The sequence below is a fragment of the Dromiciops gliroides genome, chromosome 6 (assembly GCF_019393635.1).
Source record: "Dromiciops gliroides isolate mDroGli1 chromosome 6, mDroGli1.pri, whole genome shotgun sequence".
NCBI classification, from domain to species: domain Eukaryota; kingdom Metazoa; phylum Chordata; class Mammalia; order Microbiotheria; family Microbiotheriidae; genus Dromiciops; species Dromiciops gliroides.
Window position 1 is genome coordinate 214,419,858 of NC_057866.1, and position 72,089 is coordinate 214,491,946.

General features: G+C 35.9%; 2 pseudogenes; one reads left to right on the plus strand and one right to left on the minus strand.

The window, feature by feature from the left end:
- The first annotated feature begins 27,608 nt into the window (after positions 1-27,608).
- LOC122732891 lies at positions 27,609-28,076 on the plus strand (annotated as a pseudogene).
- Positions 28,077-39,542: 11,466 nt separating this feature from the next.
- Positions 39,543-41,081, minus strand: LOC122732912 (annotated as a pseudogene).
- Positions 41,082-72,089: the final 31,008 nt, after the last annotated feature.

Sequence of the window (72,089 nt, forward strand, 5' to 3'; positions counted from 1 at the left end):
TCAGTCACTGGTGAAGCTATAATCAGATCTGTCTTGGTCCATGTCAGCTATAGGCTCACAATGTAGTTTCCCCTCAAGAATTACTTCAGAACCATTCTGGATCAGGTGATTTTTCATGCTTCCACTTTTTTTGGACTCAGATTCAGCTTCCTCTGCACCTCTGGATCATTCCATAATGATCAGAAGAAGCAATCTGGTCTCATGATAATCCATTTTAGGGAAACTATTAATCTGCCCTTTGCTGGTATAACTGGTGACCAAGGTTGTTTCTACCACTACACAAATATATTAATATCATACTTCATTATATCATGATAACAAGCTCTATCCTTCTGATGTTAAAAAGGTTAAACTGTTTGCAATTATTACATGGGAAGATGATACGTCTAACTCATAAGAACTTTCTCAGTATTAGGCAGATGATAGAAATAAATTTAGACAGAGGGCACAGGTGGTAATTGATTATGAAGGAATGATATCTGTAAAGCATTTATTTTTTGTTTATCTTTTTTTTTTTTGTATGGTGGTTGGAGTTGGGTGACATGCCTAGGGTCATGCAGTGGGTAAGTATCTTGTGTCTGAGGCTGGATTTGGGCTTTGGTCCTCCAGGATCCAGGGTGCTTTCTTTATTCATTGTGCCACATAGCTGCTACGTGATAACATCTTTAGGGTACAATTGAGGGGTGAGAGGAATGCACCAGGGGAGGGGGAGGGTAGAGATAGACTGGGGTGAACTAGCATATGAAAGAAACAGGAAAGGGCTTATGGAGTGAACTGAGAGATGGGGGAGTTGCTCGGCAGTGAATGAGCCTTAGAGTCATCAGAATTGACTCAAAAACCTTAGGGAATAACATACACACTCAATTGGTTATAGTAATCTATCTTACCCTGTAGGAAAGTAGGAGGGGAAGGGGATAAGGAGGAAGGAGTGAAAGAAGGGAGACCAATGGGGTGTAATGATTGGAATAACGCCACCTGCTGGAGACTTACTGTAGACGAGTTTCACCCATGGAGCGAAGGTCTTTGAGGGCAAGACTAGGAGTCTTTTCTTTGGCGTCAGGAAGTGACGCGGGCTAGTGGGAGGAGGAAGGAAGAGACTGGTGCTCGGTCTTGCTCTCTTTCCTGAGGACGCTGGTGGAGAGGGGAGCTAGAAATGTGCTCTCCCTTTAATAGATAGGAATCTAGGCCTTTCTCTCTCTTTACCAAATTCTTATTCTCCTTAATAAATGCTTAAAAGTCTAACTCTTGCTAAAGCTTATAATTTATTGGTGACCACTCATTAGATATTTTAGACAGTTTAGCTAGAATTTTAGCCCTTAACAGGGGGAGGGGGCAGTCAGAACCAAATCACTTTTGAGGAGGGATAGGGTGAAAGAAGATAGACGAAAGAGTAAATATGATGGGGAAGGGAATAGAATGGAGGGAAATAGTTAACAATAGTAATTGTGAAAAAAAAATTTGGAGCAGAAGCAAGAGTAATGTAAGATGATGATGACTGATTGATTGATGATTAGATGAAGATGGGGACTGATTGATGACTATGATGATGGATTGGTGATGATGAGAATTGATTGATGATAAAATGTATGGTACTTAGGTGGGCTATTGTGAAGAAAATTCTTTGTCAGGTATAAGGTACTATATAAATGTTGTCTACTACTGTTGCAAGAATCAATGGGTTTATTGGAAGGAAATCTCTCTTTAAAGTACTCTGTAAATGTAGTTTACTATAAAAATGATGAGCAGGAGTCTATCAGGAAAACCTGGAAAGACCTACATGAGCTGATGAGACATGAAATGTACTGAATACAAAATAACAGCAATACTATAAGATGATGTGCTGTGAATGACTTGCTTATTTTTGGCAGTGAAATGATCCAAGATATCTCTGAAGGTTCTATGAAAAATGCAGTCCATCTACAGAGAGAGAACTGATGATGTCTGAATACAGACTAAAGCATTAAAAAAATGAAAAAAAAAAAACACACAACAATAATAAAAAAAAAAAGAAAAGAAAGAAAGACTCCAGTGGCAGAGGTGTAGTAGTCGCTGACCACTGTGGAGCTTAGGGGACTCTTGCCAACAGACTGATCAAGCCTTCCAGTGTCTACAGTCTTTTCCTTTCCCTCCATCTGAACTCATTTAAATAAACTCATAGAGAAAAACTAGTTTGTAATTTATCAGAGAAATGTCTTGAGTGAATCAACTCTATTCTTGCTATTTATCCCTTTTTTGTTTTATTGCTGTATCTAATGGGAAGCAAGGATTAGTGCTGGGGGTTTCTTTACAAATGTCAAAGTTTTGTACTCTTATAGTGTTTGGGCAAATATAAAGCAATTGTATCTAAAAAGAAAAAAAAATAGTTCTGCTCTCCTGACCAGTGCAAACAGTTATTTGTTTACAGTAACTAGGCTTAGTAATTGAGTGAACATGAGTTCATTAAAAATTCAACATGGAGTCACTCATGTCAAGACTATTCTAATGACTTTCTCAAACAATCCCCTATTAGAATAAGAAAGGATTTTACATTTGTCTTACTCACCTTTAGTTCCTGTGAATAAAGATCAATACATGAAATTCCCTAATAAATGTTAATCTTAAAACTTTAATCTCTAAATAGGCCTAAGGAAAACCTCAGGATAGCTAATGTAGAATTAATGAATCAACTTCAAAAAGCTATATAGGCTATATTTTTCTTCTTCTCTTGCTATGTTAATTCATAGAGATAAACTTCTAACATAAAGTAGAAGAATTCCACTACTTCAAGCATTGTAGAAAAGAAGTCTTTAATATAGAAATAAAACTTTTGTAAATGGTATATAGATCATCATAACATTGGAAAGATTTTGACTGTATCCAGACCAATCAACCAGTCAATCAAGAAACATACATGTATTAAGCAGTCCTACATACCAGACATTCCACTAAACACAAAAAATATAAAAATATTAACAAAATTAGGTTTGACATGAAGAACCTTTGTGATACCCTTTTCTTATAAGTCAAACTATGCATGTCAGCAAAAAGACCACTGGTAGTGTGTAGGTATTCTGGGGTTTGGTGAGTGAAGAGCAACCTGTGACATTATTCTTCTCAGAATAGAGATATTGACCAAGACTTAAACAAGGAAAAATGTATCTAATCGTTATACTTATAATAAAAAATGAATTCTTATATAACATTGAAGGTTTGCAAAGCATTTTACATGTTATTTCTTTTGTTCCTCACAACAACCATGTTTTTTTACAGGTTAGTAAACTGAGGCAAATGTAGCTTAAATGACTTGCCCAAGGTAACACAAGTTCTGAATCACTCACATATTTCTGAATTCAACACTCTACGTATTGTATCCTAGTTGCCTATGACTATACCTCTGTCTTGTTAAGACTCATCTTTCTTCATATACTTGCCCCTTGCCTCCTCTAAGACTTTATTCCAGTAATCTGCCACTCATACGTCTTATGTCACTATATTTCCTAAAGGTCCCTCCTATGTGTATGCAAACATGTTCAGAACTGTCTGGTGGAGGGAAGGTGTAGTATGTAGAATCAGATATCAAATCATTACTTCAATTACATTAACTCCTTCAGTTGCAATTCTAACTTCCCCTTCAGCTCGACAGCAATACTTCTTGGGCCGGGGGGTACTGATGGTATTTATATCCACTACCCTACTTTATATATATATTTATTTATATTTATATTTATATTTACACACACATATATACATACACACACACACACACACACACACACATATATATATATATATATTAGAATGTCAAACTTTCTATTCAGCTCTGGTCTTTTTTTATCAGGGATGTCTGTAATTTTCTATTTCATTAAATATTTATATTTCCTTTGAAAGATTACACTTAATTTTTCTGGGGTAATTCTTTGTTGTAATACTGCTCCTTTGCCCTCCAAAATATCATATTCCAAGTACTTTGATTCTTTAATGTTGAATCTTCTGTTTCTTTAAATCCTGACTTTGATTCCATGATATTTGAATTATTTCTTTCTAGCTGCTTGCAGTATTTTCTCCTTGACCTGCAAGTTACAGAATTTGGCTAAATACTTCCTAGAAGTTTCCATTTGGCAATTTTTTTCAGAAGGTGATTGATATATTTTCAATTTCTATTTTGCCCTTTAATTTTAGGATGTATGACATTTTTCCTCAATAATTCCTTAAAATATGTTGTCTAGGCTCTTTTTTGTGATTATGGCTTTTGGGCAGTCCATTTTTTTTTTGCCTGGCAATGAGGGTTAAGGGACTTGCCCAGGGTCACACAACTAGTAAGTGTCAAGTGTCTGAGGACATATTTGAACTCGGGTCCTCCTGAATCCAGGGTCAATGTATCCACTTTATCCACTGTACCACCTGGTTGCCCCTGCCCCCATTCTACTTTTTAAGGAAATTTTTCTTCAGTGAAATATTGTACCTCTTTTTAAACCACTTTTTCTATTCTGTTTTTTTTTTGAAGGTTACTTTCTTCAGTATTTTTTGTTCCTAATTTTATAAGCTGGTGCTGCTTCTTTTTTTTTTTCTCATTTTTCTTACCTCACTTCCATTTCTTAAATTTAATTGTTTCCCCTACATTTCTTGGTTGTTTTTGATTTTTTTTTTCTGGGCAATGAGGGTTAAAAGACTTGCCTAGTGTCACACAGCTAGTAAGTGTCAAGTGTTTGAGGCTGGATTCGAACTCAGGTCCTCCTGAATCTGGGCCAGTGCTTTATCCACTCTGCCACCTAGCTTCCCCCTTGAAAAATCTTTCCGAACTCTTCCAGTAATTATTTTGTAACCTAAGACTAATTCACACTTTATTTTTAGGATTTTTTTTTACATTACTTTCTTCAACATGATAAGTTTTTATTGTCAATTTCAGGATTTTTGTTTGTTTGTTTGTTTGCTCATTTTCCTGCTTATTTCTTGACTTTGTGCTGATGTTTTCAGAGCTATTTCTGAGTTTCTGTAAGTATTCAGTTCTCCCAAGGTGGTATGATCTACAAAGAGGTGTGATCACTTCTCTTCTACCCTATACTTTGCTCTCTGCTCAACCACAAGCCATCTTTTCTGCCTTGGAACTATAAATAGGTTCCCTACTTCTCCTAATTCTCCTCCCTACCCTGCAACTCTGACCTGGAATTTAGTACAGGCAATGCATAAGAGTCCTGTACTCAGTGCCAGCAAATGTTCTCATGTAACCCCCTTCTGAACAGTTGTCCAATCCCCTTACAGTTTGTGGGCTGAGAGCTCTAGCTGCTGATTAGTTCCTCCTAAGGCCAGCAGCTGGTTTGTTGGGGCCTAGCTGTGGTAGACTGTACTCCACTTTCACCCAAGTTAAACAGACCTTTGCTGTGAACTTTTTAAGTTGAGTGGGCTGGAAAACTGTTTCAGCCAGTCCTTTCATTGGTTTTGTAGCTCCATAATAATATGTTGAGATATTATTTTAAAGTTGTTGTTTTGAGGGGAATTTGGGAGAGCTCAGGTGAGTCCCTACCTTTACTCCAGTATCTTGTCTTCTCATCATGCATCTGTATGTTATCCTGCAGGTCACTTTGTTTGTTTTTGTCTTCTGTTATGTTAGTATTTTTAGATCCGAAAGTTATATTATATGTCATAAAATGTGACACCCTCAGTTTACAAATAAAATAACTGAGCTCTGAATTGGCTAATTAAACTTCTCAAAGTCACAGAACTATTGTGTCTGCAGCAAGATTGACACCTAGGACTTCCTAACTCTAAGTAGAGCAATCTGTCCATTATATTTCAGTATTTTATCTTGATGTATAGTAGTATTCATATTTAATGTAAATATTAGTATTTTTTTTAACCACAGACATTAACATTAAGGCCAACACCATAATATTTATTTCCAGTGGAAACCTTTATAAACAAAAGCTTTACTTCCACAATATTTCTCAGTACACTTCAATAGTATTTTTTTTCTTGGATAGAATATGTTGACAATGGTTTTCAACAATTTTATACATTTATTCACTGATATTAAGAAAAATTTTGATCATATGAGACTGCATTTTACCATGTTAAGTCTAAGTGAATATTTAGCAATATGAATGGACAAAATAAATAAACTCTAGTCTCAAATATTAAACATCTTTTAGAGTGTTTTTTAAAAATATTATTGACCATGAGGGATGTAGGTGAGTCATTGGGTTACTGAAACTGGATGCTTTAGGTAAATATCTTATTCAAAAAACACCCTTATCTCTACTCAATATGGGCAATGTAACCATAGTGCTATAAATAGACTTTTTATTTTATGGTGAAACAACCAACTTACATTTTCCATCTATTGAGCTACTTAAGTTAATGAATAACACATACACATACCCACTGAGATAAACTCATAAAGAAAGAAAGGTTCTTTACATATGCATGCATCATTTTAGCTGAGATGCAAACAGATTATCTAAACCAACTAGCCTTAGGGACTGATATTCTTGTATATACCTCAGTTGGGCTGTTTCCTCTGCACATAACATCAACAACATGGACAGAAATGGAATATGGAATATAACCACTTTGGGAAACAAGATAATAAAGAGTACACAAAAGAAAGTATGGTAAAAGTTTGATTATACTCTTGCCATTATTTTCCAAAGGTTTTAGTATAGAATCTTATTCCTTCTGAGGAGGGTTTACTCAAAGAAAATTATAGTCAAAAATTAATCTAAATATGTCTTTAAAAAACATCATATGCTATGTAGGTGACACTAATTATAGCTTTAAAGTTTTAAAAATATATAACTACAGGGGCAGCTAGATGGTGCAGTGGATAGAGTACTGGCCCTGGTTTCAGGAGGACCTGAGTTCCAATCCAGCCTAAGACACTTAACTCTTACTGGCTGTGTGACCCTGGGCAAGTCACTTAACCCCAAATGCCTCACCAAAAAAAAAAATATATATATATATATATATATATATATAAATAAAACTACATTTAAAACTGCAACAACAAAAATAACAATTTTCATTGACTAATCACTGCTTTTTATTCATGTATAGGTATTGTTGAAAATTATTCTAAAGATGATGATGATAAGAAAATCATTTACACAATGTTATAATGTTCCAAAAATCTCACCACAATGGAATGTGTAGGGCAAATGTTATTATTTCCATTTAAGAATATAATTAAAACTCAATGAGGGGGCAACTAGGTGGTGCAGTGGATAAAGCACCGGCCCTGGATTCAGGAGGACCTGAGTTCAAATCTGGTTTCAGACACTTGACACTTACTAGCAGTGTGACCCTGGGCAAGTCACTTAACCCTAATTGCCCCGTGCAAAATAAATAAATAAATAAAAACAAACAAACAAAAACAAAAAAACAAAAAAAACACCTCAATGAGGTTAAGGGGCAGCTAGGTGGCACAGTGGATGAAACACCAGCCCTGGATTCAGGAGGACCTGAATTCAAATCTGACCTCAGTCACTTGAAACTTACTAGCTGTGTGACCCTGGGCAAGTCACTTGATCCTCATTGCCCTGCAAAACAAACAAACAAACAACAACAACAAAGAACCTCAATGAGGTTAAAATCCCTTGCTCTATTCACATAGCTAGCAGTAATATTTTATTAAATGTGTATTATTATAAAAAAAGAACTTTTCAAAGCATTGTCATATCTACTGTTTCAAATTATTTTCCTAACTATATCAAAATGTCCTGGGTGTGTTATGATTCATAAGAGTTGAAGAAATTAAGAGAAACTGAAAAATAAAAACCAGAAAAGTTAGATGATTTTCATATGGTCAAATATATAGTAAGTGGAATAACAAGGAAAAGAACTACATGTCCCCAAGGCTCAGATTCATTCTACCACAATGGCCCTCCATTTGCACTTAACTTTTAAGGGTACAAATCAAACACCTGTAGAAAATTAAATCAATTTATAATATCTCCTACAAAAATTAATAATAATAAATCGAGACATGTCTCCCACAGAACAATATGAGAGCAGAAAATATAACATCTCCTAAAGGATAACCCAGATCAGAGAGAGACAGGAAAAACATAATAGCAATTGATTTTGTCCAAAGAAGAAAGAACCATAATAATGTGGAGACCCTTCCCAAAAGGACTCAGAGACTCCCTCTTTTTGAGGTTATATAAGGGTTTCTTTTTTGTTTGTTTGTTTGGTTTTTTTTGTCCACTGTTTATAAGTTTCAATAGTATGATAAATTCAACTCAGAAGCAAAAGCAGTTTAGCAATGTCAGTTATAAGAAGTATGGAGGAACTACAGAAGCATCATGATAAGATTACAAGATTCTAAAAAAGGGTTTGGCAAGGATGCCCAGATTTACCCACAAGATAGGGACTTACTATCCTGAAGAAAGAAGTTACCAGCTAGAAACTTTTTTCTGATACCTATCTGGGTATAGTTTGGAGTTCACTTGCTCCTATTAACCTAGGGTTTCAAAAAAAAAAATACTTTTGTATAATAAGGCACCTCCATCAAATCCACTTGATACTTACATTCATATTAACACACCCTTGCATAATCCTAACATCTATTCATGTTCCCTATGAATATCATCTGCAGGGAGAGTCAGGTTATTATCCCTTTGAGGTGTCAATGTCAATTTTAAATGAAACGATGAATAGAGCAAGATTGAGGTCTTTAATCAGGATAAGTGGGTTGCAACCCATGGTGCCACACGGAAAGTGCTGGGGTATCCAAGGAGGATTTATATAGGCTACTAAGGTAGAGATAATGACTAGGCTGTAGGTGGGATGGATTAGGCATCTCATACTTTCACAAGGTTAAGTTACTTTGCATTATAAGCAAAAGTCCATAAAGAAATCTCAGGAATTTCTGGAGGGGAAAGTTATTGGGATCTATTAAATAATCAAGACTGAAAGTTTCTATGTCTGGCTAGCCAAAGGCAATCCATTGGCCTAGAAATAAAGACCAGAACAGCTTCAGTTAGTTCTTAGTCAACTCTGTTTATCAGTGGGCAAGGTGATTTATGCTTTAATCACTAATCATTTCAACTTAATTGATTGTAATTCATTTTACCTAGAAAAATGAGAAAATTGTTACTATTGGTAGAACAGGAAGAGTTAGGAGTGACCTAGTCCACTCTTCATCTACCGAGGAGGAAACAGGAACCTGGAAAGATTGTTACTTGCTTAGCATCAGATATCAAATTAGAGACGAAAATAGGATTCTAATCTTTACTTCCTACCTCCTAATTCTATTAAATTTGTATTGTACTCTGCTTGCTACTTAACCAAAAACAGTTAACCTGAAAGATATTTCCTAAGAAACAACAGGGAAAGTATATTATTCCACAAAATGCCAAGGCTTGTGAATCTATCCCAGGGCCCATTTGACTTGTAATTCATTAGGAAGTCTGTAGAGCAGCCTTTAATATAAAACATTCAAAACCATTAACAAACAAAAGCTTGCCTAACTGTGACTAAACTTTCATTGATCTCAAACATAGATTCCTATACCAATTCTACCTTTATGCTCCAAGCTACTTACCCTTTATTTCTGCTTCACATGAATTATTTGGGGAAAACAGGTATACCCTAGTATCATTGAAAAGCAGGAATAGGCCTTGGAGATCATCAAATCCTGTACTTTCATATTAAAGATGAAGAAACTAAAGTCCACACTGTAGATGTGGCTTGCTTAGTGTCTCGCTGGCACTGAGCAGTGGAACCTGGAATTGAACTCAGATCCAATGTTCAAGTGATATAAGAAGAGAAGCTTCTCAATTTTTTTCTTACAGTATATTAGAAAAAAAAGACCATATAGGATATATTGTTGTTCAATCAAGTCATTAGGTAGAGTACAATTATAGAAATGTCAATCACAAATGACCTAGAAAAATCAGAGAGCCTTCTTCAACTGGGCCTTGAAGGGGCACTTTACAAAATAGTACCCAGATGAATGGAAGTGAGAAATAGAACATGTGAATTACTATAAGAGGAAAGGGGAAGAGGATATTCCAGAATATGGAGTCCTAACTTGGATAGATAAAGTCAGATGGGCTTGTTTGGATGGCCATTTGACTATGATCATGCATGTGACAGCATGTACTAGTAGTAGTAGTAGTAGTAGTAGCAGCAGCAATGCATTTATATAGCATTTTTAAGGTTTATAAAAGTGCTAAAACTACTTAATAATAATTCCTTGAAGTTAGGCAGGGAATTTTTTAACCCCATTATATGAATGAAGAAACTGAGGCTCAGAAAGTTTCTGTGATTTTCCTATGATCTTGAATCTTGAATGTGTTAGAGGAAGGATTGATTGAATCCTGGCCTCCTGACATCAGGGCCAATATTTTTTCCATGCATTTCACCATGACCCTATAGGAGGAGATTTCAAAGGCATACCATAGAAAATTAAACTTTTTTATGATGTTAGAGGCCAATAAATTCCTAAACAGTCATATATATAGTATCACTGTGCACTACCAGTCCCAAATAAGGGTGGAATTATCAGATAAAGCATATAAAATGGCACTATGTCTTATATAATGGTTTTTATAAGTATGTCCAAATTTAATTTAGTTTGGGAGATTTTAGTCAATGACCTTAATCACATGTTAATATGCTACAATGACTTTGAATAATTAGGCCTTTACTAATTAGACCCTTCTTTAAGGAAAAACAAGCCCCCAAACCTGTGATATTGTGGTTCCTGCTTCCTACCCTGCCCCTCCCCCACCTTTTCCTTTCTCTTTTACTTTGTTTGGAAGATCCTCATCCATGGAGTTCTTATCCAAGAAGGAAGCAACATGGTGTGGTGTAAGGAGTTCTTTATTGGGATCAAATGCAGGCCCTGATTCTACCTGCATTTCCAGAGCAAAATTATATCTCTCTTGGATATCAGCGTATAGATGAAATAACCACCAATATCCCCTTCTTCCTCAAGTCCATGCTCCTATAAACTTCTGTCACTTTCCCTGTTGTTTTCAGACTGGAATTATTCTGGTTCTTTTTGTAGGAGAACCTATACTTGTTCTTCTTTATTCCTTCAGTGAGTTTAAGAAATAGAGAGATATTTTAAAAACAATATATTTTTCTTTGTATTTGCCTAGATGGGATGTGTCTGCATACCTCCTCTGCCTCCTCCTGTCACAATATTGCTTAGTTGTCTAGTCTTATCATCGATGGATGCCCTATTCCAAGATATCTTAGTCCTTTTTGTCCTGTTCACTTTCTTTCTTCCTCTAGTATGCTTTCATTTTACTAACCCCCATACCCTCTATCCAGAGACACAGTACTCAGTTTATTAGTCCTCAATTGTTCCAGCTCTATTTTGATTTTGTTCCAATATGATTTCTTCCATCTCTGAGTGTTAAAATTCTAATATGCCTCTCCCTTGTTCAAAAAATCTAAAACTTTATAAATATTTGGGGTCATATGCCCCAAATGTTCTTTTCCTTTCAAATCTTTGTTCAACAGCTCACATTTTCATTGCTTTGTTTTCCTTTAGTTTATTTCTGTTCTAAAACTCTCTCAATGACACCATTAAAAATGGAGGGAGGATTCCTGTTGCTGTCAATGTATCATTTTCACTCTTTTCTGGACTTTAAACAATTCCATTTTCAGTATATTAAATTCTCTTTTTATTATTATTTTTTAGTTTTTTCTGTAAGATTTTCTGTGTGTTGAATTATTTCTAATCCTGCCTTTTTATTTAGTTGTAGTTAATTTTCTTTTTTGATGTTTGGAGATGTTCTGAATTTAGCTATGACTTTTCAATCAGCCATCCTGCATCAAGAACTGCCCAATGTTGCTGTATTTTTATTTGTAATTGTAGTTATTTTTATAGGTCCTTCACTTTTTCTCCCTCATTTGTATAACAGAAACATTTCTGGGGGGATAGTCTTTCCTTTCCAATCTCTCTTGATCTTTATTCCCCATTTATAATCCTTAAAAAGGTAATTATTTTCCCCTCTGCATATTAAAAAAAAAATCTGCTTTCCAAAAATCTCAGGTGCATGGAATAATTTACTTAATGATTTTTATGGAATTTATTTTCAAAATTTTAGCAATTTATTACCTTCTTGCCAAAAAGGCAGGTAAGAAAAATATGAGAATTCACTTGAGAAAAAGCAAAGTAAAGCTTATGCAAATTTTTGGTCTTCTAAAATGAAAAACATATTTAAGTAATCTTTTCTTAATAGTTTCCTCTAAATATCTCAAAAAAGTTTCCATTTCTTATTTTATGTGTAATAAAATGCCATTTCCAATATTAATACACATATATAAAATTTTAGAGGTCCTTTCTTTATGACAATGCATGAGAAAGTAAGTCTAAATAGTGTTATAATCATATTCATTTTACAAGTGAGTAAACTGAGGATTGACATTTTACAAGTGAGTAAACTGGGAATAAAAAGACTCTCATAATATGGAGATCAGGACTGTTCAGACCTAATAAAAATCTCAAGAGTTAATCATGACTTGCCCACCTGTTGAGCAGAAGGGTTTTTCAATCGAGTACCCAAGCAAAGCTGAATCCTGGTTTAGTATCTTTTTGGGGAAACTGTTGAATGACTTCCAAGTGTCACATTTCATTCTACTATCAGAAACAAAAGAAACATGAGATGAGCAAATTTAGAGAAACTCCATTCCAAATGTTCATATGAACTACTTGTGCCTAACGTGATAGAGCCTTCTGAGATCATATTGGTCTGATCAACAGACACATAATACCTTAATCCTGAAATGGTGATGTGATTTTGGTTCTCTTTGAGCAGAAGGACAACAACTAAACAAGGGATGATATAGGAATACTGCCCCTACCCGCCCCCCCCCCACCCTCAATCAGGGTCACACACATAGTGAATATCTAAGACAGGATTTGAACCTAGGTCTCATGATTTCAAAAGCAAAACTTTATTGAATAGATCATGCTTCCTCTTTTCCATAGAAGCTCAACCTGGATTGTAGAGAATATAGAAGTACTAGGTCTTTAAAAGAATTAAAATGGAATCACTCTGTGGCCAGTTAAGGCCATGAAGAGAGGTACTATGAGCAAAGATTGGATGGGGGCACAGAGAAATTTATACCATCCTAGGTGAAAGTTAGAGGTGAAGATCTTATTTTTAAAAACATCTTGAATTGAGCATTCTTCTTTTTGACATTATAATCATGTTCAGAATATTTAACTTCTCCAAAATTGAAACCAATTGTTGATTAGATAGCTAAGATTATATCTGTGCTTAAATTACTGAGAATGATTATTGGTTCATGAATTTTTAAGCAAGACTTCACCTATAAAGGACATGACATTTTTAGAATGAAACTGTCTTGGTGATAAGTACTTACCTTGTATAACCATTGAATGATTATAAGACAGAATAGAGATGAATAAAGCTATCCTGAATGGTCATTGCCTAGGCTTTTGAAACCTTATTAAAATAAGTTTTTTTTTTTCCAAACAGCAGATGTGCAATGAATGACTATTATAATTTTAAGTAAATTATCCAGTGGAAAAATAGCTTGGCTTGGAGTCAGAGGAATTGAATTCCAAGCTTGTCTCTTTTGCTTACTGCTGTTTGCCCTTGGGAAAGTCAACTAATCTCCTAAGACCTTGTTTAGCAAGATTTGGACTAGATGACTTCCAAAGTCTCTTCTAGTTCTATATCATATGAACACTAAAATACCAACAAGGTCTAGCAGATCATAATATGTCACTTTGAAACTAAAAAGTCTGATAAAATAATTAAAATGATATAAAAATCTTACAGCCTAATTTTATTTGACCCTTTCTGGTCATTTGACATTTCATTCTAGTTAGACCTGCTATATATAAACTGCATTTACATAGCAAAATCATTTATAATATTATAACATATGTATAATATTATATTAATGCTGGTATTTGAGTGCCCATTAGATATGTGACAGTTATGTTATTTGAAAGAGACAAAGAAAAATTATATTCATAAATGTCATTTTGAGTAATTTTTTAGAAGAAAGTAGATGTATGTTTTTGTTGTGACTTCTTCAATGATATTACCAGTTTCAATAAATGAAGCTTCTGCTCAATGACTTTACTTCCCAGAACAATGAGGAGAAATAACATACATATACAGTTCAAATATATGTATGCATGTGTGTATTTGTATATATGTGTACAAATGTATATTCATATTTGCATGCATGCATGCATGCATGCATGTATATGTCAGGGGGTGGATTAGAAAGGAGATAAGAAACTGAGAGGAAAAGCATCAGGGAAAAAAATGGAAAGAATCCAAAGTAAAGTAATACAAATGACTAATATTATGCAAACTAAGCACATAAAGAAGTTAGAGATTTGGGGATTATTTAAATTACTGGCATATGGTATCTGTCCTCCTATAATTATTCCCCACTCACCATAAAGTAAAATGAGAATTTCTTATACTGGCATTCAGGGCTCTGCAAAATCTGTTGTCAATTTACTTTCTGAGTCTCTTTTCATTCTTTATCTAACTAAACATCTTCTTCTCTGCCCAAACTTCATTATTCTCCAATCCTCAATTTCACGTTGTACCTTCCAGTTTCATTGTGTGGAAATTTATTTTGATTTGGGGACCCTACCTTTAGGCTGAGATTACAAAGCCTTTGGCCCTCAGGGTCTCTTCTGTGTTGGAGGTGCTGGTGCCCTTCCCCCTCTGCTTCAGCTGAGCCAAAAAGCCCTGTGGGCTGTACGAGATGCCAGGTCCGACAGCTGGGGGGAAAAAGCCCCCAGGTCCCTCCGCCCTGGGCAGAGGTATCCGAGAAATCCTGGGCTTGTCCATGCTGGGCTCTGGTGTAGCACATGAGGCTCCAGCGAACCCCCCACCACCAGCCACAGCCCTGGCTGGAGGATTAGCTTGGTCTGTGGGGGCGCAAGAAGGCCTGAGATTTGAGTGAAGAGAAGAAAAGGTATATATAGACCTGGGAGTTAGACTCAGAGGGAGGTCACTGACGAGATTAGAGGGGCGGAGAAAGGTTGGAGATAGAGAGACTGGGGGCAGCAAACTAGAGATGGGGCTACAAGGATGCAGGAGAAGATGAGAAGGACTAGGAGCAGGGAAAAGAGAGGCCAAAGGGCAGACTGACGGAGCAGACAGACAGACAGAAGGTCGGTGAGAAACACAGGGATTCAGCAGTGGCAGTAAGGAGAGGAAAGTTAGAAGCAGGGGGATTTACAAAGTGAAAGGGGCTTGGAGTTAGAATAAAGTACCTGAGTGCCCTAAGGCAAGAGGCGGCTATGGTCCTTATTGTATTGTATTAATGAAGGTCCAGGTGCAGCAGGCAGGAAAGAGACCCATCACAATGCAGTCAGGTTGTACATTTTATTTCCCTGTATTCTTAATTTTAAATAGTATCTCATAAATAAACTCTGCTTTGATTATTTAGTTAAGAGGCTTCTTAATATTTTGCTTATCAATTTTGGGAGTGGAACAGTATGGTGAAACTTTATAAACAGCCCATATTCAATTAATAACAGTCAGATAGCCAGTGAGTCAAAAGTCCCCAGATTAGTACTCCAGTCAGATTAGCCCCCAAATTAGGCTAGTCATTTAAAAATATTCTTTCATTTGAATGGCGACCATGGCAGGACTTACAGCCCAATTATAATTTTCCTAAACTTATCGTTTTTCATGTACTTATAATTTTTCATAAGTCCAAAATTATAAATTTTTCCAGATTAGATATACTTATTAATAATTAATTTTTTTTACAATTGTATTCAGCAATACCAATTCCCATGTACAGAACCTCCTTCCTCCAAGCTAACCTGGTGAAAAACTTCCCTTACTTAAGTGCCAAGTCAGCTACGTCTTCCCTGAACTTCCCATCTAAGAGTGATTATTTCCCCCCCCTCAAGTTATTATTTAACCTCACCTCCTCAAATAATTATTTTTAATTGGAATAATATATACTTCTGTTTCTATTTCTCACACTAATAAATTGTGTTTTCCTTTAAATTAAGACCTACGTGATTCTTTACATTAACCTCCCTGATTGCTTCAATATGTGAGGACATATAATAGGCATTAAACATATTCCCAAATTAAGTTGATGAAAATTTAGGAGAGAAGGCTTGTTGTTGTATGCCTTTCGTTTTCAAAGGTGACCAATGGTATCATGGGATGATGTTTTGACTCATACATGAATCAGATTTAAATGAGGTAAAATGTCACAAAGGCATCAGCCTCATTTCATCCTCCAGTTATTGAAGTCCAGTAGCAAGAAAAAGTTCAGATGGCCTGGGATACCATTGACAACCTTTGTGTCTTCTATGTATAACCAAGCAGTAGCCTCACCCTGGTAAAATCATCTTGGAATTATGATCAAACAAGAGATAGAGAATATTATGAAATGCAAAATGGATGATTTTGATTACATTAAATAAAGAGGTTTTTTTACAAACAGAAGCAATGCATCCAAAATTGGAAGGGAGGCAGAAAGCTGGGAAACAATTTTATAGCCAGTATTTCTGACAAAGGTCTCATTTCTAAAATATATTGGGAACTAAATGTAATTTATAAGAATCCAAGTCATTCCCCAATTGAGAAATGGTCAAAGGATATGAACAGGCAGTTTTCTGATGAAGTCAAAGCTATCTATTGCCATATGAAAAAATGCTCTAAATCACTATTGATTAGAGAAATGCAAATTTTAAAAACTCTGAGGTACCACCTGATACCTATCAGATTGGCTAATATGACAAAAAAGGAAAAGAATAAATGTTGAAGAAGCTGTGGAAAAATTGGAACACTAATGCATTGTTGGTGGAGCTGTGAAGTCATCCAACCATTCTGGAGAGAAATTTGGAACTATGCCTAAAGGGCCACAAAGCTGTGCATACCCATTGACCCACCAATACCACTATTAGGTCTTTTTCCCCAAAAAAATCATAAAAAAGGGAAAAAGACCCACATGTACAAAAATATTTATAGCTTCTCTTTTTGTAGTGGCAAGGAATTGGAAATTGAGGGGATGCCCATCAATTAAGGAATGGCTGAACAAGTTGTGGTATATGCATGTAATGGATTACTATTATAATGTAAGAAATTATGAGCAGGCTAATTTCAGAGAAACCTCAAAAGACTTGCATGAACTGATGCTGAGTGAGATGAGCAGAACCAGGAGAACACTGTACACAGTTATCAACAACATTGTGTTTTAATCAACTATGATAGACTTTATTCTTCTCAGCAATACAAAGGTCCAAGATAGTTCCAAAGGACTCGTGATTGAAAATGTTCTCCAAATGCAGAAAAAAAGAACTTTGGAATCTAGATGCAGATTGAACCATACTATTTCTACTTTTTTTTTTTGTTTTTGTTTTTTGAGGTTTTTCCCTCTTGTTCTGATTTTTTTTTCAAAGCATGACAAATACAGAAATATGTTTCATGTGATTGCACATACACAACCCACATCAGATTGCTTGCTGTCTTGGGGAGGGGGGAGGGAAGGGAGGGAGTAAGAAAAGTTTGGAACTAGAAATCTCATAAAAAACAAATGTTGAAAACTATCTCTACATTTAACTAGAAAATAATAAAATACTTTTATGATTTAAAAAAATAAAATCTTCTTGGGAGATGGGCTAAACCAGGTTGTGGGTAACTAACAAGCATCAAAACTGTTGGTGGTTTCATAATTTCTACTCTAAGCCTAAGTGGACTTCCCCTGGTAGAATGGGTAGGTGACACCAATTTGTTCCAATTGCCATGAAGGAGGCTGAAGCAGGCTCTGTGGAGTGCTTAGAGCTTAGTTAAGCAAAGGAGAAAGAATATATTGTGTAAGGAACACCAAAAGAACCACATTTTCTATAAATGAGAATGAAGAAATTGGCAGGGAGTAAGGGAATGGGGGGTTTCCTTGAGGAACTTGGTGATTCTGCGTGGTGCTCAAGATTTCCTTAGGGAAATATACAACATAAGGGAACACCATATACATATCTAGAGAAGGCCAATTTAGATAATGCCAGCAAAAAATGCCAGTTTCTCCTGATATTCTTTACTTATCATATGTCAAAGGGTCAAAGACATAGGGGATTATTTAGTTTCTTTGGCAATATCCTCATGTTCTCCTTAGGGCAATAGTCTTTCCTTCTTTTTGGTGATAACTCAAGGCATAAAGCCCCTCTCCCCATCTGATATTTCTTCTGTGAGCTTTATTTACTAAGCTAAAGATTAATTTTTTCATTTATTTTATCTATCTATCTATCTATCTATCTATCTATCTATCTATCTATCTATCTATCTATCTATCTATCTATCTATCACCTACCCATCTATGTATGTATATGCTTATATTTGTATATGTGTATAAACATATGTGTATATGTATGTATGCATGTATGTATATACCTACCCCCCCCCATCTCTCTCTCACTCCCTTCCTCCCTAGATTAAGTATTCCTGATTTAATTGATACTTCTGATTTGGGAGGTCCTTTACAACTCTGGGATTTTTTCTACTCATCCTGCCTTCCCTCTTATAACTTATCATTTTCCCCCTATCTTCCAAAGTGAGAAATAACTTCTAAAAATTCATAGTGTTAAAATATTAATGGAAGAAAACAATAAGACTTCCTCAGAAATATTGATCCAGTTCTGTTGGCCATCATGACAATGGCATTCAAATATTATAAACAATTATATTTTTTCTATTATATCATGTAACATGTAAACTTATGCATATTCCAAATAGATGAAGAAACAGAGAAATAGATGGACAAAATGATAAAAACTGATATAAAGAGATAGGTAGATGAGAGAGAGCAATGGATAGATGGATGGATAGATAGATACATACATGCATAAATGCATGCATACATACATACATACATATGTAATGGGGGGAAATGGGGTACGGGTTTGTTAGGGGATGGGGTTCTAAGGAATTCCTCTTTAAAGAATTACACCCTCTTGCGCACAAAAAGTAGTTAGAATAAGGTGATAGTTTATTTAGGAGCAGGGGAAAGGAAGGGTGGGGGGAGGGAAACCATGAAAGAAATCCTTGGACTTTTCATGGGGAGACAGGCACAACTCACATGGCTCAGAGGTACCAAATCTCCTCGAACAGGAGACTGGAAGGTTATAGAGGACTGATGGGGGTGGACCATCTTCCCCTTGAAAAATTCCTTTAGTGAGAGAGGACCATCCCCCACTGGTGGTAGCTGGGGGAATTGAGTGAGGAGTGGAGGACCATCCCCTACTGGTAGTGACTAGAGGAATTGGGTGAGGGGTGGCTACAGATCCCTCTTCAGAACAGGAAGGCCGCAGCCACACCCAAATTTATCTCCCCAGGGTAAGGGAGACCAGAATGAAGGGTAGGAATCCCAAGCTAGCTCAGTCTGATTTGGTTCAGCTTATCTCTCTAGGCATTATCTGTCCTCTGGTTTAGTTTCTGAAGGAGAAGGTTCCTTGATGTGTCCCAGAGAACTTCTGGGGTGCTCTGCACCCCATGACACATACATACATGAATACACAGCTCCTAGGGGGACAGGATTTTTTGTTTGTTTCCCACATTTCTTAGGACTCAGCATAGTGAATGTAAATAATAGGCACCAAATTCATATTTGTCAAATTGAACTAAATATAGCTAATGCTGTGATATTTGCCCTCTTCCCTTTCTTGTTCCCTTTTGATCAATTTGAGAAAACTAAGTGTCTATCCACAGTGACATGAATGGTGACTTATGGGCCTGAGCTACAGAAAGTAGGAAAGGAGAAACACCCTCGGGGAGTGAACAGTCACAAGCAGAAGAAGGGAGAATGAATGATTCAGGAGGAGTATTTGTTCTCATATTCATTGGGGAAAGAACCATAAAATAAAAACCTGAAATGCTAAGCTGGAAAACAATGTGAGTGGGGCCACACCTTGAAATCACTGTATAAAGAGGGAAGGAAGCAAAAAAGAAATATTTTATTGTTCCTTACTCTTCTTTCTGTTATAGCACAAGCTGTGAGTCAAGATAAAAATTGTGGGAAATTTAATAATAATAATAATAATAATAATAATGCCAACATTTATATGATGCTTACTATGTGCCAGGCACTGTGCTAAGAACTTTATAATTATCTCATTTTATCTTCACAACAGCGTTGCCAGGTCGTTGCTACTGTTATCCCCATTGTACAAATGAGGTAAACAGAGGTTAAATGACTTGTCCAGGGTCACACAGCTAGTAGTTGTCTGAGGCTGGATTTCAATTCAGGTTTTTCTGACTCCAGGCCCAGGACTCTATGTACTATAGCCCCTAGGTTTTGTTCTTTTTTCAGAGGAAACTTCCTATTTGTGTATATACAAGACTGGGAATTAAAACATATCTTTCAGACAAATATTTTTTCGTTCTAGGATTTTTATTTTATTCTCGTGTTTTAATCATTATTTTTCTATATTATTTTGTATTGCACATTTATGACTGTCAGCATTGTTTTGTTTTGTTTTGTTTTTGTCAGGCAATTGGGGTTAAGTGACTTGCCCAAGGTCACACAGCCATTAAGTTAAGTGTCTGAGGCTGGATCTGAACTCAGGTCCTCCTGAATCCAAGAGGTGCTCTATCCACTGTACCACCTAGTTGCCCCAACTGTCAGCATTGATCTCAGAGCCCTAGAATTTGTCATATGTATATATTCCAAGATTTTCAGGATAGAGCCTACAAGTCAAGAGAATGAAAAACTCCACTCTCCCTCTCCACCTCCTGAAATAGACCAAATAATTTTTTTCATGATTGAGTTTGACACAGGGATTATAGAAACATAATCAATCAATCCAAAGGCATTTAATGCCAGTGCACATTTAATGCCAAACACTATGCTACCTTCTAGGCATCTAAAGACAAAAATGAACAAACAAAATAGAATGCCTGGCAAAACTATAGAATTTGGAATTATAAAAGTAAACTGAACTATAGCATATCTAAGAAATAGTCATCTGGCCCTGTGTTGACAACTACCAAGGAATGGAGACCCTATCATTCTACTTTTTGACAATTCTAATTGTTTGGATTTTGCTTTGCTTTGTTTTCTTTTTCTTTTTAATTTCCCCTTGTAAAAAAGTCTAATTTAACCTTTTTCAATTGTACTCACTCTATTCTTAGTTTTGTCCTCCAAGGTCATTAGAAAAATTCTAATGTCTACTCTACATGGAATCCATTTAATTACTTGAAGATAGGCATGATGACACCAGTGAATTTTCCTCTTTTCTCTAGGTTAAATATGTCTAGATCCTTCAAATGATACTCATTTGTCATGGACCCACGACCCTTCACCAACCATCCTAGTTGCCTTCTTCTGAACACACTCTAGTCTTTCTTAAACCATGGTTCCCAGAAATAAATACAATATCTTTCATGAAGTCTGATGAGAGCAGCTAACAGTGGGACTAAGACCTCTCTATTCCTGGAAATTGGATTCTTTTTAATGCAGCTCAAAATAGCTGTAGCTTTTTTTTTGCCTGTCACTACACAATGCTTACTCATGTTGACTGTGAAGACCACTAAATACACCCAATCATTTTTTCGGGAACTGCTTTCTAATCATGCCTCTCTCACATAATATATTAGTTAAGTTTAATTTTCACATGGGCGTGCAAGACTTTGTATTTATCCCTATTGAATTTTTACAGGCCTAAGCCCATGTCCCTGGGGTACTCCACCAAAATCCTCCAACTACATTGACTTTGAACCATTAATTGCTGCCCTTTAAATCTGGTCATCCTACCAGTTCTGAATCAATCTGCTTGTCTTACTTACTATGTAATCCATACTTCAACATCTCCTCCAGAAGAATAGTCTACCAGAGGTGTCAAAATCAAATAGAAATACATTCCTAATGATTTATAAATCAACAAATTAGCCCTATCTAGCTTGTGTTGTATATTCATCTATTTTGTTGAACATTTCCCAAATACATTTTAATTTGGTTCTGGCTTTCAGTAGTTTAGCCAGCTGACCTCCTTTTTGACACCTCTGTTTTATCAAAATCATTGGTGAAATGTAAGTAAATATAATGATAGTATTCTCTTTATCTACAATTTTTTTTAATACAAATTTGAAGCAGAGTTTAGGTGGATGGTATGCAGCAATACTTGGATGGGTCAATATGTTACAATGATGCTCATAGCTATTATCGGAAGATATGGACAATGATTCAGTTACAGAGAATTACATGTGTCACCCCCATCCCCAGTATTTGATTGGGCAGGATGCAACCTTGTAGCCAGGGTGAATAGTGGGGTATTCATTCTGGTTAAAGGCACAAACATGCTAGAGGTTCTCATTTACAAGGGACTTTCAGACAAAGAGTTTGCCAATGAAGTTGCTATGTTTGTGGCAGAGTGGTGGGTACAAGGAATAAGGATATCTAAGATAAAAGCAGGAGGGCTTTTTCAAACTGGGATACCAGGCATTGCGGTGTGAAGCTTTCAGGATGAGGAAGGTGGTTTTAAAGCTGTGTCTCATTAGTAAGCTTGTAGATGAGTTTTAGCATCTATTTTTAAATAGATATGGTTGCAATTAAGTCTTAAAAGCACTAGGATTATGTAATAGAAGTCAAGTTTAAGAGTCTAGGGCCATAGATTTTTCTGTCTGTCATGACCTGTTCTTGAGGAAGCCATGTTGATTCTTTGTCATTATCCTTTTATCTTTTAGATATTTGACAATCATTTCTTTAATGATTGGCTCCTGAATCTCCCTAGTTATTCTTTTGATTTTTTTTTTTTTTTTGCGGGGCAATGGGGGTTAAGTGACTTGCATAGGGTCACACAGCTAGTAAGTGTCAAGTGTCTGAGGCTGGATTTGAACTCAGGTACTCCTGAATCCAGGTTCGTGCTTTATCTACTGCGCCACCTAGCTGCCCCAAATCTCCCTAATTATTAAAGCCAAGCTCACTAGTCTACATATTGAAGAATGTTATGTTCTCTTTTTGAAAAAAAAAGGAGAGAAAGAAACTATCCTTATTGAATCATTTCAGTTGTGCCTGACTCTATTTCAGTTTTCTTGTCAAAGATACAGAAGTGGTTGAACATTTCCTTCTGAAGCTAATTTTGCACATGAAAAACTGAGACAAATTGGGTTCAGTGACTTCCCCAAGGTCATACAACTAGTGAGTGTCTGAGTCTGGATTTGAACTCAGGTACTTCTGACTCCAGAGTCACCACTCTATCCACTGCACCACCCAGCTTCTTATGGTGCTGAAACTATTTCCCCTGATCTTTTTAATGCCCCTGGCAGTGATTTTGCAATCATACCTTCAAGTATTTTGAGGACTCAAGGGTATTGATCATTTGGGACAAGTGACTACAATTCATCAAGGGTATCTTGGTGTTCATTATTATTTCCTTACTTATCTGGAGTATTAATTCTCTCTCAGTGAGTTTTGTTGTCATTTTCACTGTGAAAGCCATTATTTTCTGAGAAAATGAAAAGCAAATAAGAGTTGAACTGCTTTCATTTTTGTCTTCTGTCAGTTATTCTCATTGCATTCATCTCAAACAAAGGTGCTATCCCTCCTTTGAGTATCCTTTTCTCTACATATAGAATAAACAACCATCAAGACCCCCCAACAAACCCACATTTTGTTGTCAGCATTTTTCATGAACATCAGTTCATTCCTGTCCTTTATCATGCTGGTCACTGCTTTTATGGTACTACATAATGCTCATATGTTTATCCTCTCTTACTTAATATTAATTTTAACTTTTGTACATTTATTTTTTAAGTTAAATTGGTCATCGTTTCCTGTATACCCGTGAAAGTCCCTTCAGACAAATTTAATTTTTCCTTCTTTTTGTAATTTTTTTACCTTTGTGTCTTCATACTTTGATTCTTAAGCATCCCTCAACTCTCTCAGTATGACTTCCCCTGAAGAATTTTTGTCCACAAGACTGTTCCATCTTTTCTTATTTATCCTTTAGCTGTATTCCCCAAATCTAGGGAATATCACATCAGACTATGCCAAGATGTTGTTTCTCTATCACAAATTATAGAATGCCATGATCACTTCTCACCAGATTTCTCCTCATTTATACCTCAGAAAATAGTTTCTCCAAATTACTGAAAATTAGATTTAGTATTTAATTTCTCTTTGTTCAGTCTACTCATTGAGAGATGAAATTATTAATAAGGAAAGTCAGGAAGTTATTATTTTCCAGGATTTTGGCAGAGATAAAACTAAACCAGATGTCTGGATAATTGAAGTCCCCAAGTATCTTTTATGCCTAATTTGGCATCTGTTTCTCTGATTCTTCATTAATTTCCTTGCTCTATACAGAAAATCTGTAGTATATCTGAATAACAAAATTCTGTTTCACCCTTTTTTGTCTTTCAGCCTAATAATATCTGGCCCATAATAATATGCTAGCCAACTCCAATTTCTGTGTTTCTTCATATAAATATACCTTCACAATATGCAACTACTCCCTTTTATAATTTATTCTATTTCTTTTGAATAAAGCATACTTTTCCAGAGCTATATTCCAATCACAGCCTTCTTCACAACAAATCTCAGTGATAGCTCAAACTTTCCTGCTTGCATGAGGATCCTGATTTCCCCTTGTTTATTGCTAAAGCTCTGGATATTTATGTATTGAAAGTTGAGGCCATGGGTTTTTATTATTAGCTACTTTCTTGGCATTTTAAGGATTTCTGGTTGCCTCAGCATTTATTCTTTCATATTTGTAGGAACATTCTAGTATCTCACTTACAGGCTCTCTCTGTCTCTGTCTCTCTCATCATCTATCTATCTATCTATCTATCTATCTATCTATCTATCTATCTATCTATCTATCTATCTATCTATCTGTCATCTATCATCTATATCTCTATCATCTATCAAATATATAATATATAATATAATATACAAATTCAATTACATTTATAACATATAAATTTATATACATATATATAATAAATTAAATCAGACATCTACTTCTTCTCATCCTTTTTATTTAAAAGTTGTGGGGTTTTTTAATGAGAATCCCAAGACATGTGATAAATATCTATTTTTTATGATCATTATTCAGATATACTCCATCTCTGGCCAAAAATCTGTTAATCTTCTATTGTAAACAATGACCTAATGATCAATATTAAATTCTTAGATATCAGCTTCTTAACCAGCTGTTTACTTCCTAAAGGGACTTTTCTTTTCTGCTTTTCTTGCCTCTACTTGGTGAAACATAAACCATCTATCGTCAGTTTTTTGACCAAATCTTTATAATCATTGGAAAGAATTTTAGCATCTTCTTGGAAGTAAATGGTGCCCATGTGATTCAGGAGAAATGGGTAATTGTTTTGTTGAATATTGTGAAATTCTGTTATTTTTTGGATCCATATCAAAGGAAGAAAACAGAGAAACTCACATTTTATGAGAGGAGACAAAATCTACATATATAAATATATCCAAAGATTAAAATATGTACTAGATACATGATTTCATTTGTATAGGGAAATCCCAGATGAGGAAACCACCTCTATCAGTAAAGGTTAACAATTTATCTTAAACTTATAGAGAGTTGCCTAGAACAATGAGAAGCTAAATAAGGTGCCTAGGGTCACAGAGGAAGTCACAGCCTTTTTAGACTAGAAGGCTAACTCTTGGGCAAGTATGTAACTCTGACTCTTGTATACATCATATGTGTATACTCATATATTGTATACATGATAACAACAAAGAAAAATGTAGATAGATTATCAAACAAGTTTCTGAATGGATGAATAAATGAATGTAAAACAAAATAAGTAGGTCAATAGATGAATCAATAAATAGATAAAAAGTGAATGAATGAATAGATAAGTAATAAACAAATAAATAATTAAATAAATGAATGAGTGAACAAATAAACAAAACAAACAAACAAAAACATTAATTAATTGGTTGAATGCTTAATTAATTGATTAATTAACAGCTATTTGTAGGGCAGATGAAATATCAGTTGGAAGAGTATCATTTGGAGAGATCAGGAAAGGTCTTATGATGAAGTCATACACATATGCATACACATACAAACTTTCTATGGAATTTAAATTACTTATAAGTAAAAACCTGAAATTATATTGGTTTATCATGGCTGTCTCCTAATTAATTTATTAATTCTCTAACCCCACGCACTAATTATTAAGCTTGTTAAAAATGTCTTTCTTTATCTTGACATTTGATTTGAACAGCATCCCACCACCTTTTAAAATTCAGGGTTAGATTTGTCCATTTCCAGGCTTTTGTCACCTTTCCTATTTGCCATAATTGATCAAAAATTATAGCCAGTGGTTGAATGATTAAATCTTCAGGGTGTTTCAGCACAACAGAATGATTTTTAGTTTATCCTGGAAATCTGAAATTATTTAAAGTCATTTTTGCTATACAATTTACAAGTTACAATTTTGCTATAGTTTTTTTTTTCCTCCTGACAACAAACTTCATTTACTTTTTAATGGAATTTGCTTTATCATTGCTAGGTTGAATATCATTCTCTTTGATGGAAAAGGTAGAAGTAACATAGAGGCTTCATAGGTCTGCTCTTTTTTATGTTAATTGTAATGAATCTATCCCTTCCTTTTTCATCTTCCTTGTTAGTACAGGTTTTTGTTTGTTTTGTTTTGTTTTGTTTTGTTTTTTGCAGGACAATGAGGGTTAAGTGACAATGAGGGTCACACAGCTAGTAAGTTCAAGAGTCTGAAATTGAGATTTGAACTCAGGTCCTTCTTAATCCAGGGCTGGTGCTTAATCCACATCACCACCTAGCTGTCCCCCTAGTACATAGGTTTAAAAAAAAAAACACTTTTTTTGCCACTACCAATTTTCCTAAGCTCCAGCATTTTTCTTTCCCTTCTTGCCCATTTGTAGAACTCTGTGCAACATTTGTACCCCTCAGTCCATCTTACTATAGGCACCTAAGTGTGTCTACTCTTTATAGCATAATTTAGAAAAGCTTTGCCTGAGGGTGAGAGTATCAACAAGATAACATTTTATGATCTCCATCCAGTTTTCCTGAAAGAACAATTTCCCAATTGCTTTCAGTATTCATGTCAGCATGCTGCAGATCTTATTCAGCATCCTCAGAAGAACCCTTGAGTCTGGAGCCTACAATGCTGAAGAATAAGAACACTCCACAACATGGAGAATGGAGGAATTTTCTGACAATAAAAGTCAGATTTCAGAATGTACTCTGATCACCTTCTATTTTAGTAGAAAAATGATTGCATTCTTTGATTACTTTGTTATCAATACATTTGATGATCTTTTATGTTGGCCAATAGATAGAAAATTAGCTGTGATTAATTGGACCATCATGTATTATTACAGAAACCACAGGGCTATACACATATAGACACATATATGTATGCTTGCATGTAGGTAGGTATACACATATACTCACATATGTGTGTATGTGTCCATATATGTATATACATGTGTGTGTTTTAGCCCATATGTAGGGAAAGAGGGACTATGTCAACAAAAAGGTGCTGTAAGAGCCTAAAATTCTAATTGTGATGTCTAAAATTTAATGAGTGGTCGCCTTAAATTAGGAACTTTGGCAAGAGTTTAGATTTTTTAGTATTTATTAAAGTATATTAGGAGTGGCTATAAGCCTATGAGAAACAGTGTGGAAGATCCTTTTCCTCAACATGATGCCAAAGGCAAATAAGTAAGTGGTTGTTCCCCCCAAGACAGAAACCAAGGCCAAGGACTTGAAGACTAAGAAGGTAGCATTGAAGGGTGTCCACGGCCATGAAAAGAAGATCAGAACATCTCTCACCTTCCGGCGACCTAAGACTCTAAGACTTTGAAGGCAGCCCAACTACCCTTAGAAAAGTGCCCTGAGGAGAAACAGGCTTGACCACTATGCCATCATTAAGTTTCCCTTGACCACTGAGTCTGCTATAAAGAAGATAGAGGACAACAGCACCCTTGTCTTCGCTGTGGATATCAAGACCAACAAGCATCAGATTAAGCAAGCTGTAAAGAAGCTTTATGACATCGATGTGGCCAAGGTCAAGACACTGATCAGGCCTGATGGAGAGAAGAAGGCCTATGTCCAACTGGCTCCAGACTATATTGCTTTGGATTTTGGCAACAAAATTAGAATCATTTAATGGTGTCTAGGGCAGCTAGGTGGTGCAGGTTCTCCTGAATTCGGTGCAGACACTTGACACTTAAAGCTGTGTGACACTGAGCAACTCACTAAACCCTCATTGTCCCACAAAAAAAAAATTATTAAACTCCAGCATACTACTTTTCTACAATAAAGAAAAATTTCAGTATATATATATATATATATATATATATATATATATATATATATATATACACATATATATATATATATACACACATATACATACATACATATATATATATGTATATATACTAACCACTAATATACAATATATATAAAGTATATTAGTGGTTAGTAAAGAGAAACATGTGGATAAAGTATCCCTATTCTGCCTGTCCCTGTTTCCTCTGCCACCAAGCCCAAGTCAGGAACCAAAAAGGCCTCCCTCCTCCTCCCAGAAGCCTCCTGTGAAACAGGAAACAGGGCTGTCCACACACACAGGTCCAAGCCAATTGGTTGATTGCACTGATTGACACAACTAACAGGTGGCAATTTCCGGATGCTAAGTCACATGTGGATGCCAAGTCACATGGTTTCTTTTCAGGGCAGAGCTCACAATGATCCTCCCAGCAGGGAGTGTCATTACAATTCTCACAGTGTCATATTAATGATGAAGGAATGTAAAATGTCATTTGTGTTGTATATATATATATATATATATATATATATATATATATATATATATATATATATATAAATGAAGATACTTTCATGTTAAAAGCTAAGATAGGATAATAAAAACCAAATTGAACTCAAGTAAAAAGAATTTCCCAGGTGACTATCTAACATTGTTAACCAACTGCTACTGGATAATTATAACAAAATCTAGATGCTATAGTCTAATTTTTTACTTCCTTCTATAAGTGAATTTTTTCTTATTTCCCCAGAAGCTATTTCACTATTTTCCCCATTCTTTCCCTAATCTTATTTCTCATATTTTATGCCTTATTTCATATTATCATTTTCGTCACATTATTTTTAAAATAAATGTAAACATTTAAATTTCATTCTTCCAGCTCCTCTCACACTCTACCTAATTTGGCCATTAAAAACTTATAATAGCTACGATGCTAAATGGACCACTGCTGTCCACTTTATTTCTGATGAGGATCTGGCATGATTCTGTAGTTCTGTAGTTCACTTTTCCACTGGCTTTTGGGATATGACAAACAAAAAAAAGAGAACTAGGGATGAAAATCCAGGACCCACTTGTCTATTCAGTATTTGGCAAAAGTATTAAAAATGCTATAAGCTTCTATAAAGAACACTTACATTGAGCTAGATCTTTGAAGCTTTAACCTCATTCCTCCCCAATCCCTACCTTTTATGGTGGTGAATCTTTAAATGCATTTTCTGTTATACAATTAAATGAAAGAAATACAGTTTAGTTAATTTCATTTTTAAATAGGGAAATGATTCTTGTTCTGTTGTGTCCCAGATAACAATGAAAGGGATATAGGATGAAAAGATACTACTACTGATATATTAGTGATAAAAGTAGCCTTATAGTTCTAATAAGCATCCCTAGTGAAAGTCTAAAATAGCCATTATTTGGCATCAACAGGTCCCACTAGCATTGAACTTGTAAAGTTCATATATTATGCTTCTCTTAGATTTATTTTGGTTGCTGAATCAACTCAGTGTGAAGTTACCTCCAGAGGCATAGTGACATATAAGCTAGAAACATCTCACTGTTGATGAAACATTGCTGAATTAGAAAGATGGTGAAGCCATTCTTACCTAGAATGCATCTCCTTGTATTATTCTTTCAAAAATGACGGAAGACTCCAGAACAAAATTAGTAGAGTCAATGTCCCCCCAAAAAGAGCTCATTCTTTTGCTGAACACACTTTCAGGCATGTGTCCCATGTCTAATATGTCCTTGACTTTCATCCTTAACATTATGAGGATGAAAATAATATACAAACTTGGCAGAGGCTCATATCCCTAAATCCAAAGCACAGCAAGATCTGTCACAAGTTTTGATAATGATGAAAAAGAAGAACTGGAGATATAACACATGTGGATTATTTCCCCAGTAACTAAAGCCACCCATAGTTACTGGCATTGCATTCATGCTACTTCTTACTCTAATGCATTTTTCCTATTTCCATTTATATTAATGAATTTGGAGCCAAGCTTCAGCTCTCACTATTGTACCAAAGAAAGGGGAAAAAAGAAGAAAAAATACTATTTTTTCTACCTCCAACCTATACTCAGAATTTGTTCTCATGGGAGTCTGATGGGAGTAGAAGAGTCCACCCATTTGGATATATGATCCAAAATTAAATGATGGAATTTGTTAGCCAACAAAGTAGTTCACTGAAAGTCCACTGAACAAGTAAACATTAATTATCCAGAAGAATATCTAATCCTTTTCCATTAGCATGTTACAGTTATCTCATTTATTTGTTTAGAATGGTGAAAAGATAGAGACACACTGATAAAACTTTCAATGAATGAATTAGAAAGAAACTGGCATTTCCAAGCACTGGCTAGTAAAAAGAACATGAAGATTCCTGATCATGGAACACCAATTTTTGGTTTTAGGACATGTAGGGAAAGGCCAAAGAGATGAATTAGGAAATTTTTTTCTAAATAACACAGAAGATGGTATTCCAATGCCAAACAACCTATTTTATATTTTTACCACATCTGTTTCTGCCTACATCTGTATTCAGATATTTTTGTTTGTTGGTTGGTTTGTTTTATTAAAACTTTACACCTTATGGTGTACTAAGACATATGAAAAAATGAATAGGCAAAAGAACATAAAGCATACATAAGGCTGAGAAAATTTCCAGTTAGTTATCCAGTTAATCAATTCAAATTTCTTTGTGAATTTTAACTCAGTGTTTTCATCCTTCCCAAACACTGCTAAGCTTTTATTCAGAAAATGTTATTTGGACAGGGTAAAACTTCTCACTTTCTTTGCACCAAAATACTTGGGGTGAAGTTCAAATCTCATTTGATCATGAAAACATTTCTTGATTATCTCTCTAATTTCTGCAGGCAGACTCACTTTGTAATTCAAGTTGTAATTAAGCATCTATATACTTGTTATATCAAATGCATATCTGTCTTTAATCTTGTTCCTGAAAATGTTTACATACCCATTTTGGCTCAGTGGATTTTAATTATCTTCCTAAAAGGCATGTATGCATTAATCTGTATATTGTATTTAAAATACAATGATTTTTCTTTATCTTTGTTTTCCCTTTGTATTAAAGATACTATTTGTTATATCATATGGCATGCTGGGAGGGTAAGGAGAGTAATGCTGGGGAAAATATGACAATGTTAAAAATACATTTATAAAAATCAATTCTCCAAATTAAAAAAAAAATTGATATCTAGAGGTGTAAAAAAATCAATCCGTATGTATATATACTGTATGCATGTTTGCATGTATATGTGTGTAATGTTTGTATCTCTTAAATATTCTTTTTTTTTCCTCTTTTTTTTTCGGGGCAATGAGGGACTTGCCCAGGGTCACACAGCTAGTAAGTGTCAAATGTCTGATACTGAATTTGAACTCAGGTCCTCCTGAATCCAGGGCTAGTGCTTTATCCACTGTGCCACTTAGCTTCCCCCTTAAATATTCCTTTTTACTGAAAATTCCATGAAAGCAAGGAACTTACACTTATTATTCCTTTTATTATTGTCAAGCACCTAATATTATGACCTTCTAAGAGTAGATGATCAATATATTTCACATATGGACAGAACTCTACTTCAACTATTTTAAATCCCAACATGTAAGACCTAATAACAATGCATGAGAGAATTAGTTTCTTGAGGGAAAGTATTATTTATTTATTTTTCCTTGTATATTCAATACCTACTCTAGTACCAGACACAGGAAAGGCATGAAAGCATGACAGTACTGAATATCTTCAGGGGGCAGAGAGTTGTTAAGTTTTCCTGAAGCACGGAGGTGTTAAGAATGAAGACAATAGAACGTAGAATGGTAACGGGTTCTAAATAATCTTAAATGCTATTGAGGAGTCTGAATTTTATTTCCCAGGCCACAGGGAGTTACTAAAGAATTTTGTGGAAAGGCATGAGACAGATAGACATGCAATATTATTATAGCAGGGCAAAGAAGGATACACTAGATTAAGAAAAGAGCCAGAGTGTGAAGATATACAGAGAGTCAAATACAACAATTTGGGCAAGTGAATTAGGATCTTGGCAGCAGTGTAAATAAAGAAAAGAGGACAGATGCAAGAAAAGTTGACGTCATGAAATTGATAGGATCTGGTAACTCATTAGATATGAGAAGGGAATCATCACCACTTTGGAGTGATTGTATTAGTTGAATGACTAAAGGAAAATGTTCCCTTTCTTTAATACCCACATTCTTGTTCATTCAGAGACACCCAACTCCTCCATTGATGAGTCTCCTACCTTATCCCATTTCCAAACATGGGATTAGCTCTTTAATGGGAGGGATGACTTTAGAAGAAAAGGAAATATTTGGAGTTCTCAATGTTTGAATTGAAATCCTGTCAGGGCTTTACTAACTGGAAAAGTCACTTAATCTCTGTATGACTCAATTTCTTAATCTTTAAAATGAGGAATGTACATACCCATTAGATTTTGATGATTAAATAAGATAACAGGTAAAGCACTTTTCAAATCTTAAAGATATAAATAAATAATGGATGTTTTTCTACGTAGGCCAAAGAATATTGCTTTTTTCAGCTGGGGTAAACATCCTATAATTTTAACATCTCAGCAGCATATTATACTTTCAGTTCTAGTGTGGGCCTCGCCTTTACAGCAGCAGGGCTTCAGTTCTGCTTCCCCCCTCTTTCTTTTTCTTATCTTTTTCACTTTGCAATGTGGTGGACACCACTTGACATTAGGGATTGTGTTGTAGAGTAGCTAGTCATAGTCTCTCTTCTATCTCTCTTCCTATCACAACAGAATTGTGTTCTTTGAACTCTTGGATGCTCCTCAGCCGGTTTGCATATGCCTCATTCTTGGAAGATTGCAATTGGAAGCTAAAATATTGTAATACAAGTAAGGCATTTTGAAAATATTAAAATACTATATAAATGAATACTGTTGATACTATTATTATTGTGTTGTTGTTGTTGTTGTTCCTTGGCAGACATGGTTGGAGAGGCCATTTCATCACTTACAGGAAGGAAATGCTAGAAGCTTTTGTTTGCCAGTCAACATTATCTTTAGTCTTGTTTCAGCAGTAATAACTCCAATAAAGCTCACAAAGATGCAGAAGGGAATAGGATCAAGGAATGGAGAGGTTAGCCTTAGTGAATAGTCAGAAGTGATCACAATCTATGACTGGATAGAAGAAAGAAAGAAAAGATCATGATAATGAATACTAAAGAAAAGAGAATAGTTGTATGCATTAATGATTAGCATTATTTAGTGCAGCAAGAAGTGACATTATTTGCCAAAGATGTGTGCATGGTTGATGTATAGGAAGGAGACAATGAGTTTGGAATTGTCATTAAGTAATGTCTGATAAGGAAATTGATAAGAGTACAGTAAGGATATTGAGCAGGAGCTAAAGACCAGCTGAGGTTATGAACCATGAATTTGTCATTGGTATTTTCCATCATATTGGTTCTAATATGATAAATAATCTCATTTATCATTTATAAACATAAAAATAATACATGATGCCATCTAAAAAGATTCCATGCCTTCAACTCCTCCTAATCCCACTTAATTTAGAAGCTTTATTTGTGCATTAAATCTATTTAAACTGTTTGACAGTTAACATGTGAATCAAATCTAAGCAGTTGATTTTAACCTACAGTTTGTAGTAGGAATCCAATTTCTCTTTGTTTTCAATATGCCCAATGTCTCTTGCTTAAATTTGAGATTAATGAGAACTCTTGTTAAATTTTCCCACATCTCTGCTTTGAGAAGACCAAGAAAAGCAGTACATCTTCCATGGGAAAATATATCCATTATAGAATCAGTCAATAAGCACTTATTAAAGTCCTATCATACAAGGCGCTATACTAGGAACTGATAATAACAGTGACATAATCACTACCTCTCAAGGAATTATATTCTGTCTAGAAAACCTGTATATTTATAAGCTTATGAAAAACATACAGATAGCAAATATGAGGAAATTTTTGTGAGGAAGAAACTAGTACATGGGCATATCAAGAATGGTTTCATATAGGAGGTAGAACTTTAGGTAAGCCTTGAAGAAAAACAGAAATTCTAAAAGGAATGTCTACCCTCTCATTTAGTTCAATTATACCTTTTTGAGGCAGAACAAGCTTGGCTCTCTGTATTAATGTCGTTTTGCCTTTGTATACCTTTCTGATTTTAACAATATCAAAATCAACAAATAAGCAAGTACCAGAAATTCTGGTTCTGTGTGCATTTTATTAATTAATCAGTTAGTGAATTTATTTGTTGATTTCCTGACCTAATAATTCTCTTATTTCTTTAGTTATACATTTTTATTTGTTCATCCACTTATTCGTCTATTTAATTTCCAAGTTCTGTTGGTATTTTATTTTTATAACTCAGTCCTTTCTGCTTATACCCTTCCCAAAACCCTCCCCACTGCCCTTCCACTCCAATATTTTTCCTTCTAATCAAACAAATAAAATTACCTGACACATATGCTTCATGTGACAACACATATGGAATTAGATAAACATTTCTCCACTTTTTCAAGGAAAGAAGGGAGGTATATTGCCACATTTTTTTTCCCTTCAGGGCCAAGATTGGTTATTTCAGAGCATTCAATTTTGTTTTTACTTTTCATTTATATTTGTAAATATGTTTGCAGGTATATGTGGGTAGATAAAAAAGATGATAAAGATAAATATGGAGGTAGAGGTAGAGATGAGATAGAGAGCTATTTTATAGAGACAGAGATGATAGGGAGATATAATTTTTTCCCTTATTTTGCTTACTTCATGTTGTACCTTTCACATAAGTGTTGTTATATTTCTCTAAATTGCTCATATTTGTCATTTCTTACCATGTTCTGCATGTAGTTTAATAATATCATATATAAATCCATGAGTTTATGTCTTAATCTGGTCATTTTTCATTTGTCAAGGTGAAATACACCTGTCCCATTATATGCAGAAGACTCGCTAAAATCATTTGTCTAGAGTAGAAACACAATACACAGCAGCAGTAGTAACTGCTACTAGAAACTACATTCAATGAAATATGATATAGCAATTCAGTGTAGCATGCTGATATATCAAGGATGTGCTACCAAAAGTACATGTATCTACACTGTCATTCTAATTTATGGTTCTTGGTTTTTCAAATAAGGTAAATATATTGGGTCATTTCAACTTCTAGTTTGTAGTCTTAATAGAAGTCAAGCCATATTTAACTTCTCTAATAGGCTTTCATGATACTTTTAGTTATTTCTTAAACAGTCACCTGGCTTCTGAACAAATGGTAGCTAAAATGTTATCTGGTCTGATAGAAGAGGATCTAGATTTATGTGAATAGATGCAGCCATTCCAACTTCATTTGTTCTTCCTGGAGCTTAGCCCATTAATCCTAACAAGTTGAGAAGAACAAAAGGAAAACAAACAAACAAACATTAATTTGTCTTTCTCTCCTAAATTTTTAACTTTAGTGAATGACTTTTGTTATCAGGTTTGTTGTAAAGAAGGAACATGCATTTATTAAGTACCTACTATGTGACAGGGATTGTATTAAACATTTTACACATCTTTTTCTCAATTAATACTACAATTCTAGGAAGTAGGTCCTATTATTATCCTAATTTTATATTTGGGGAAACTGCTGCAGGTAAACATTAAATGATTTGGCTGGGATAATATAGCTAATAAGTACTAGAGGCTGGGTTTGAACTCAGGTATTCCTGATTCCAGGTCCAGTGCCCAATCCACTGTGCCACCCAGCAGCCTATTCAAAGTAAGTTTAAGAAACTCTTACTTTAAGGAGCTATGATTTCATTGTTTTTGTTTTGTTTTCTTTTTCCCACAGATTACTGAATGTATTGAGGTTAATGAGACACTTTATTCACCTAACAATGTACTTGTGATTGTGATGCAATTTAGAATCTTTTAGAGTTTCCTGCATCACAGAGCCAAAATGTCAGAAGTTGTACTTGAACATAGGTCTTCCTGTCTCTGAGGTCTGCTTTCAATCCCTTATCCTTGCCACCCCATTTCACCCAAGAAATTGTTACAATGACCCCAGGAATATAGGTATATAAAATAGGTATACCTAATCTTTTACTGTTGGCAAATTTTTCATAAACCGTGCATTCACTTGTGCAACCCCATATGGGGTCCCTACATAATGTCTTACTAGAGAATAGCTTACAAATGTTAAAATTCTATGGTGAAAATTGTCAAGTTATGTAAGGTTTTCATCTTGGGGCCAGGCCTATCTAAAGTTATATAGTCAGAGACCTTGTTCGGAGACAGAAATGAGGAAGTGATGTTATAATTGTGCTTCATCAGAGGCAGTAAAAATACTGGGCTACAGCCTCAAAATAAGCCAATCAATCAAGTTAAAGAATATTAATGTTCCTATTACACCCACATTTTAGAATCTATTTTCTTAAATGTTCAGGGAAAAGAGCTTTCCACACACATTTCAAGTTTTAAGCATAGATGCAGATATAAATATCAGGCTATAATTTTCAAAGTATCTTTGAAGGAAAAAGGTAACTGCCCTCTCTTTTTTATTTTTCCTTTTTTAAGAAATTCAAAAAAGGATGCATTAATACTATGAATGGTCAATTTCAAAGTTATCTAAAAAAACAAGGTTTCAATTATTACCATGATAGTTACTTCTTCAGAGCAAATCTGTATTTTCTTTGGAAGATACCTTATTAGAACTTTAAATATTTACACAATAAGAAGGGAACAACATTCAAGTGCCATGAAGAAAAAGACACAAGTTTAAGAAGAGATGAATTTGGATCTGAGCAGTATCCAAGATTGGCAAATTATTAACTAAAGGTGAAGGCAGAGTGATCATAAAATTAAGTGGTAACTACATATCCAGCCCAGAGCATTATCTGGAATAAATGCTAGAAGAAACAATGACTGAAGCAGAATGTACTTTTTTTTTTCCCCCACAAAACAGTTCACACCACATTTATTATTTCAAATATTTTGTTACAAAAGAAAATAAAGAAACATACAATGCGGTATAAAAGATTGACAGCTTCATCAAGTTTATTACTCCATTTCCAACCTATCAGAAAGAGACAAACAAATCGAATCACTGACAACAGGGGGATGGGGCCTTGGCTCCTCCCCCCCCCCCCAAGTATTTTTCTTTTGCTATCTGGAAATAAAACTAAAAATAGTATCATTAAGTAAAAACAAAAACAAAATCTCTCCTGGCAAATGGATTTCTGGTATTTTACGTTTTCCTCCTCAAACAACAGTCACCTCATTCGGTTTTCTCTACATTTTAAAAAGACATCCGGAGCTGCTCTCTGGGAGAAGCACTTCACTTAACATTCGCTGGCCTGGGGATACTGGTCTCCTTAGAAAAAGTGGGGGTAGGGGTGGAGGAGGAGGGGAGAAAGCCACCACCTCCTCCCTCTGTCCCAAGGGAATGTGCATCTGACCCTGGGAAAAATTCACTCAGTGCCTGACCAAAGTCTGTTAGGCCTTGTCTCCCTTCCCCTCTGCCTTAGAAGGCTCTCCCAAGACCCAAGTCTCCTGTTGTTATCGTACTAAATGCTGGATGCCCTGTGGGTGATGTGGAGGTAGGCCTGTCCCATGGAACAGCCAGCAGAATGGAGAACTCTTCACCACAATTTGAATTCTATGGGAGCAGCAGATTTGTTGCCCTGCCTCTGGAGGAGTTGGGCCATTGGAATGGTGTCCAGAGAACTCAGAATACAGCAGATGAGAGGTAGGCTCTAGTTCTCTCTTGGACCTTCCTGGAGGGAGGTGAGTCTGCCAGGAGCCAAAGGCAGGCAAGACATCAAGACAGTTTCGAATGTCTAGAACCAGGCACCATCAGTTAGCAACCTCGTGTAAGGTGCGTGCTCACAACTTTTGGAAGGAAAAATTTTGAGAAGTGCTCAGTTACTAGGTTTCCCCTCTCTCCCCCCACTTCTTGTAGCCTCTCATTGGGATCACCACTGCCAAGGTGGGGATATGTTGCAGTGCCTTCCTTCTCAAACAAGGAAACAAGCCCTCTTGGGGTAAGGGCTCATGGGGAAGAGTGCCTATCAGAGCTTGCTAATTCATGAGCAGCAAGCAAGCAAAGCAGGGAGAGGACATAAGGCAGAGAAAGAAAGCCGCCTTACAGGGATGGTTTCTCCTCAGCAGGGTTGACAAGTACACTGAGACACCTGACAGATCCCTTGCTTCTCAAGTGACAAGTGGGACCAAGGAAACTGGGGGGGATGAAGGCTTCAAGCCTTCCTCGGAGGTCAGGAAGATAACCGTCAATGAGAGAGGAAGGCAGAGCGAGTAGGGACAGAAGCAGGTTGGCACTAGAAAATGTGACTTCCTTTAGTTCCTCCCAGAAGGGCTGAGAGGGATCTAGTGCTGGAGGTGTGCAACACTCTGGGGTGGGGAGGAGAGTAAGGTGAACACGTGGGGTCCCTTGAGTCTAGTGCTAGTGCGCAGTGGCCTGGTCATCCCCTCTACGAGGAGGATCCAGTCTCTTTGGGTGGGTCTTTGGGAGGCTTTGCCACCTGCCTCAAGCTGTTCCCAGAGAATAGGAATCTTGCAAGTTTCCAAGAAAAAGAACGCACCGTACTTTTGGAGTCCAAGCATTGGTGAATCATGGGCCCAGATACATTCTACTTTCTTCCCTTTCTGTTCTCTTACCCCTCCCAAGCCTACGAAGTCTTTCAGTCCTTTTCCTAGGTAAGCAGGGGTCATGCAGGCGCATGGGTAGGGTTAAGGAGGGCTGCCAAGCTCCCTTCGGTTTCGTGTTCCCTGGGTGTCTGGAGGGAATTGGGGACTTGGGAGAGGGGGAAAGGGTGGAGAGGCCTCCATCCTTTAGTCCTGATCGAGGTGAGAAGATGCAAGTCCATTAAAAACAAATGGGGAAGGGGCAGCTAGATGGCGCAGTGGATGAAGCGCCGGCCCTGGATTCGGGAGTACCTGAGTTCAAATCCGGCCTCAGACACTTGACACTTGCTAGCTTGTGTGACCCTGGGCAAGTCACTTAACCCCAATTGCCTCACCAAAAAACAAAACAAAAAACAAAACAAAACAAAACAAAAAAAACAACAAATGGGGAAGCTAGGTGGCTCAGTGGATATAGCACTGGTTCTGGAGTCAGGAGTACCTGAGTTCAAATCCGGCCTCAGACACTTAACACTTACTAGCTGTGTGACCCTGGGCAAGTCACTTAATCCCAATTGCTTCACTAAAAACAAACAAAAAACCCAAACCCAAACAAAACAAACAAACAAACAAAAAACCAAAAGCCATTTACTTCCAACCGGACTCCTTTCTCAGTGGTGTTGGTCCTTTTCTCTGTCCAGGTGTCTCTCATGCTCCTGATTCCTTTCTTGAAAATATTCCTCCTGCTTATCCTCATTATGGAGCAGGTCCTGCTGCCTCCTGCTGCTCTCACGGGACCTGCTAGGTGATCGTTCAAGCGACCGCTGTCTTTTTCTGGAAGAACTCCCGCAGGCACCCACGCTGTAGAACATGGTTTCGATGCCCTGAAGACAGTCATTAAGGGAGGAGATGAGCACAGGCAATGTTCGTCTTTGGCTACCCGCGATTGTTTGATGACAGCAATGCCTGTGAGGAGCGTCTCAATAGTCACTATAATGCCCTACACTGGCCCCAGAGACAGCTTTGGAAATGGCACTGCTCTGTTACATTTATGATCTCCTCCAACTCGGCTTCCCACACTTTCAGGGTGGGGGCCCAGTTCTCAGCTGCCATGGTGGTTATAGGGTGCATAGGCCTTGATGCTTATAAGCAATTTGGAGGAGGCCCCACTGCAGCATTTGGAGGCGAGAAGAAGGCATGGTTGAGGTGCAGGGCAGGTAGGATGGCCCCGGGGGAAGGCACAACCAGGCGGGGAGGCAGTCGGGGAGACAGGGGCATGAAATGCTGGTAATGGATACCAGAGGGTGGAGGAGGGACCCTAAAGCCCAGGGAGAGAGGGGGTGGGGGTGGGGGATGGGTGGTGGGGGCAGACCCATCTGGGGAAAAGGTGAGGGAGGGTGGCTGAAGTAGAGCAGCACATTGGGGGGCTTGTCCATGATGGGGGTGGAGGCACAAGATTCTCAGTAGGTGTGGCCCATCCATACTCCGAAACACTAGAATCTTGGGAGTGGGCATGTGGCAGTACCCTTCCTCTCGAGGCAGCTAGGTGGAGCAGTGGATAAAGCACTGTCCTTGGATTCAGGAGGACCTGAGTTCAAATCCAGCCTCAGACACTTGACACTAACTGTGTGGCCCTGGGCAAGTCACTTAACCCTCATTGCCCTGAAGGAAAAAAAAAAAAAAAGAGAGAGACACAGTGGCGATTCTGAGCCTGTGCCTCAAACTGGGAGAGGTTCTGACGGGTTGCCAGCCTCACAGCCACCTTCTCCTAATTGAGAATCTTGCCTGGCAGGAGCTCCAACAGTTTGTGAACAGAGTTCTCAGAGGCCACCACCACCTCAGCATATACTTTGGACTGGTCATTGGCTCGATTCTCTGCAAATTTTAGGTCCACAACATCATAGACCCCCACAGAACGGATAATTTGGATCAGCAGTTGGTCTGTTGTCCACCAGGAGAAGCTGCCCACAGAGACCGTGGCTTGCTTATTGCCCAGTCCACTGTAGCTGTAGAGGATGGCCTGTGACTTGCTGTTGGGCTTGGGAGACTCCTCCTGCCAGATGAGAGGCAGTGACTCTGCACTGCTATTTCGGTAATCAGATGGCTGTGAACTGGCAGCCAGCACATCATCATACAGGTCCATCTGATCGGCATTGCTGAACTCTGGGTCCTGGTTGAATTCTTAGTCCAGGGTCCACTCCCTCCGACATGGCTCTGATACCCCTAGGCTGCAGTCGGGAAGAAAGGTGGTGGTGGTGCCCTGGTGGGGCAATCCCGACTAGGACTGTAACATTTGAACCTCAGCCAGGCCACAGGCCCTGCTCCAGAATGAACTTCTGAAAGACTTTAACACAAGATTCTGGAATATTTACAATGAAGCTTCATTACATGCTAATGAAATTGCTTAATACAATAAAGTCAAGGTTATTTCTAGTCTGTATTGGAAAGTCTCCTCAGAAACATGTCTGCCAGTCCGAGGTTACAAGGAAGAGTGACAGACACCCCTCCAGTATCTTCTAATTCATCTCTTGTTCTGTGTTCCAGTATCCTAACAGAGAGACTAAAATGAAAAGAACAATTCTAGGGGCAGAGCCAAGATGGTGGAGGAAAGTCAGTGACATGCCTGAGTTCTCCCCAAGACCCCTCCAAATATCTTCAAATAATGCCATACGACAACTCCTGGAGCCCTAGAACCCAGAAAAAAGCAAAGGTAAAATAATTTTCCGGCCAAAGACCACTTAGAAGGCTGGCAGGAAAGGTCTGTTGTAGCAGGGTGAGAGTGCAATGCTGCCTGGCACAGGCTGTGCCAGATCAGCCCCAGCCCCAACACAGACCCAGCCACAGTAAACCAGGAGTAGACCTTGGGAACTTCTGAATCAGCAGCATCAGTAGCAATTGCTTCTAGAACTGAGCCCATGGATTGTAAGGGGGAGGGGAGAGGCAAACAATAGGCCAGAAGAAGATTACAGGCATCTGTTTGCCAGCATTGAGACAGGACCCTGTTGTTTTATCCATACTCAGATCAAGGTCACAGTCTTGGCTGGCATTCCCAGGCAGGGGAGGATGACAAGCATCCTGGAGCATGTGGCCACAGTGGAATGGGACTTGTTCATAGTTCCAGGGTAGAAAAGCAGTCCTGCCATTGTTTGCAGACCAGAGCATGGGCCAGGAGAGTAGCAAACATATCTGTCTTTAAATTATACCACCTTGGAAGAACTAAGAACTTAAAAGTTCCTAGAAGTGTCTATCAAAACAGCTGCAAAAATCCCCTAAAACTTGAGAAAATGTGCCTTCCACCCTGGAAGCGATGCCACACTTTAAGAGAGTGAAAAGTCAAGAAATGGACTGGGAAAATGAGCAATCAGAAGAAAAGAAAAAGTGCTTACCATAGCAAGTTTCTATGATAACAAGTGTGATGTGTAAAATTTAAGGTGTGGTCACCTTATTTCTGTCCCAAGTATAGGGAAAATTAGCTGGGGTTTCTAATATAGTTGTTACTTATAAATTAGAAGCTTTAGCACCAGTTTAGGAGCATTAACCATATATTAAAGCATACCAAGTATTAGTAAAAAGAACACCTGGGTCAGATAGTTAAGAAAAGGCCTCTCTAGCCTAGAGCTCCAGCCTGGCTTGCTTCTTCCTCCAAGTCCTCCACCATTAGCCTGTTTGAAAGCCAAACTGAGAGTGGAAACTTTCTCTGTGTCCAGAGGAGAGGTGATCCTTTCATGCTGCTTCAAGCTAATTGGCTAGCATTACCCAAATCCATTGGTTCACTAGACTTGAGGGCAGAATGTGCTGAGGTCAGAGAATCCAGCCTGATTGCCAGCATCTCAGGTAGGTGTGATTTCAATCAAGTTATCTTCAAGTGAGTCAATCATCAGAGTCAATCCAATCAATCCCCTTGAGCTGGGGTCTTTGGGTGGTCCAAAACCCATTATTTTCTCACACAAGGAAAATCAAAATATACCCTTAGAAGAAGATAATAAAACTCATAGATTCAAAGCTTCCAAGAAAAATATGAATTTATCTCAGGTCACAGAAAGGCTCAAAAAGGACTTTGAAAATAAATGAGAGGGGCAGCTAAGTGTCACAGTAGACAAAACACTAGCCCTGGATTCAGGAAGACCTGAGTTCATATCAGGTCTCAGACACTGGACACTAGTAGCTCTGTGACCCTGGACAAGTCACTTAACCCTCACTGCCTCACCAAAAAAAATTAAGAGAGAGAGAGAGAGAGGTAGAAAAGAAAAAAATGGAAAGAGAGATGAGAGTGATGCAAGAAAACTCATGAAAATAATTCAACAGCTTGGCAAAGGAGACACAAATAAATACTAATGAAAATAATGCCTTAAAAAACAGAGTAGGTCAAATAGTAAAAGAGGTACAGAAAGTCAATGAGGAAAAGAATGCCTTGAAAAACCCAATTGGCCAAATGGAAAAGGACATACAAAAGCTCTATGAAGAAAATAACTATTTAAAAATTAGTATTGAGGAAATGGAAGCTAATAACTTTATGAGAAATCAAAAAAACAATAAACCAAAACCAAAAGAATGAAAAAGTAGAAGGCAATGTAAAATATCCCATTAGAAAAAGAACTAACTTGGAAAGTAGATCCAGGAGACATCATTTGATAATTATAGGACTACCTGACAGCCATGATGGGAAAAAAAAAAAGAGCCTAGACATCATCTTCCAAGAAATTCTTGGGGAAAATTGCCCTGATATTCTAGAACCAAAAGGAAAAATAGAAATTGAAAAAATCTGCTGATCACCTCCTGAAAGAGATCTCAAAATGAAAACTCCCAGAAATTTTAGAACAAAATTCCATAGCTCCCAGGTCAAGGAAAAATATTGCAAACAGCCAGAAAGAAACAATTCAAGTATTGTGGGGCCACAGTCAGAATAACACAAGATTTAGCAGCTTCCATATTAAAGGATCAGAGGGCTCGGTATATGATATTCAGGACAGTAGAGGAAATGGGATTACAACCAAGAATCACCTACCCTGAAAAACTGAATATAATCCTTTAGGGTAAAATTGGGAATTTACTGAAAGAAAGGACCTTTAGTTATTATTGATGAAAAGACCCGAGCTGAATAGAAAATTTGACTTTCAAATACAAGATTCTAGAGAAATATAAAAAGGTAAACAGGAAAAAAAATCATGAGAGATATAAAAAGGTTAAATTGTTTATATTCCTACATGGGAAGATGATACTTGTAACTCATAAAAACTCTCTCATTTTTAGGACAGCCAGATGAAGCATAGTTAGATAGAGGGAACAAGTGTGTCTTGAATAGTAATGAATGATATCTTTAAAAAATAAAGTTAAGGGGGCAGCTAGATGGTGCAGTAGTAAAGCACCGGCCCTGGATTCAGGAGTACCTGAGTTCAAATCTAGCCTCAAACACTTGACACTTACTAGCTGTGTGACCCTGGGCAAGTCACTTAACCCTCATTGCCCTGCAAAAAAAAAAATAAATAAAAATAAAATAAAATAAAATTAAGGGGTAAGAGAGGAATGCAATTGGAGAAAGGGAAAGGGAGCAGTAAAATGGGATAAAGTATGTCACACAAAAGAAGCAAGAAAAAAAACATATACAGTGGAGAGGAAGATGGGGTAGGTGCTGGGGAATAAGCAAGCTTTACTCTCATCACATTTGGCTCAAAGAGGGAATAACATACACACTCAATTGGGTATAGTAATGTATCTTATCCTCAAGGTAAGTACAAGGTGAAGGCAATAAAATGTGGTGGAGGTGATAGAAGGGAGGGCAGATTCAGGAAGGGGGAAATTAGAGGCAAAACACTTTTGAGAAGGGACAGGGTGAAAGGAGAAAGAGAATAGAGTAAATGTCATGGGGAGGGAAGTGGATGTAGGGAAATACAGTTAGCAATAGTAACTATATGAATAAATTTTGAAGCAAGTTTTTTTTTTTCTGACAAAGGCCTCATTTCTCAAATGTGTAGAGAATTGAGTCAAATTAATTAAAATAAGAAACATTCCCCAATTAATAAATGATCAAAAGACATTAAGAGTTTTCAAATGAAGTAATCCAAGTTATCTATAGCTATATGAAAAAAATGCTCTAATTCACTATTGATTAGAAGGATGCAAGTCAAAACAATTCTGGGATATTACCTCCTACCTATTGGATTGGATAAAAGGACAACAGAAGAAAATGACAAATGTTGTAGGAGATATGGGGGAAATGAGAAATTGATGTACTGTTTGTGGAGTTGTAAACTTATTCAAACAATTGGCAGAGTGATTTGGAACTATGGCCAAAGGGCTATAAAACCATGCATACTCTTTGATCTAGTGGTACCACTACTAGGTTTCTATACAAAAAGAGATAAAAACAAAAAGTTAAAGACCTATATGTTAAAAAAAAATATTTATGGCAACCCTTTACTGTTACAAAGAATTTGAAATTTAGAAGATGTCCATCAATTGTGGAATGTCTGAACAAATTGTGGGATGAGATTATTATGGGACACTATTGTGTTATAAGAAATGATGAGCAGGATTCTTTCAGAAAAACCTGGAAAGACTTACATGAGCTGATGCAAAGCAAAATGTACTGTATATAAAGTAATAACAATATTATAAGATGATCAGTTATGAATGACTTACATATTTTCAGCAACATGATGATCCAAAAAACCTTTGAAAAACTTTTGGAAAATGTGATCCATCTTCAGAGGAAGAATTGATGTTGTCTGAATACAGATAAAACATAAGTTATTTATAGTTTCTTTTTCTTAATTTTTTTGTCTGTTTTCTTTTGCAACCTGACTAATATGGAAATATGTGACATGATTACATATGTCTGCTGAAAGAAATAGTATGAAAACAGTTTGATTTTATCTGCATCCAGATTCCACAGTTCTTTCTAGGGATATGAAGATCATTTTCCAGCATGAGTCTTTTGGAATGTATTGGATCATTGTATTGCTTAGAAGAGCTAAGTCAATCCCAGTTTATCATCACACAATGTTGCTGTTACTGCGTACAATGTTTTGTTTTGTTTTTAGTTCTTCTCACTTCACTCAACATCAGTTCATTTAAGTCAGGGTTTTTCTGAATCTACCTGCTCATCATTTCTTCTAATATAATAATATTCCATTACATTTATATACTACAACTTGTTCAGCCACTCCCCAGTTGATGGGAATCCACTCAATTTCTAATTCTTTGCCACCACAAAAAGAGCTGCTATAAAAAGTTTTTTACATGTGAGTCCTTTAACCTTTTTGAGGATCTCTTTAGGATATAGAATAGTGGTATTGCTGGGTCAAAGGATATAATCAATTTTATAGTCTTTTGGACATAGTTCCAAATTGCTCTCCTGAATTGTTGGATGAGTTCACAACTCCAACAATAATTCATTAGTGTTACAATTTCCCCACATCTTCCACAACATTTATTATTTTCCTTTGTTTTTTCATATTGCCAATCTGAAAAGTGTGAGGTGGTATATTAAAGTATTTTTAATGTGCATTTCTCTAATCAATAGTGATTGAAAAAATATATGGCTATAGATAGCTTTAATTTATTCATCTGAAAATTGCTTATTCATGTCCTTTGACCATTTATCAATTGGGGAATGACTTAGAGTCTTATAAATTTTATTCAGTTCTCTATATATTTGAGAAATCAGGCCTTTATGAGAAATACTGGCTATAAAAATTGTTCCCCATTTTTTTGCTTTTCTTCTAATCTTGTTTCCATTGGTTTTATTTAAAACCCTTTAAATTTAATCTAATCAAATTGATCCATTTTGAATTTCATAATGTTCAGTATCTCCTGTTTGATCATACATTCTTCACCTCTCTATAGATCTCGCAGATAAACTATTCTTTCCTCTCCTAGTTTTCCTATGGTATCACCCTTTATGTCTAAATCATGTACCCATTTTGGCCTTATATTGGCATATGGTGTAAGATGTTGTTCTATGCCTAATTTCTGCCAAACCATTTTCCAGTTTTCCCCAGCAGTTTTTGTCAAATGGTGATTGTGTTTATCAAATAATCAATTGCTATATACATTTACTAATGTGTTTTGCCTAACCTATTCCACTGATCCACCACTCTAATTCTTATTCTGTACAAAATAGTTTTGATGGTTGCCACTTTGTAATGTAGTTTTAAATCTGGTATAGGTAGTCCACCCTCCTTTGCATTTTTTCATTAATTCCCTTGATATTCTTGAGGTTTTTTTCTTCCAGATACATTTTATTACTATTTTTCCTCGCTCTATAAAACATTTTTTCAGACTATGATTGATATGGCACTGAATAAGTAAATTTATTTAGGTATAATTTTTAATATATTAACTCGTCCTACCCATGAGCAATTGATATTTTTCCATTTTTTTATATCTGATTTTATTTATGTGAAAAGTGTTTCCTAATTGTGTTCATATATTTCCTGGGCTTGCGTTGGCAGGTAGAATACAAAATAGTTTGCATTGTCTACAGTTATTTTAAATGGAATTTCTCTTTCTATCTGTTGCTTGCTGGTCTTTGTGGGTCATATATAGAAATGCTCATGATTTATGTGGGTTTATTTTATATGCTGCAACTTTGCTAAAGTTATTAATTGTTTCAAGTAGGGTTTTAGTTGATTCTTTAGAATTCTCTGAGTATATCATCATATCATTTGCAAAGAGTGATAGCTTTGTTTCCTCCTTGCCTATTCTAATTCTTTCAATTTCTTTTTCTTCTCATTGCTAAGGCTAACATTTCTATTACAATATTCAATAATAGAGGTTATAATGGACATCCTTGTTTCAACCCTGATCTTATTGGGAAAGCTTCTAACTTATTCCTCTTACATATGCTTGCTGATAGTTTTAGATAACTATGAGTATACTACTTTTCTCTTTTTTCATATAAATATTTTATTACTTTCTAGTTACATTTAGAGATAATTTTCAATATTTGTTTTCAACATTTGTTTTTCAACATTTGTTTGATTTCTAGTTTCAAAATTTTCTCCATGCCTCCCCTCCCTACCCCCTCCCCAAGACAGCAAGCAATCTGATATATGTTATTTATGTACAATCACTTTTCAAAGAGGCAAAGGAACTAGAGACCAGTTTGCTAACATTCATTTCATTATGGAGAAAGCAAGGAAGGGGGAAAAAAAAATCTAGTCTTGCTTAATTGACTACACTAAAGCCTTTGACTGTATGGATCACAATAAAAAATGACAACTCTTTTTAAAAAATGGGAGTATCAGATCATCTTATTTGCCTCATGTGGGTAAAGAAGCAACAGTTAGAACCAAAGATGAAAAAACTTATTGGCTTAAAATTGGAAAAGAAGTATAACAGGGCTATATGATATTATTCTATTTATTTAACTTATATGCAGAATATATCACGTGAAATACCAAGCTAGATGAATCAAAACATAGAATTAAGGTTACCAGGAGAAATATTGACAATCTCAGATATGCAGACAACACCACTCTGATGACAGAAATTGGAGAAACATTAAGTAGCTTCTTGATGAGGGTGAAAGAAGAAATGATAAAAGGTGGCTTGTGGTTTAACATAAAACAACAACAACAAACAAAACAACAATAAAAACAAACCTAAGACCTTGACAACTGATTCCATCACTTTCTGCCAAATAGACAGAGAATAAAAAATGAAAGCAGCACCAGACTTCATTTTCTTGAGCTCAAAGATCCTTGCAGATAGAAACTATAACCATGAAATTAAAAGATACTTGCTCCTTGGAAGGAAAACTATCACTACCTGAACAGCATATTAAAAAACAGAGATACTTGCCAATAAAGGTCCTTATAGTTAAAGCTATGTTTTTGTTTGTTTTTTGTTTACGTGTTTGTTTTCAATAGCAATATATGACTGTGAGAGTTGGGCTATGAAGAAAGATGAGCACTCCAGAATCAATCCTTTCGAATTATGGGGCTGGAAAAGACTTTTCAGAGTCCCTTGGACAGCAAGGAGATAAAATCAGTCAACACTTAAAGAAATGAATTTGGCTATTTGCTGAAATATCAACTACTAAAGATAAAGTTTAAATGCACTGGCCACATGACAGGCCTCATTGCAAAAGAGCCTGATGCCAGGAAAGATTGAAGGCAAAAGGAAAAAAGGGATGGCAAAGGAGGGGATGGATACATAGTATTATGGAAACATCTAAAATGAACTTGAAAAGACTTTCAGAGATAGAAGAGGATAGAATGGCCTGGCCTGATATGTCCTATGGGATCATGAAGAATTATATATGACTGAGTGACTGAACAACAACATTGTAAAGGATAAAATGCTTATTTTTCCTGTAGAGCTCTGAAAAATTATCTGTAGGGAAAGACATAATTCAAATCCCTTCCTTCCTTCCTTCCTTCCTTCCTTCCTTCCTTCCTTCTTTCCTCTCTCTCTCTCTGTGTCTTTCTTTCTCAAGATGTGTATGTATGCGTTCTTTGAAAGTTCAAAACTGCACTGACTTTTTAGAATGCCCTATCTATATGACATATACATATCATGACTATGGATATATCCATATCTTATAAAATATATGATTTATTATATTCCATATCATAAACAAATAATGTATGCATAATATATATTTGCTGTGTGTATATAGGTATATACATTTTTCTATTTGTATCTGTGTATAATAGAATATAAGTTCCTTGATCCCAGAGATTATTTTGTTTTTGTATCCCCAGTATCTAACAAAGCTCCTGGCAGATAGTAGTTGCTTAATAAATATTTACCAATTTACATATATATATGTATATATATGTGTATATACATATATGTGCATATACATATACAATATATACATACATATATGTATATATGTGTGTGTGTGTGTATATATATATATATATATACATACACAGACAAGACATATACACAGACATGGTTACAGAGTGACACACATATACATAAGCATACCCAAAGACACATACTAATTTCCCAGTGATTAACCATCCAAGTATATATAATAATCCTTTTAAATATTTATTTTTCATTGATTTTCCTATTTTTAAAAATTGATAATTAGTTCTAAATGTTTTGAAATATTTCTGTTCTCATTTAAGAGGCCCTGTATTGTCCCAGGCTTCAAAAATCAGGACAGTATTGAATTGCCAATTAATTTATATTATTATTAATTGACTTATTATGACACATATAAACAAATGTTTTCCTCCTGGGAGGAGAACAAGGATCAGTTGCTCATGCTTTCTTTCTACCTATGAATTCCTTGTGCTTTGCTTTTCATAGCTAGGTGTGACTATGAGCAATGCATAGTTTCAGGCTTTGCATCCCTTGTTTATGAGCAAAGGAACAGCCTCTCTAAGGGGCCCCTTTCATTTTGGGGCAGACAAGCCCTGTTTTTAACATGATAATAGCAAGGAGTGAGTAATCCCTCAAGCACACATTTAGCAAGGCACAAAGAGTAAAGAGACAAATGCCAAGATACTTAGGAGGCAGACATCTTGGGGATAGGGAATGGCATGATAGATGGATGTAGGCTGTGGTGGAGAAGAGAATGGGGAGTGAGGGGGGCAAAAAGTTATTTAAGTTAACACACATCAGAGTTAAGAGCATTTGGGCAGCATGGACCCGTAGTAGGTGGAAGAATGTTCTTTGGGCAGAAGTTTGGGATCCCATTTTTATAGGATTTTGTTTGGTGAAGGCAGATTATCAATAATACAAGTCATCATAGTCAGAGTTCATTTGCATATCTACAAGATCTCGAGGTTATCAGCAAGACCTTAGGGTTAATTCATTAATATAACGTTTTACTGGTGCTACTGAACATGTCTGGAACATCTGCGACGTTTATATGAACACTTCGGAGGCTTCCCCTAATTTAGCACATGTGACCTCAGTTCCTTTAAGATAAATTTTAGGTGCTTTCTATGCTCCCCTTATTATTTATTTATTTATTTATTTATTGGTGATGCAATTGGGGTTAAGTGACTTGCCCAAGGTCACACAGCTAGTAAGTGTTAAGTATATGAGGCTGGATTTGAACTCAGGTCCTCCTGAATTCAGGGCCAGTGCTCTATCTGTCCATTGCACCACCTAGCTGCCTCTCTCATTATTGATACAGTTTGTAAATGATTTCTTGTTGCCTTTTGCAATCTTATTTTGTATTATTGTTATTTTATGCTATTTATAAGCTTACTTAGGTATGTGGGGGGTGATGGGTATGGTCAGGTGGACCAGAACAAGAGGCAATTTGAACACAAGTATCATTCACAGTATAGAGCATCTAGATGACTAAACAGGGGATCCCTCTTCCATTCAGACCTTTCACAGAACACCTCCCCTGACAGTGATACATAACTTTGGTAAGGATATACTTTATAATAGGATATGCATATGAATGATATTACTAACCAGAAGGTTATTGGATCTCTGTTGTTGTATTTTTAAAAGATTCCTGTAGAGAAAATTTAAACCTGTGTTTTTATTTATTAATTTAGATACCTTTTCTGTAACCAATATAAAATACCATTAACAGAGTCTTCTTTAAAACTTTCAGTTTATTGTGTGACTACAAAGATTTTTCCTGGTGTTGAAAACTGTTTGGTAAAAGTTGCCTCTTCTCCTCTGATATTTTCTTCAAGGATACACTTAATATGGGCATAAGTCATTCTCATAAAGGTTTTATAAAGATGAGAAAGCAAGAATATGGGTTGGTAGTTATTGATGTTCTCTCAAAAACCTTTTTCAGTTAATAAAATGGTCTGTGATTCCCCCTCCCATTTCTTTTCATATTTTCCTTCTTTTGGATATGCTTTAGATGACTACTTGGGGCTTGCAAAATTACTTTTTCTTCCAAAATTGATTTTCCATTTATGTACCTTGTGTGGCACAAATATTTTCTCCAATTTTACTATTTCTTAATTGCTATTCATTTTATTTTATTTTTTCTTATTGCGCAGTGGAGATGGGAGTGTAAGGATCCAAATCAGAAAGGTCTACTATCAATGTTACTGATAATTCATGTTTTTCAATATACAGAAGAGTGTTTACCTGTTTATTGTTCTCTCATCTGTTTGGGGCTTACATCAAGCTTTCTGTAGATTTGTATTCACCTTCACAATTTTTAGTTCTATGAAGCAGAACAATTTTTAATTACCCTCCATCCTCTTCTGTATTGTTTTGGAAATGATTTGCACTATGGTTTCTATGCAAGGAGATTAAAGAAAATTTATTAGATATGGTGAAAAGCTTTGGCTTCTTTATGGAGCCACTTTATCTTTCCACCATAACTTGGAGACATACCTGTGTGTGGATATATGGATATCCATGTATATATATATATATATATTCATTTATATGGATATATGTTTATAATCACAAACGCATCCATACATATTGTACATAGTGTCAAAAGGCAATCACAAGGCAATCAAGAGCCTTAGGTGAAAACCATCTTTATTACAAAAGAAATGAGCATGCATGTGGAACCCAAAGAGTTCACAGTCCTTAAGAAAGTTTGCATATTTATGACAGGACAACACAAAGAGGAGGAGAAAACACATATTTGCACCTAAAGAGGCATTGCATGGGAGGGGAAAGATGTGAAAAGGACAACAACCCTCTTGAAGAGGAGGAGCAAGGCGGTGGCAAAAGCTACATTCTTTCCCTTGGGAACCCCTAGACTATGAAGATACGAGGGTTCACTTATCTACAAAAGACCTGAGCTGTACAAGTATTTTCCCATCCTGCCACAGATTAGCTTGTGCCTTTCTTGTTTCCCAAGGACAAACAGGGAATCCAGCTTGGGGTGCAAAAAACCAAATTATGTCAGCTGGGAGTGGGGTGGGACTTCATCCCTGACACATTCAGGGTCTCTTGCATGTTCTGGGTCCAGCGTTTCCGGAAATATGGCAACACAAAAAGACACGCTATGGGGAGCTCTTAACAAATGTTAACAGCCATTAACAATATATGCACCTTTATGTATATACATGTATGCGTATATATCCATGAAGAGATATAGATTATATTTGCATAATAACACATGCAGCTGTACATATAGAGAGGTAGTCATTTGTATTTATTAATTCAGCCATTCATTTATTCTATTCATCCATCCATCTATTTGTTTGTTTATCCATTCATTTATTTGTCTGTTTGTCTATTTAGCTTTCTCCCTGCCTGTCTGTGTCTGTCTGTCATCTATCTATCTATCTATCTATCTATCTATCTATCTATCTATCTATCTATCTATCTATCTATCTATCTATCTATCTATCTCTATCACTTTGACCTTTCTAAATATACTTTCTAAAATTTATTTCCAAGACAACAAAATATTCTAGGTTTAGTCTGACTTTGGGAGGATGCCATATCAATGTATTCTGGCCACTGTATTTCCAACTCAGATAGCATTATTGATTAATGGATTCATTGATTTTTTTTTTTGCAGGCAATGGGGGTCAAGTGACTTGCCCAGGGTCACACAGCTAGTAAGTGTCAAGTGTCTGAGGTCGGATTTGAACTCAGGTACTCCTGAATCCAGGGCTGGTGCTTTAACCACTGCTCCAGCTGCCCCCTGGATTCATTGATTTTGCCTCCCTCCTAAGCTTTCCTTTAATACTAAATTTCCTATTACTGTCTACAGCAGCACCAATCCTCCCAGTCAATCAAGCTCAAAACTCAAGTACCTTCCTCTGCCCCTTACTTTCTCTCACTACCTTGTCCATATCCAATCAGTTTCTAAGGTCAATCAATTCTATCTTACTAACATCTTTTGTATATCACCCTCTTGATGCGTTGTCCATTAATTATCATTCTCAAGTGTTTTTATTTCCTTTCCTTTTACTGTCTGCTTAAATCTTTACAGTCTTGTTTCTTGCTTCATCATCCAGGTGAAATTACTAATGCCAAATTTGCCAATCTAATAACTTTCAATAAAAATTCCTTATCTTTTCTCAGTTGTTTGAAGGGTTCGACAATATAAATGACCTTCTCTCTAAATTTTAATGTCACTGCTCCTTCCTACCTGTCTGAGTTGCTCTACTTTGTCCAGGTCATGCTAACTGTTGATGTTCTATAAGGCTTTGTCTGTGTTGTTCCCTCCCCACTTCTCCTTCCAAAATATTTAACTTGATGATTTCATCACCTCCCAAGGATTGTCATCTCTATGCAATAACTATCACTCATTTTTATTCAACCCTAACCTCTCTGTTGAACTTCAGGCTCACATTTCCAACTGCTTATTGCATATCTTGAATCAAATGTCCCAGAGACATATTAAATCAAGATATACTAACTGAATGAATTATCCTCTCTCCCTCTTTTAAACATCCCTATTACCATCAGGTATACCATTATCCTCTAAATCATAAACAAATCCTAGACATCATTTTATTTCCTCTTTCTCTTTCCCCACAATTATTGTTGCCAAGTTTTTCACAGCATCTCTTGTATATGCCCTATTTTACTCTCTGCCATTGCCACCACTCTTATGTAGGGGCTAATTACCTCATGACTGGACTATGTAAATAAATTTCTGCATGTCCTTTTTGTCTCATATCTCCCACTACAGTCCATCATTCACACAGTTATTGAAGTTATTTCTTTCTAAAATGTAGGAATAACCATGATACTCCAATATCCTATATGCTTTCTGGATAAAATATAAAATAATCTAAGTTTTAAAAGGCCCTTCATAATATTCCTCTAACCTTGGCTTTCTCATTTTCTTACACCTAATTCCTCTATACAGACTCTTTGATCCAGTGACAATGCTATCTTTGTTGTTCTTCACACATGATTCTCCTTCTCCTAATTCAAGTCTTTTTAATTGTTTCTTCCCCATGCATTGAAATGTCTCCCTTTTCCTATATGTCTCCTTTCTTTCTTCAAGTCTCAGTTAAAGTCAGACTTTGTGGAGGAAGATTTTCCTGGTGTAACAATGTCATTTCCTTCTCTCTTACATTTCTGTTTACTTGTAGTCTCTCTCATTAGATTGCGAGTGCCCTGAAATCAGGGGCTGTTTTTTTTTTTTGGGGGGGGGCAGTCTTTATAGCATTAGTATATAGTTGATGAATAATAAATGATTTTTGACTTAACTGTGAATGCTGATTCATATTGACTTTCTGCCCTCAGACACTTACTATATGTGAGACACTAGGCAACTCATTTTACCTCTGTCTTGCTAAATTTCCTCAAATTAAAAATTTGGATGGATAATAACAATCCTTATGTTTCAGGTTTGTTAGGAGTATTAAATGAGATAATATTTTTAAAGCACTTAGAACCTTAGCACGTGGGAGATAATGAGTGGCCCATTACTTAAGGTCTTAAACTGGATGGTGCTTGAATTCTCATACAGGAAGCTGGAGGTATAGTTCTGGTCCTGGAATCAGCAAGACTTGAGTTCAAATCACAAATTACAGACACTAGCTATATGACTTTAGGCAAATTATCTAACTTCAGTTTGCCTAAGTTTACAAAATGGAGATAACTATAGTACCTACTTCAAGGAGTTGTTATGACAATCAAATGAAATAATAGTTGTAAAATTGTTTAGTGTATACTAAGGGTGTGTTGTTCTGTTGTCATGTCTTACTCTTTGTAACCCCATTTGGAGTTTCCTTGCAAAGATGCTGGAGTTGTTTGCCATTTCCTTCTTCAGCTCATTTTATGGATGAGGAAACTGAGACATACAGGGTGAAGTGACTTTCCCAGGGTCACACAGGTAGTAAGTTTCTTAGGCCCTATTTGAATTCAGGAAGATGTCTTCTTGACTCCAGGCCTAGCAGTCTTTCCATTGATCCCCCATAGTAAGAGCTAAATAAATGCTTATTCCCTTCCATTCATCTGTTCTGCACAAATGTTGGACATAGTATAGACACATACCTGATGGAACAGGATATGATAAAGATGATTCCAGTTTGAATAGTGGTTCGATTAGATGAACACTAAACTCTCCTTGGTGATCCTGGGATGCTGTGATTGAGACTTCAAATGCTCCTTGACCTATAACTCATCATTGCTTGAGGGAAGGTGCTTCTCATTCTATCCCCCCCCCCTGTTGTCACTCATATGCAAAATGGTGGTATTGGGGATTATATCTGCTAAATTTGTCTTCTGCAATGAGTTCCTTCCCCATAGGCCATTTCATCTCTCTGCTTTCTTCTCTCTCTCTCTCAGTTTCTAGCCAAAACTATCAGCATGATTATCACTTGGATTATATGTTTTATTTTCCCCAGTAACTCAATTAGGGAAGAGAAAAAGCATTATAATTTTCTGTACAAAAGGCTTCAGAAACCCAGAATAAGAATATATACAAAGGGCAACAGCAAAAATCCTTGTAAATAACTTGGTATCTTGCATTTTCTTTCTTCAATCCAGTTTCAAGTAATTTTTCACCAAGAAAGTAACTCTGCTTCTCAATCTTGGCAGCTCATATGCTGCTGCTGCATCTTTTTCTTTAAATTTAACTGTGTCTTGGAGCAGTTTTCACTCCTTTGCTAAGTTAGTTAGCATAGTGACTCCATCATGCTAGACGTGGGAAAGATTGTTTTTAGTGATGTCATTGTCCACTTTTGTATAAACATTCTGCAATGAATATACCTATGTATTTATATATGTGTATTTATAAGTATATGCATATATAAATATAATGTAGATAATATATTTATATGTGTATATAATTCCTGAAAACACAAATGTTATTTAATACTATTTCATATGTTAGCTATTATTTTTTGTGAAGATATAAGACCAGAAATAATGAAATGTCTCTGATCTCAAGAAAACCTATACCCACTTTATCAAATAAATAGGTCATGAATACAAGACACCACTGTTTATTTTCAAAGCATAAAAATAACAGATTATAATTGTATTGCATTACTAGGCTGAATTAATCGACCTTGAATAAAGACAAGTGAACATTTAGATAATTACTTTAATGGGATTTAGTAGCAAAAGCCAAAAGGAAGTAGAGACTTTTCTATTTTTTAAGGAGATACAAAGTAGACAAGTTTTAAATCAAGGATCTATATATCTAGCCTTTCAGTGAAGCAGATATAAGGATGCATCCCTTGGTAAGCTCTAACAATTATCATTCCTCTTTTCTTGACTTGATAAATATGCCTAAAGTGTTACCAGTTGGACATCCTGAGATAAAGTAAAAACAGATAAACAGAACAATTGATATTCACAGAGCTCTCCTATTGACTTCTTCTACAGAAGAATTTCCAAGATCCTGCTCACAGACAATTTGCTTACATGGAAAAAAGGTTTTCACAGGAGGCTTTTGTTGTTGTTGTTGTTGTTGTTTTTTCATCAAAATCCATGTTGTCATGTTTGGTATTTTATTGAAGGGAAACTATAAATACAGTTTAAACTAGTACATAAACATAAGTGCAATATTCTTTGGTTCAGTGTGGATTATAAAAGTGGCAGCCTGATGTGACCATTCTGTCAGTGACTGTGGGAACATCTTTAATGGTACCAACATTCTAGTAGCATCTCCCTTGTTTACAGTAAGGTTAGGTGATGATGGCAAGATCCATAGGATTATTGTTGTTGTTCAGTCATTCAGTCATGTCTAACTTGTCATGACCCCATGGACCACAGCATGCCAGGCCCTTCCATCCTAGCATAGTATATAGTAGTATCTTTTGAAATCTGTCCAAGTTCTTGTTCATTGTTTCCATGATGCTATGTATCCATCTCATCCTCTTACCTTCTCCTATCCCCCCCCTTTTTTTTTCTATGTTCAATGTTTCCCAAAATCAGGGTCTTTTCCAATGAGTTCTGTCTTCTCATTATGTGACCAAGGTATTTAAGCTTCAGTATTTTAACTTTCAGTGAATAGGTTGAATTAATTTATTTAAGTATTGGCTGATTTGATACCCTTCCTGTCCAAAGGACCCTCAAAAGTTTTCACCAGCATGAGCTCATGGAGCTCAGCTTTACCAATACTCCAACTCTCACTGCTGTACATTGCTACTGGAAAAACAAAACAAACAAAACAAAAAACATAGCTTTGACTGTGTGGACATTTGTTGGCAATATGGTGTTTCTGTTTTTTAGTATGCTGTACAGATTTTCCATAACTTTCTTTCCAAGGAGCAAGAGTCTTTTAATTTCATGGATGCGGTTGCTGTCTGCAGTGATCTTTGAACCCAAGAATATAAAGTCTGACACTGCTTGCATTTCTACTCTATTTGTTTGGAACTGTTTGTTGGGATCATTTGCCAAGATCTTATTTTTTATAGTAATCTTCAAGTTACCTTTTTTTTTTTTTTAAGGCAATGGGGGTTAAGTGACTTGCCCAGGGTCACACAGCTAGTAAGTGTTAAGTGTCTGAGGCTGGATTTGAACTCAGGTACTCCTGAATCCAGGGCCGGCGCTTTAACCACTGCACCATCTAGCTGCCCACAAGTTACCTTTTAAGCTCTCTATTTCACCCTCATCAGGAACCTTTTTAATGTCTCTTCACTTTCTGCCATTAGAGTGATATTGTCTGCATATCTGAGATTGGTGGTATTTCTCCTGGTAATCTTATTTCTGGCTTTTGATTCATTCAGAATTTCGTCATGGCATTTCACATGATGTAGTCTACATGTAAGCTAAATAAATAAACTGACAACATATAACCTTGTACTTTATCAATTTTAAACCAATCATTTGTTCCATGTTTGGTTCTAACTATTGATTATTGACCTGTAGATAGATTCAGTGAGGAGAAAAATTAGATGATCTGGCACTCTCATATCTTTGAGGATTTGCCATATTTTATTCTTATCCACACAGCTTTAGTGTAGTCAGTGAGGCAGAAGTAGATGTTTTTTGTTTTTCTTGGAATTTCCTTGCTTTCTCCATCATGAAATGAATGTTGACAATGTGGTCTCTCAACAACCAGAGTACTATTCTAGTAATTCTTAGTTCCCATATTGTTGAAGCCTATCTTGTAGAATTTTTAGCATAACTCTAATGGCATGCAAGGTGAGCATAATTGTTCTGTAATTGGAACATTCTTTGGCATTTCCCTCTTTAGGAGGCCTAGAGAAAAGAAGGAACTTGCCCAGGGTCACATACCTAACAAATGCTTAAGGGGGGATCTTAACCCAGATTTTTAAAAATACATTTCCAGAGCCATAGCCACAAAAATATGTCAATTTACTCTTTTTTAATCATAAAAGTATTTTATTATTTTCCAGTTACATGTAAAGATAGTTTTCAACATTTGTTTTCATAAGATTTTTAGTACCAAATTTTTCTCCCTTCCTCCCTTCCCTCCTCTCTTCCCAAAACAGAAAGCAGTCTGATATAGGTTATATATGTACAATCACATTAAACACATTTCTGCATTAGTCATTTTGTGAAAGTAGAATTAGAATAAAAGGGAAAACTCTCAAAAAAGAAAAAAAAAAGAAAAACAGTATCATTCAATCTGCATTCAGATTTCACAGTTCTTTTTTCTGGATGCAATTCACTTTTTTTTTGGCAGGGAAATGAGGGTTAAGTGACTTGCCCAAGGTCACATAGCTAGTAAGTGTCAAGTGTATGAGGTCGGATTTGAAGTCAGGTCCTCCCGAATCCAGGGCTGGTGTTTTTTCAACTGTGCCACCTAGCTTATCCACAATTTACTCCTTTTTTTTTTTTTTTTTTTTTTGCAGGGCAATGGGAGTTAAGTGACTTGCCCAGGGTCACACAGCTAATAAGTATCAAGTGTCTGAGGCCATATTTGAACTCAGGTACTCCTGAATCCAGGGCCGGTGTTTTATCCACTGTGCCACCTAGCTGCCCTGACAATTCACTCTTAACATTACAACCTAGTATCCTCTTATGAAAACATCATAGAGGTCTAAGCAGGGACAACTTATCTTTTGTTGAGGGGGTGGGGGGCGGAAACTTACCCAAAACACAAAGGCTGATTGTAGGAAAGGGTTATGTCAATGAATTAGGTTATTAATTTTAATCCTTTCTTGAGTATATAGCTCATATTTATATGAGTGAAATAACCAGCAACTGCCTAACTTATCAAAATACAATCATATTATTGTATTTCTTTGACTTGCTTCTCTCAACTTTTTAAAAGAGAATGTACATAATTTCTTCATTGCAGTAGATTATTACATCCATTTTTGTTGCTTAAATACATTGATAAAACAAACATAAAAATATTCTGTTTTTCCTAATCTCAGCTGATAACAATTAACAAGTAAAAATGCCATGAAAAATGCAAACCACTTTGAGGCATATTAATTATTTTAGTGGCAGTTGACATGTGAATTAATTTGAAGCATGTCCTCAAAAACAATTTGAATTATTATAATCATTTTAATAAAGCACTAGAACACTTATTCAATTAATTAGAAGACAAGAATAGCTTTTTAACATTTGTCTTTAAATTAGCCATTCTGATTATGAGAAACCTTTTTGTGGCTCTTACAATATTTCCTTTGTGTCCTTTCATTTTATTTCCTGTGGTTTAAATGATCTTTAGAGTTATTTTATAAATTGGATGAGGATCTAAGCAAGAGTCATTGAAAATTATAAAGAAAAGAGGCTGTGGTTTACATAAATATATAAAAAATATGTCAATGAATAATATTATTCTATTTAATTTAACATTTTAGTATATTCCTTTTTAGATTTTCAATTTTAATGAACAAACCACCTGCTTCTATAACCTGTAGTTTAAAAACATTACTGTCTTAATTTTGAGGCTGAGAAAACTGAGTCTCAAGATGGTTAATTGACTTACTGAAGTCCAAACATCTAATAGGATTTGGTGGTGCTACACTATACTATATCACTTGTGTACAAATGAGTGGATTGTAAAACTGATAAATACTTGTTATTCTGATGTGATATTTTAAAATATACTTATATATTTTGAAATAAGTGCACTCTTTTAAATACAAAGCATATAAAAAGTAATGTCAGGAGAGAAGAACAGCAATTAGAGAATCAGGAATTTTTTGGAGGAGGAAACATAATAGAATGTAAGTTTCTTTTTATTTGGGTGGAGGTAATGAGGGTTAAGTGACTTCTACAGGGCCACACAGCAAGTAAGTGTCAAGTATCTGAGGCTGGATTTGAACCCAGGTCCTCCTGAATCCAGGGCTGGTGCTTTATCCACTGTGCCACCTAGCTGCTCCAAGAATGCCAGAATGTAAGTTTCTTGAAGGAAAGGACCATGACCTTTCTCTGTGCCTTCAGTACCTAGAAAAGTATCTGGCACACAATGAGTATTTTGTACATCTTTGCTTATTGGCAGATTGATTGAAACAAATTTTGAAGGAAATTTAGGATTTTAAGAGTTAGAAATGAAGGTAGAGGGAATCACAGAACAGTTTGAACAAAAGAATGGAAATTGATGAAATATTTTATATGAAGAATGGAAAGAAGGCAAATTTCGTTTGAATGTAGGGTTCATAAAATCAATTGCTATAAAAAAATTGAGAAAGGTTACACTGGAGAGAAACTGTGAAATGCTTTAAATGATCACCTGAATAATTTCCATATTGTTCTGGAAGTAATTGAAGGCCAGTTAAGATACTGAAGCAGAGGGGGCAGCTAAGTGGCACAGTGGATAGAGAACCAGCCCTGGATTCAAGAGGACCTGAGTTCAAATCTGACTTCAAACAAATGACACTTACTAGCTGTGTGACCCTGGGCAAGTCACTTAACCCTCATTGCTCTGCAAAAAAATAAAAAATAAAAAAGATACTGAAGCAGAGCTGTAGCCTGGCCATATTAAATATTTTCTTTTTTTTTTTCATTTTTTCATTTTTTATTTTGGTAGGGCAACAAGAGTTTAATAACTTGCCCAAGGTCACACAGCTAGTAAGTGTGAAATGTCTGAGGCTGGCTTTAAACTTAGGTGCTCCTGAATCCAGGGCCAGTGCTTTATCCACTGTGCCACCTAGCTGCCCTAAGATTCAATCTTTACAAAGACTCTTTTCTTCTGTTCACCTTCTTACTCCTCCTCCTCTTCGTTCCCCTCTTCCTCATTTTTCTCCTTTTCCTTCCTCTCCTTCATGCTCTTCCTCCTTGTTCTTGTTCCTTCCCCTCTTCCTCTCTACCAGTACTACAATTATTATTAATATTACTAAAATGGAAAGAGAGAAGAAAAAGAAAGAATAAATTATAGATTGTTGACAAATTTTATTTTTACTAGTCATTTTAAACTTCTCTTTATTCTAATTCGCTTCCCTTCTTTGATCACTGAATATCTTTTATTATTATTGGTGGAAATTATTATTGTTCAAAAGGCTAAAGGAAGCAATAAAGGATAATTAATTACAAAGTACTTGAATAACACACAATGTATTTGAACTCTCAGAATACCATTCATAGTGAGAGAAGTTCACTGTTTTCTGTAAACTACTCAACTTCTTGCTTGGTTTGTAATACTTTATGGTACTAGGGGGACAATGTACTTTCTATACCTCTATCTTCTCTCCTTTTTTTCTGCCAACAGGCTTCAGTCTCAACTCACCAATGTTTGTATCCATTATATGAAATAATTTAGCAAGAATATTTCAAGCTCTATATCATGTGAAAGACAAAAATCCTAATCTTCTCTCCTAAAATCCCTTCTTTTCTACTTCCTAGTAAGAAGACAAATAAACAATAAATATTGATATGATTTAAATGAGATTTGCTATGACATAATGTGAAGGAAAATATACAACCTTCCTGTGTAGTCCCTCTCTGTTTCCCACTTGGACTGCTGTAATAGCCTGCCAGTTCTTGCCCTATCTATTCCATTCCCTTGTCTACTAAACTGTCAAAGTGATCTTCCTAAAGTACAGCTTTGATCCTGCCACTCCCCTTCTCAATAAATTGTAGTGGGTTAATAATTCATTCAGAATCAAATATAAAAGGCACTATTTGGAATTCAAAGCTTTTCATAACATACTCTCCGACTCCAAACACACACACACACACACACACACACACACACACACACACACACCAGATTCATCCTATACATCTTCAAGTGTTCTGGTACCAATTGACAGTAGCATCTATCCTGTCCCTTGCAGAAGACATTCCATATCCTCTCTCTGGATAGTTTCACTGTCTGTATTCTATACTTATAATTTCCTCCTTCCTCACCTCCTCTTGCTTAATCTCACCTTCTACCAGAAACCATTATTTCCCCTTTCTGCCCAGACCATGTGGTCTTGGTTCCTTTCTTTTCTTTTCTTTTTTTTAAAACTTTTTCCACTTTATCTCCTCTCTTCATCTTGGTAATTTTGGGGATGCTTTACAAGAATCCCTGGCTGTGGACATTAACATCTTTTCTTCCTCTCTCTTTTGGTAAAGTATCCTTCACTATCTCAGTCAATTTTTACTAAGGGGTCATTTCCTTCATGATTACCTGGAGACCTTCTATGTCTAAGTTTTAAAATTCCCTTTTGGTTCAAAGAATCATAGATTTAGAGCTAGAAGGGACCTGAGAAACCATTGAGTATACCTACCTCATTTTACTAATAAGAAAACTGAGGCACAGAGAGGTGATGTGACTTGTGCATAACTGTGCTGCCAGAAACTGTCTGGTGTGATATTTGAATTCAGATCTTCTTTATTTCATAGACAGATCTCTAGACACTGTATCACCTAGTTGTTTCCCTTACTCCCTATTTGGGAAGTTCATCATCATCTGTTCCTTAGAATATACTTTTCATTTAACTAATTTAACTACAACTCTGTCTATTGGTCCCGTCCAACAGAACACCTGAGCTATGTGTGGTCTGGGTGTGGGCACCTAAGCACGAAATACTGCCAAGACATGTGACTGTTTCCACATAGTCAAGACCACTCACCATTCCATGCTTAGGATATTTCTCTGTCTTATATTTCTTTAGGACTCTGAAAATTCTCCTCACTGTGGTGAAATATATAGAACAACTTTGTTTAAGGATGTTCATTTCATACTATATACACATTCCAACCAGAGTCCAGTTCTGTACAAATGTCATACTCTTTGCTCCCCACAATTAATTAATACCTTGTCTCTCACTTCAAGCTGGGTTTCCCAAGAGATATATGTGCATAAGTACTACAATTAGCAATTACCCCTCAAAATGGAGGAAGATTGCAGAGGATTTAGATCTACAACCTTCCTTGTTTCATCTCCTTGGTAGCACCTGTGATTTCATCACTATGAGTAACAGCTGCTGTGGAAACTGCTACCACCAAGGCATATCAGGCACTTGTCCCTAATTTGTAAGCCTAGAGAATTGGTTATGGCAAAAAGAGGTTAAGTGACAGGTCATTCAGCATCGATACATGTCAGAAGAAAGACTTCAAAACAAGTCTTTCTCAGTCCAATGGCAGCCCTAAATCTAATGTTCCCTAAAAATTACTCAGAGATCTTCTATGTCAATTTGCCTTGTTTTATAGAAAAGGAAGAATGGAATAATAAAGAGAGTGCTGGACTGGGATTCCTAGAACTAGTGTAACCAATTGCTTAGGTTTCTCAAGAAAACTGGCAACAGCTTATTAAAGTGGAGGGATCGAAATCACATATTTTTGAGTTATGACTTTTAAGTACTTTTTATACTATATTATCTGTTCTGTGAAGGAAGCTTAAAAACAGCTGATAACAAATCAGATACCTTTGTACAAAACATTTAATTTAAGAGAATTTTTTACTCAGTTTTTTTGCCTCTATTTATTTTTTATTTGTCCTGATCTCTCTCTCCACTAATATACAAAGTTGCATCATTTCATATTTTTTTTCTTTGCAAGGTAACACCAATTAATTCCCTGCTATTGATGAAAGAAATATCTGACTTTCTTTTGTTTTAAATATAATTAAGTAGTTAATATTGTTTAATAACTTAAAATGAAATAGCAATACTATATTCTGAACCTTGAAAGTACTTGGGAATAATTATACGATTTATTATTTTGTTGTTTACTTAATTCGTCTTGTAAAAACAATCAGTTTTTGTATAGAGAAAAAATATGTAAAGTGACATAAAGGATTCAAGATTCTCCCCATTTCATATGTTTAGAACTTAATTGAGAAAGGGGGTGGAAAATAAATAACATTTGATCATAAAAATAACTGATAAAATTCATTAATAAAAAATGCAAGTTTTTGTTTTTTTCATCAAAATATTAGAAACAGACTTGCAGCAACACAAAGAGTGATGACAACATCCATATGAATAAAGAGAAATGAATGAGTCTACAGGAGCTTGTGGTCATTCTACTCATTTGAATATGACTTTCAAGACCGAGATATTAAAACATAGAGAAAAATAAATATGTCTACTGTTTAGAGACTGTGGATGATTAGATGAGGACTGCTGATTTCAGATAAACAGAAAGGTAAATTTTGTTTTTCCCTCATCACCAGGTAAAGATTTTTAATTGATTACCAAGAGGCTTTGTTTTGAGTCACTGGAAGTGGTAAAGAAATCATCAGCAGCAATAGCAGTAGTAGAGGCAGAAGACTCAAGAAGGAAGGCAGAAGGAGCTGAGAGATATTGACAGCAAAGCTCTGCCTGTTGGTCTGATTTTCTATTTGAGCAGAGAAACATTGAAGCTCATTGGAAGATATATGAATTTTGCCTATTCCTTCTTAGGATTATTTTTAACCTCTTTCAAATTGGTCTCTATAAAGGAGAGGGAATAGTTTATATCCCTCACAAGTTGGTTGCATTTTTTACCCCTTTCAACATGGATGTATTATCATTTAATATGGGTAATGTTCTTAATTCAATTAAATTAATAACCATTTTTAAAACTTCTGCTTTATGCTAGGCACAGGGGACACAGAGATAAAATGAAAAGCTATGACTCATCTCTACTCTCCATGATACTGGATTCTGTTTGACACTTGGTCATGTCTTTCTGTGAATCCTTGAGACTGGGGCCACCCAACATATTAAGGGTCTTTCTCTAGATCTTTTCATAATTTGTGGATAAAAATGGAGCATATGGGCTCTCCATAAATTTTGTTTCTCTCTTGCCCTATGGCAGGCCTACTTCTTTTTATTTTGCATCTTTAAAAATATATGTGTATACATATGATACACATACACATATGCATATACATATATACACATATCTATAGCTATAGCTATATCTCTATATAATAACCTGTAAGCCATTTTGGTGACAGTCATTGATGATCATACATTGCAGCCTTTTTCTAACTTCAGTGGGCCTTTCCATTCTCGTTAGGTGACCAGAACTTTAATTCTTAAGAGAGTATAGAGTGGCAATGAGGTGGTACAATGGATAAAGCAATGGCCTTGCATTCAGGAAGACTTGAGTTCAAATCAAGCCTAAGACACTAGACACTTACTAGCTGTGTGACCCTGGGCAATTCACCTAACCCTCATTGCCACCCCCCAAAGAAAATAATAACAAAAAGAAAGAGAGAGAGCGAGCGAGAGAGAGAGAGAGAGAGACACACACACACACACACACACACACACACACACACACACACACACACACACACTATGGACTTGCCAACTCATATATGTATAATATTACCAGAGAAATTCAAAGGATGTTATTATAATTTTTTTTGGTAGGGGAAGGGCAGGAAGTGTTTGTTTCAGGGATCCCCTCAGGGCCATTAAAAGCAATGCAAAATATTTTAAAAATAATCTAGTCTTCTTTTATTCTCCTAGTCCTTTTCTGGCTGTCACGAGAGAAATAGGTGGTGGGGGTTCTTAGGTACTGCTATTTAAAGAATTACAACTCTCACAGACAATTATAATAAAATAGTCTTTTATTTTCATGGTTAGAGAAAGTGACCAAGAGGGAAGTCAAGGGGAGGAGATATCTTAAAGACATCTTGCTCCTCCAACAGAAGAAAGAAAAAAGCTTTTATAGAGGACAGATTGTTGGGGGACAGATATGGTGACCAGCTGACTACGGAAAGGAAAGTTCCCTTTGGGGGGTTTGGTGGGGGAAAGATTCCTGAGAGTCAGGGAGAATTTTCTTTTGGAATGATAGTCCTGACCTCTCTATCTCCTAGCTCAGGAAGCAGCCATGCCTAACTGACTTTCCTGCTATAGAATTTAATCTTGCCCTACTTCTCAGGTGTGTCCATCCTGATAGCTAGTTGGCCAGTTTAAACTTTAATATTCTCAACCCCCACATCACTGGCCCAGTTATAATTCATCTACATTATTCATCCAAAGTAAATCCATCCGTTGTTCTTCCAAAAGCATATCCTATTCTTGACAGTAGATATTGTTCATATGTTTGGAAGTAAATATTAAATGATATTTATATATTGAAATATCCACTATATTTCTCATATCCTTCCTCTTGCTTTCCCAAGATTCATGTTTCATCCCTTATTAAGAGAGAGAGAGAGAAAGAGAGAGAGAGAGAGAGAGAGAGAGAGAGAGAGAGAGAGAGAGAGAGAGAGAGAGAGAGAGAGAGAGAGAGAAACTTAACCAACAAACTTCTTGGTTTGTATCAACCAAATCTAGGAATATATATTTATGTACTGTTCCACACCTGTTAACCAACCACTTGCTACTCCAGTTGTTGTTCTTTCTTCATTCTCTAAGTGAAGCAGAGGTGTGCAAAGTCATCAGCCTCACTCTTTCATTTAATTCCAGTGTGTCCTGGATGCAGATGGAAGTCTTGGCATTTTTAAGCTGAGGTCTTTCCCAGGTCTGTTTGTTTGAGGCAATACCCATTCAGTAATTAAAGGCTAGGTAAGAATGGAGGCAAGAGATGTCTTAGTTTGTCTTCACAAAAGAATCATTCTGAGAGGGGAGGACCCTCAGAGTGTCATTGTCTTTGGCCAGAACAGAAGCAATTGTTATTTAATCTCACACTGAGTCACCAAAACACAAACAATGAGGAAGTGAGGCTTGGGCTGGGATCTAATATTGGCCAGTCAATGAGAACCAGGCATAGTCAAGTAGGTCCATTTGAATACCAAAGGGCTTTATCAGAGTCAGGTTTCCAGAACTATATTTCAAGAAATCATAAATGGAAACTACATGAGATTTTAAAAAAGTATTTCTTTTATCTTTTTTTTTAAATACCACTACTTTTTTTTTTTTTTTTTAGTGAGGCAATGGGGGTTAAGTGACTTGCCCAGGGTCACACAGCTAGTACATGTTAAGTATCTGAGGTCGGATTTGAACTCAGGTACTCCTGACTCCAGGGCCGGTGCTCTATCCACTGCACCACGTAGCTGCTCCCTAAAATACCACTACTTTTGAAGAGAAGGGATAGATGGATGGATGGATAGATAAGATAGATAGATGTGGACATGCATTTGAATATATGTGTGTATGGGAACTGCTAGATTTAGTTATAAATATAGCTATAAATGATATAAATAGATATAGATATTTTCTCATAGGGTCAAACTAGATCATTATAATTTCATAGAATTTAGTATAAATTGTACTATTATAATAATTGTTTCTACTTACATTGTTGTAGTCATTGTATATATGATTTCCCTAGTTCTGCTTACTTCAAGTCACATGAGTTCAATTTAAGTCTTCCCACATTAATCTTAATTCAGCATTCACTGAATTATGTTAACATTGTATTATATGCATGTACTGAAACTTATTTAGACATTTCAGTAATTAGTGGATTTCTACTCCGTTTCCGATAGTTTGCTACTACAGAAACTGAAGTATTGAATATCTCAAGAGTATTTTAGAATTGTATTTTTAATCTTGAACCTCCTTGAGCATAGCAGTTGAATCTGTTTGGAGAGTTTTGAGCATTTCAGTCATTTTAAAATCATAATTCTAAATTGCTTTTTTGAATGTTTAGTATAATTAACATCCACCAACAGTGAAACAGAATGTCTTTCTTTCCATAACCCCACCAAACAGTGGTGAGTAATACTATATGTGGTCATTTTATTTCTGTCCCAAGTTTGGGGAAAATTACCTGGGGTTTCTAATATATTTGTTAATTATAAATTAGAAGATTTATCACCAGTTTTGTGCATTAAGCATTTATTAAAATATACCAAGTATTATTTTTAAAAAATGCCTCAGAAAGTTAAGAAGCCTATCTAGTGTGTCTGAGAGCCTGAGAGTCAAAGCTTTCTATGGGTCTGAAGGAGAGGCAGTCCTTACACACTGCTTCAAGCTAATGGGCTAGCATTACCCAAATCCATTAGTTCACTGGACTTGATGGCGGTCCAGGAGCAGAACAGGCCAAAGTCAGAGTTCAGAGAACACCCCCCCTCCCCAGATCCAGGCTCTCAAGTAGGTGTGGTTTCAATCAAGTCAACTTTAAGTGAGTTAATCAACAAAGTCAATCCAATCAATTCCAATATTATCCTCTAGAGCAGGAACTCTGGGCATCCTAAAACCCATTGTTTTCTCACAAATCACAGTCATTCAAAAATTGTAATTTGTTGTCATCTTTTTATGTTTATTGCTTCTCAGGTAAAATGTAGAGTATTTTGATTTGCATTTCTCTTATAAATACTTATTTGGAGCAGTATTTTATGTAATTGTTAATAATATGTCATTATTCTTTTGAAAGATATCCTTTAACTTTATCTATTGGGGTAGTTTTTAGTCTTAGATAATGTGTTAGTTCCCTATATATTTTTGATATCAGAGTTACTTCAGATGTTTTAAGTACATATTTTCCAAATTAAAGATTTTCTTTACCTAGTTGAATTTATTCTATTTGTGAAAAAATATTTTTCCCAAAATGATATGTTTTCATTTCTGATTATTTTTCTTCCTTTATCTTAATAATTCTCTCTCATAACTTTTGTTTTGTTTTGTTTTTTGTGGGGCAATGGGGGTTAAGTGACTTGCCCAAGGTCACACATCTAGTAAGTGTCAAGTGTCTGAGCCTGGATTTGAACTCGGGTACTCCTGAATCCAGGGCTGGTATGTTATCCACTGTGCTACCTAGCTGACCCCTGTCCATAACTTTTAAAATTATCTAACCTGGCTCACTTATAATTCTTTTACCATCTTTATCATCTTTCAAATTCAAATTGTATATCAATTTTAACCTATTATATATAGATGTGCTGGAGCCTACTCATACATCTCATGAGGGCTAATGTATTTTCAGTGTAAGTTTTACATATCAGAAATTGGAAAAAAAATACTACAAATCAGGGCTTTGTTTATAGTTTTATTGATTGTTTATATTTAAGAAAGAGATGGAAAATATGTTAATATAGAGGAAATATAAACGTGTGTTTTTCATACATTTTTTGAGAGCTAGTTGTTACCATTATACAACTACTGGTATTTAAGGCATAAGATAACTAAACTAAAACTGCTTTCTAGTTTATTGTTGTTGTTAGCAAAATAGAGAACTTTTTATACTCATTTTTATTCTTTTTGTCAAATACTAATGTTTTTTTGTGTCTATTAAGAAAAGTTTTTAAAATATTGTATGTGTTATGATTGAATTTGAAGTTTGGAAGTATTATTTCAATATTTGTATATGCTTTCTCCTGAAATTCTGCAATGATACAGACATGTTCCAGGAAACTTAAATCAGCTCCCTATGGTGTGGAGACAGGTATGGTTAACACTACCAATGAAGGCTTCATTTATTGATCCAGGCCTGTTTTTTTTTACAATCGGGGATCTAAGCAGGTTTTTGTTCTTGTTGTTGTTGTTTTACATTTTGAAAATAAAACTCTGTTTTATTTATAATGTTAAAATAAAGATACACACAAAACTATTCAACTGTAAAAAAAGCAAAAATAAAAACAAAAACAAAAGCAAACAAGCAGTGAGCTTGATTTGGCCCCTGGGCTATAGTTTGCTGATCTCTTATAGAGACTTTAAAAGTAATGAAGAAAATGTTAATAATGCAGGGCAAACTTAAAAATGTACCTTAGGTACATTTGCCCCCAAAGATCTGGTTGTTAAGCATTTACCAGCTCACTCTTTTATTTTCATTATTTGACATAAGTAACAATGTTGATACATATTATGAAACTGATAGCTGTAGATACATATTATGAAACAGATAGCTGTGCATATATATAGCACACTAGGCTGACTCAGAATATCTTATCTTAAACTGATGAAACAAGATTGAGCTAATTTCTTTACATTTATTTTGTTCTTTTTCATTTGGTTTCTGGATTTTACATTATACAGTTGTATTTCATTGCTCTCTTATACAGTGTTATTTTTTTTTAAATTTCTGGTTTTTAAGATTCAGTATTACTCCAAAGAATCAAGAAAAAAGTTATAGCTTTTAAAGAGTTGTATCTCAAAATTGTTAAACAATATTGAAGTGATTTTGGTGTGGGGAAGTCAAGCATTTCAAGGATCATTTAGCCCACAATAAAACAGGATCAGTTGCAAGGAACTACAAAGGAGAATGTGGTAGAAAATGAAAAATTATCTCATACCATATATCCACTTTATTTATATGTCTATTTGTTTATTTGTTTTCATATATGCCTATTGTTATTTGTCTATTGGAAGGCTAGTCTATTGTAGTAGATAAAATGTGAGACTTGGGTTCAAATCTGTATTCTTATTGTTACAATTTTTGTGACTATGGGCAAATCACTTAATCTCACTGACCCTTTGATAACACAGACAATCTGCAAACTATATATAAATTGGAATATTCATCAGTGGGGACAAATATCCATTTGTGAGTTAACATACCAAAGAAATCGAAGTTCTTAAAGAAACATAAATATTTGGTTCTTTTGTTTTGTTTGTTTGTTGTTTTTTTTTTTTTTTGAGAGACAATGGGGGTTAAGAGACTTGCCTAGGGTCACACAGCTAGTAAGTGTTAAGTGTCTGAGGCCAGCTTTGGACTCTGGTCCTCCTGAATCCAGGGCCGATGCTTTATCCACTGCGCCACCTAGCTGTCCCCATTTGGTTCTTATTATTCATGATGCTTCCCAACTCTGTTACTAAAAAATAAAACAAACAAACAAAAAACAAAACAAACACATGGTAAATAGAAATTAGACTGAAGAGTAAACTAAGAACTTTTGCCCTGTCTCATTATTATTATTATTATTAATGAAACACATTCAAAACTTTATTTTTCACTGTCTTCCCATGTGGCTTTTCCTATATTAAAGTCATTGAATATTATAGTTCATGTTGATTGAATTTGAAGTGGTTTATCAAGTTTTCATGGAATTTTTCTACCTCTTAATCCTTTGCAACAGATGTTCGTGCATAAGCTGAATCAAATCAACTTGGTGATGACTAAGGAAGATGCATACATATAAAAGCAAACAATTA